Source organism: Gossypium arboreum, chromosome 6, assembly GCF_025698485.1.
Source record: "Gossypium arboreum isolate Shixiya-1 chromosome 6, ASM2569848v2, whole genome shotgun sequence".
Taxonomy (NCBI): domain Eukaryota; kingdom Viridiplantae; phylum Streptophyta; class Magnoliopsida; order Malvales; family Malvaceae; genus Gossypium; species Gossypium arboreum.
The window spans coordinates 6,188,601-6,244,177 of record NC_069075.1 but is presented as its reverse complement, the minus strand read 5'-3'; the positions used below and the strand labels follow the sequence as shown (position 1 = coordinate 6,244,177).

Genomic DNA, 55,577 nt, shown 5'->3' with positions numbered 1-55,577 from the left:
ACCGTAAGACGTTTGGGTCTAGCTATACATGCCATTATGTGATTAATTGATAGTGTGGTGATTTCTGACATTTGAATTTGTGTTTACTTATAGTAATGGATCCCGATCCCAACCGAGTGATAGCTGATGATGTGGGAGTGTGGCTTCGCTCCCAAGACAAGGGACAATGGCCATGGACTCTCAACCTATTGCTAGCAATCCCAATGATGAAGCTAGGCAAGCTTTTTATAGCGTGATGAATGATTGGTTCAACCAATACATTCGAACTAATACTACTGTTTCACAACCTCCATTCCCACTAATACAACCCCACACCTACAATACCTCCGAGAATCGACCAAATAAGGTCAAATAAGCCCCAGCTGATGAAATCCAAAAACATGGGGCTACTGAATTTAAAGCTACGGATAGCGACGATGCCGAGCAAGTGAATTTTGGTTGGGCAACACTATCCGGGTACTCGATGAGCTATCTTGTACACCGATGAATGCCTAAAGTGTACTATCTCCTTGTTACGCGATTACGCCTACTATTGGTGGAGTACTCGACTTCACAGTGCCCGAGAGCAAGTAACTTGGGAGTTTTTCCAAACCGAGTTTTGGAAAAAGTATATCGATCGAGATTTGTTGATCAAAACGGAAGGAATTTCTTGAGCTTAAGCAAGGTTTTATGTTAGTTCTCGATTACGAGCGAAAATTTGTTAGACTTAGTAGATACGCCGGAATGTGTTTCGTCCGAGGCTATCATGTAAACGCTTCGAGGATGGGCTGAATGAAGATATAAAATGTTCGTTGGCATTCTTGAAATACGAGAGTTCAGTAGTACTTGTCGAGCGAGCTTGTAAAGTCAAGAGCTTAGAAAAGAAAAATAAAAAGTTGATGTGGGAACCGGAGAGTTTCAGTAAAGATCCTCGGAAAGTCTCTTCAAGAGCATCAAGAAATTTCGAGATGATGTGGGCGGTCTAGAGGCACTTCGGCCTTTTAGACGAGATCGTGATCGACCCCACAATGGGTACACGAGGCACTTGATCGCCGGTGTTGGGAATGAACGTCGAGACGAACGAGTGTCGACATTATGGTAAATGGCATTCGGGAGTCAGAGGTTCCATGACCGCTCTCGCTATAAGTGTGGATCACCGACCACTTTATCAAGGATTGCCCGAGGTTGCTCGAACAAAATGTAAGTCGAGTGGGAAACCAGTGCTACTATCGCTCGGGGTAGACCGTCTAGAAACACGGGCAATGCTAGTGGCGGTCGGGGAGGATCTAGAGGTGCTACAACCAGATCTCGAGGCTCGTCTTTGCTAGAGCTTATGCTATACGTGCCGCGAGGATGCTTCTTTGCTGATGTTATTACTGTACTTTTACTCTCTTTGATACTAATGTAATTGCTTTGATTGACCCCTGTTCTACTCATTCTTATATATGTGAAACCTTAGCATCCAAAGAAGACTTTACCTATTGAGTCTCATCGAGTTCGTAATTCGGTGTCAAATCCCTTGGGTCGTTACGTGCTTGTCGACAAAGTGTGTAAGAAATGTCCCCTAGTAATTCGAGGTTCCTGTTTTCCGGTGGACTTGATGCTTCTGTCGTTTGATGAATTTGATATTATTCTCGGTTTGGATTGGTTGACCGTGCATGATGCGGTTGTGAATTGCAAAAGCAAGACTATTGATTTGAGGTGTGCAAATAACGAGATAATCCGAGTTGAGTCTACGGACTTGAATGGGTTGTCAGCTGTAATACCCTCAATGTTGGCTCAGAAATATGTAAGAAAGGGGTATGAAGCATACCTTGCGTATGTACTTGATGACAAGGAATTTGAAAAGAAACCCGAAACTGTGCCGGTGGTTTGTGAATACCCGGATGTTTTTCCCGAAGAATTACCGGGTTTACCACCTGTTCGGGAAGTAGAGTTTGGTATTGAACTTGTACCTGGGACTACGCCAATTTTGATAGCTCTATATCGTATGGCACCAACGGAATTAAAGGAGTTGAAAGCTCAGTTGCAAGAGTTGGTGGATAGAGGTTTTGCTCGCCCGAGTTTTTCACCTTGAGGTGCACCAGTGTTGTTTGTGAAAAAGAAGGACGGAACCATGAGGTTGTGCATCGACTATCGTCGCCTTAATAAAGTGACAATAAAGAACAAATATCCGCTATCACAGATCGATGATTTGTTCGATCAACTGAAGGGAGCCTCAGTGTTCTCAAAAATAGATTTGAGATCGGGCTATTATCAGTTGCGAATTCGAGATTCGGACATACCCAAAACTACCTTCAAAACAAGATATGGTCACTACGAGTTCTTAGTGATGCCGTTTGGGCTCACTAATGCCCCTGCGGTATTTATGGATTTGATGAATCGGATCTTCAAACCATATTTGGATCGGTTCGTAGTTGTGTCCATTGATGACATCTTGGTCTATTCAAGAGATGAGACCGAACATGCTGAGCACCTGAGATTAGTGTTACAAATTTTACGGGATAAGCAGTTATATGCCAAGTACAGTAAATGTGAGTTTTGGTTACGAAGTTAGCTTTTGGGTCATGTAGTATCTCAGATCGGGCATTCGAGTTGATCCGAGCAAAATTTCAGCCATACTTAACTGGAAGCCTCAAAGAAATATTACAAGTTCGAGCTTCTGGGGGCTCGCCGGTTATTACCGACGATTTGTAAAGGTTTCTCGATAATAACCACACCAATGACGGCTTACTTCAAAAGGATGTTAAGTTCGAATGGATGGAGAAATGTCGAAAAGTTTCGATCAACGAAAACTTATTTGATGAAGCTCCAATTTTAGTGCAACCCGAATCGTGCAAAGAGTTTGTCATTTATAGTGACGCATCCCTACTTGGGTTGGGTTGCGTATTGATGCAAGAAGGTCGAGTTGTGGCCTATGCGTCGAGACAATTGAAGCCACACGAGAGAAATTATCCGACCCATGATCTCGAACTAGCTGCCATCGTATTTGCTTTGAAAGTATAGCGACATTATTTGTTTGGTGAGAAGTGCCATGTATTTTCGGATCACAAAAGTCTCAAATATTTGATGACTCAGCGAGACTTGAATCTACGACAAAGGCGTTGGCTTGAGTTGTTGAAAGATTATGAGCTTGTCATTAATTATCACCCGGGAAAGGCTAATGTGGTTGTGGACGCCTTAAGCTGAAAATCACTGTTTGCTTTACGAGCGATGAATGTGTACTTGTCTGTTCTATCCGACAATGTGTTAGTGGCTGAATTAAAAGCCAAACCATTATTGATTCATCAAATTCGTGAAGCTCAGAAAGTCGATGATGAATTGGTTGCAAAACGGGCTGAGTGTGTTCCGAACAAGGAATCGGAGTTTCAAATTGATGATGATGATTGTTTGAGGTTCAGAAGTCATTTGTGTGTTCCAAGGAATTCGGAACTCATTTCGATGATTCTGAACGAAGCCCATTGTAGCCGAATGTCAATTCACCCGGGGAGTACGAAAATGTACAATGATCTGAGATGTCAGTTTTGGTGGCATGGTATGAAACGAGACATTTCCGATTTTGTTTCAAAGTGCTTAGTATGTCAGCAAGTGAAGGCGGAACATCAAGTGCCTACGGGTTTACTCCAACCGATCATGATACCTGAATGGAAATGGGATCGAGTAACAATGGATTTTGTATCTGGATTGCCAGTGTCGGCAAGTAAGAAAGATGCGATTTGGGTCGTTGTTGATAGATTGACTAAGTCGGCTCACTTTATCCCCGTACGCACGGATTTTTCAATGGATAAATTAGCTGAATTATATGTTTCTCAGATTGTGAGATTACACGGGGTGCCTATTTCCATCGTGTCGGATAGAGATCCGAGATTCACCTCACGATTTTGGAAGAAATTGCAAGAAGCTCTAGACACCAAGCTGCATTTTAGCACCGCTTTTCATCCACAAACCGATGGTCAATCTGAGCGGGTAATTCAGATACTTGAGGATATGTTGAGATGTTGTGTCCTTGAGTTTAATGGTTCATGGGAACGATATTTACCTTTGATTGAATTCGCTTACAACAATAGTTTTCAATCAAGTATTAAGATGGCGCCTTACGAGGCTTTGTACGGCGTAAATGCCGTACACCATTGTTTTGGACCGAGCTCGGTGAAAGCAAAATTTTGGAGTGGATTTGATTAAAGATGCTGAAGAAAGTAAAGGTAATCCGTGAAAGTCGAAGATAGCCTCCGATCGTCGAAGTCGACGCAGATCTCAAACGAAAAACATTGAGTATCAGGTGGGAGATAAAGTGTTTCTTAAAGTTTCGCCTTGGAAAAAGATACTCAGATTTGGCCGTAAGGGCAAGTTGAGCCCAAGATTTATTGGGCCATACGAAATCTCCGAACGAGTTGGTCCAGTTGCGTATAGATTGATTTTGCCCCCTGAACTCGGAAAGATTCACGACGTCTTTCATGTTTCAATGCTTCGACGTTATAGATCTGATCCATCACACGTAATTAGTCCATCAGAGGTTGAAATTCAATCTGACTTGAGTTATGAAGAAGAACCGATTCGTATCTTAGTACGTGAAGTGAAAGAGTTGCGAAACAAAAGGGTTCCGCTAGTGAAAGTGTTATGGCTCAAACACGGAATGGAAGAAGCCACTTGGGAGACCGAGAACTCTATGAAAGAACGATACCCAAACCTATTTACCGGTAAGATTTTTGGGGACGAAAATTTCTTAAGTGGGGGAGAGTTGTGACAGCCCTAAAGCGACCCTAGTCGGGAAGTGGTTTCGGGACCGCTAAACCGAGGCACCAAAATATTTGAATGTGGTAATTATTGTCTAGAATATGTAAATATAAATGTGTGAAAGTTTCAAGCTTCGATTTAGTCGATTGCATGTGAATTCAGTTAGTAGGACTTATGTGAGAAAATTTAGAAATGTGCTAGGCAAATGCAAAGTGGCCTAATAATGCATGTTGTGAAAATGAGGGATTTGCATGTCAAATTTCCCTAAATATAAGCCTAGTGGCCGGCCATGACAAGGATGATGGGCAAAGAAAACATGTCATAAACATGTTTTGTTAATGGTTGATGTTAAAATTGATAAAATATTAAGGGTTGTAGGAAGAGAAACAAAAAAAAAATGTGTGTGTGTGGTTGCCCCCCTTGCCGTGAATTGAGCAAAGAAAAAAAAGAGAGCTTCATTTCCTTTGGCTCTCTGTTAGCCGAATTGAAGAAAGAAAGGGGGAGGGGAGATTTCGGTCAACTTTAAGCGCAAAACAAGGTTAGTAATTCATGTTAGATTTTGAAATTTCAGCTTAATGTAAGTTGATTACTAAGTTCTTTAACTAGCCCATGTTAAAATTTTGGATTTGGGTGGTGCATGAAGTATTCGGCCATGGTAGATAGTGAAGGGGGTTGATTATTTTCTTTGTGTTAAATGAGTGATTGTGGATGGGTGAAGTGTGAGCTAGTTAAATATTCATATAGTTAGGTTGGATGATAGGAAGAAAAATTGGCTTGTGTATGTACACTAAGGCCGAATATGAAGTTGGAGATTTGTGGGCAATGTATGTGTCTGGAAGTGATGGAATGGAGAGGACGCTTTAATTGTGTTATGAACAATTATGTGTTAGAAATTGTGATTTTGGGATGACTAGGATTTTCGGCCATAGTGGTCATTGAGGATTAAGGTTTATGTTTCATGCTAAACATGATGAATCTTGGTGTATGGGTGTTTGAACTAAACTAATGATCAAACAGATGCATAAATACAAAGTAAGAAGAATCGGCTATTGTGTGTAATACTATTGCCGAATGTGAAAATGCTATACTTGAGTAATGAATATGGTTGGAGTTGATAATATGAAAGGAATGCTTAAATGTGTTTGTTTAAAGAAGAAATTGTTGAAGAATGTATGTGAACCTTGCAAGTGCATTCGGCTTAGTACATTATAATGTGAAAACCTTGGAATTTATTTTTGATTTTGTGTATGTATGACCAAGAACAATCGGCCACATGAGTAAAATGAGTACTTGATGCTATATTATAATTATTGAGCTTAAGTATATGGATGTAAGTGTAAAAGGCCTTATAATGGCGTTTTGGTTTAAAAGTCGATTGATAAATTATAATAAAATGAGTTGATATGAGATGCTGAATGTGATTAACAAGTAAACATTATTGGTAAAAATATTGAATACTTCTACTTGTATTCGTTAAGCTCAAGAGCAAAGGGGAGCTAAATCCGATAAAGGGAAGGAAAAAGTGATCGAATAGCCGTCGAAATCGTTCGACAACATTCGAGGTAAGTCTTCGAGTAATGACCCTACTTGAAATATATTGAAATGATTTGTCATATTATGGTGGATAGCCGAATGTACGTAGGGACTACGTTGTAAAGTCAATTGAAATCATGCTCTTTGTGTATGGCTATTGAGCCGAAATTGGAAAGGTTTGATAAATGTTTTGTGTTGAGCCTTAGTAACGAAAATGAAATATGGATGTGTCGTGATTATTGATATATGTGTGCATGAGCATTTGAATGATTCCCGGGCTAAGTCCCGAAGGCATTTATGCTAGTGATTCTATCCGGGCTAAGACCCGAAGGCATTTGTGCGAGTTGTTATATCCGGGCTAAGATCCGAAGGCATTTGTGCGAGTTGCTATACCCCGGGTTAAGACCCGAAGGCATTTGTGCGAGTTGTTATATCCGGGTTAAGACCCGAAGGCATTTGTGCGAGTTGCTATACCCGGGTTAAGACCCGAAGGCAATTGTGCTTGTGGTTATATCCGGCTAAATTCTGAAGAAACTTGGTTTGGAGGTGAGCGTTTTGTGCTGTAATAAATTCAATTAATATGCTCGAAAAACCCAAACGATAAGGTATGTTTGCATGTGCATCGGAAAAGTCGATTCGTTTGAAATAGTATTCGTTCAATCGACTAACGAACTTTCGGCTCTTAGATAGGTTGATACCTTGTGTGTGTATATGTTGATGAAGTGTGAAGTAAGTATGATTATGAGAATGTGTATTAATAAAGTGATTCATTTAGCTATGTGAACGTAATACTTTAGTCAAAGCCGATTTCATTACTTGAAACTTACTAAGCATTAAAATGCTTACCCGTTGCTTTGGCTCTTTGTTTTCTAGATTTTGTTCGTTAGCTATCGGATTCGGGATCATCAAGTCAAGTCATCCACACTATCAAAGCCCTTTGGTACTCTTTTAGTTGAACTCTGGATATGGCATGTATAGGACTACCCTTTGTTGTTTTTCAAGTACTTTTTGTGATGTATGTGTGTACAGCCATGCGAAAATGGCTCGTAGAAGTGGAGTATGGCATTAGACCATTTGTGTTTATGCATATATATATATGGTTTCATGATGTGACTATGGACTGGAATGGAAGTGTTGGGCAAATGATCAGCCATTGGAATGGCTAAATATAATCATATGTGGACCTATGTATGACAAAACTCTAGTTGGTCCATGGAAACCACGAAATAGGTAAAGTTTACCTTGAAAACAGATGCTGACAGCAGCAGTGGTGTGGATTTGAAAAATCACTAAAATTTGTAGGAATGGAATTAAATAGTGAATAAATTATGAAATCGAACCTTGATGAATCTATTTTCATATGAAAGTAACGAAACGATCATATGAACAGTATATTAAGAGATATTAAAGTTCTCGTGAAATAGGGCCAGAACGGTTTCTGGATCCCCTGTTTCGAGTTTGAAAATTTACCATAAATTATCCAGAGCAATTAGAAGTCATGCCTTATATGTATAGATTCCCCTTTGAGTCTAGTTTCATTAGAAACAAACGGCATGAGTATTGAAGCTCTGTACAGGGAGATATCCAAGTCGTAATACATGAAGGTCAGAGTAGTCGAACCCAGAATCAGGGGAGACTTTAACTAATAAACTGTACCAATTGGCCCGACCAAAAATTCTAGAAATAAATACACAGATGGATATATGAGTCTAATTTTAGGGAAAATTTACGGAATCAGTTTTTGAGTTTTGGAACTCGAGATATGATTTTTAAGGAGACAGTGACGCAGTTAGCCAGCCTGTCTGAAATTTTTTTTTTAAATGGACTGTGAAAACAAAGTAATTAAGTCAGTTAGCACCTCGCGTTCGACTCTGGCAACGGTATCGGGTACGGGGCGTTACATGCAATCAGTTGGAAAGCCACTTTGCAAACTACAGTCGCTTTGTCTACCACTGAAGTTGAGTACATGGCGATTATTGCGGCTTGTAAAGAAGCTATTTGGTTCAAGGGACTCTTTAGTGTACTCAATGAAGACCTTCAAATCAGTACAGTATTTTGTGACAGTCAGAGTGCAATCTTCCTTACAAAAGATCAAATATTTCATGAGAGAACAAAACACATTGATGTTCAGTATCATTTTATTTGTGATATTTTTGCTCGTGGTGATATTGTTGTGAGCAAAATTAGTACTCATGAAAATCCTGCAGATATGATGATTAAATCACTTCTTATAACCAAGTTTGAGCATTGCTTAGACTTGGTTGGTGTTTATTGTTAAAGTTAAACACTTAAGGGGTTTTATGGAAGAGGTGGAGAACTTGTCCGTTGAGAGTTCGCGATGAAGAACTCGTTCATTGAGAATTCGTGTCAATGTAGAGATTGTTAAAATTAAATGACCCGAATCCTTATTTAAATAAAATACAGTGGTAAAATAAAATAAAAGTAAAATCTATATAGAACTACACTTCTTTTATTTTATTTTAGAATAAGGTTTTTTAAACCTTATTAAACTCCATCTATTTTATATTGATTAGAATAAGCTGTTTCAATCTTACTAGAATATGGCTTTACAAGCCTATAAATAGACATAGTCTATTCCTCTTGTTATTATTCGAATTCGACATAGTGAATTTTCTTCTCCTCTGCCCGTGGTTTTTATTTTCTCGATATGGTTTCCAAGTAAAATCTGTGTTCTTTATTTTATTTTATTTTATTTTCACACATATTTTTTATTAAATGATAAATTTATCCCAAAACATTACAACTCTACATTGTATATAATAAAGTTTGGTATTTATATTCATTTAAATTGCCAAGTAAAACAACATTCTTCTAATCTCTTTTTATGTATATTTTTGAGCATTTTTCAGTTTAAAATTGAGAAAGAAATATCTTCTCTAATTTCAAAAAATAAATTAAACGTCTTTATTATTAATTTTTTAAAATTATGGATTATTGTGTGTGTTTAAATTATGGGTTCCACAACCTAAGCTGAAAAGTAGGAAGTCCATTCCAGAAATTGGTGGCTTCTGAAACCCATAAGTCAATACTGTTGAGAATAATTAAATTAATTAAGATAATTTAAATAATAAATAATTCAAATCTTACAAACCCAAACAAATCATAGATGAATTGTGACAGCCCTAAAGTGACCCTAGTCGGAAAGCAGTTTCGAGACCGCTAAACCGAGTCACCAAATTATTTGAATATGATAATTATTGTCTAAAATATGTGAATATGAATGTGTGAAAGTTTTAAGCTTTGATTTAGTTAATTGCATGTGAATTTAGTTAATAGGACTTATGTGTAACACTTTTGAAATGTGATAGGTTAATCTATAAGGATCTATTAGTGCATGTAATAAAAAGGGGGGACTTGCATGTCAATTTCCCCACTTAATTGGTAGTGGCCGGCCATGACAATAAGGGTGGACAAAATGTGATGGGTAAAACATGTCATAAACATGTTATGTTAGTGTTCTATGGGAGGAATGATAAAATAAGGTGCATGGTAATAAAATAATGAAAGGGAAAATGATGAAGAAAAAAAAAAGAGAAAAAGTTCTCATGTTGTTCAACTTGGCCGAATAGAAGAAAGAAAAAGAAGGGAAAGAGCTTGGAGAAAATCGGCTATGGTGGTTCACTAGACTAAGGTATGTTGATGTTGTTCCATGAGATTCATGCATATTTTTAGTTGTTAGCTTGAGTTCTACCTAGCCCATGGTTCAAATCTTTGCTATGAGATGGAGATGATATTCGGCCATGGGTGTTGTCTTCTTGGTTGGTGTTTGATGTTGTGGTGAAGAGGCATGAAGATGAGTTAAGTTTCGGCTAAGGTGGATTTCTGTTGATGTCATTTGCATGCTAAATGTGAAGCTTTGTAATGATACATGTGATGGTGGATTGATGACTCTTGGATTTTCTTTTTAGCATTTTTGAGTTAGACATTAAGTTCTTTGTTTAACCCATAACCAAAATTGAAATGGTATGGTGTCTTGATGCATTCGGTCATGGTAGGAAGTAGAAGAGAAATATGATTATTGTTCATGTTATTTGGATGAAAAATGGTAGTAAGGTGAAGTGCAAATGTTAGTATTTGATTACTAGTGTATATATGTGTATTAGCCGAGAGTTGAACTTGAAACAAAATGGTATGTAGTCAATACAAGTAACCATATTTGTAGGAAGTATCAAGCATATAATTGGCCTCAACATAGACATGCAAATTTGGCCACATGAGATAGATTGGTGTTGCATGTTTTCGGTTATAAGCGAGCATAATGATGAATCTATCTTGACTTAGATAATCGGCTCAAGGAGAATTTGTTAAAGTGCTTAGTTAATTGATATTAGGTTAATGATGTGTGTATTCGGTCATAAAGGTGCATGTACAGGCCAATTTTGGGCCAAACCCAATTACCCAAGCCCCTTAACCAATACAAAACAGCCCAATATCTAATCCAAACCCGAATGGCCCACTACAACCCATTCCAACCTAATACCCACCCTAATTTCATCAGCCCAACATCATCAAACAGCCCACCTAAACTAACCCACTGACCCTAGCCCATCTACAACCAAAACCCTAGCCCCCATGTTCGGCTTCCACTTGTTCTGACATCAGACATTAGCCCATGCCCTGGCGCCGCAGCTCCCCATGCCACCATCGCCCATGCCCTGCAAAACAACAAACAACAGCAGACAAAAAAGCAGAGAAGAATGGCAAAAATAATAACAAAGTGTAGCAAAATAGGCTATAAGAAAGCCAAATGAAACACTGTAACGGAGGGGATTTTCTTTTTACATCAATACAAGAACTAGATTTTAACACATAGACAGATTGAAATACATAGAAAAGATAGGAGAATAATACAAAACTCGGTGGCCAAAATCCCAGAATCAAAACCTTAAGGTAACCTTTTCCAGTTTTTATTTTTGGTCTTAGTCTCTAACCTATTTCTATTATATCTAAATACCTAAATAAATAAAAACTATATTTAAAGTATAAATAAACCAATAATAATAAAAAGCAAAAAAAAAATTACCTTTCCACCACTGGCATGCGTGGCATTCATTCCAACGATGGACGGTGGTCCGGTGACCATCCGACGACCGGACCCCTGGCCGGAGTCCCACCGGAGCCCTCCCTTCTCCCTCTTCTCTCTTTCCCTCTCTTCTTCTCTTCTCTTTTTTTTTCTTTCTTCCCCCACAAATGATTTTTTTCTGAATTTGGGCTTATTTATAGCCCTCCGAAACGGCGTCGTTTTGGGGGCTGCACTTAAGCCCCAAAACGGCGCCGTTTAGGCCTTAGATCGGGTCGACCCGACCCTAACCCGCCAGGATCCGCGTGTTTTTAAATGCGGAAGGGCTATTTGCGCAATCAGCCCTTCCGCTTTTTCAGATGTTTGCAATCAGATTTTTCTTGCTTTTAAGTTGGCCCCGATATTTAGCGTTCTTTGCAATCTGGTCCCCCACACTGCTGCGCATTTTGAGGAAATGGGATTATTACTGTCCTGACCCTCCACATTTTGCTCGCACGTTCAAATCGATCCATTCTTTTATTTCTTTTTTAAATTAGCCCCATAACTTTGTTTTTGATTTAATTTTAGTCCCTTTTTTGTTTTTTTTATTATTTTTAAATATCCATGTTTTTTCTTATTCTTATTATTATTATTATTATTACTATATATTAGTATACGTTTTTCTTTTAAATGTGAATGTTGTATATATTTATGTATAATATTATTTTTAATTATTGTATTTTAATATTATTATTATATTATATATACTTCTTCGTATTTTATTATTATTATTAGTATTATTATCATTATTCATATTAGCATATATATATTATTATATATATATATACACATTTCATATAGTATTATCTTTTTACTATTATATGTATTATTATCTTATTTATTTTCACTATTATTATTATTATTTTCATCATTATTACACGTATATGTATATATCTACGTAATATTATTAATAGGTGTTCCAACATTATTATTATGTATGTATATACATTCTAACACCGTGCATGTATATGATTCTATTTAATTGTTAGTCTTGTATACTAAATTCATAATATATTTCTCAAGTCATTTCATGTATCCATTATTATTATTATATATGTATATAGGTAATAATTCTTTTTTTTCAAAACTTCGTTTTAATCTTATGCATTATTTGTTTCGTTCCTTTCATAACATTGTTATATATATTGGCATATATATGTTCTTTAGATGCATGTGTTCCTCAATATTTATTTTATGTACATAAGTAAATATTATGAATATATATTTAACATTACTAGTTATATATTTTATTATCTTATACATCTTGGTAATACCACTAATATTTATATATACATATTTTACATATATACTCTTAATTATTTTCATGTGTATATTCATCGTATTCTCTTTGTGTTCTTGTATTCAATACTATATCACATTTAATCTTGCATGCATTATTAGTGTTTTCCTTCAATGTTCTTGTCATACTTGTTATTTGTTTCAAATATATTTATAGCTCTTCCATTTATTTATTCTTACTGCATATCAACCTTGTTTCACATTATTTTCAAAATCCCATTCACGTTTTGCTAATTAATTTCAATAATCAAGGCAATATGCCGATTTAACATTAAGTCATCGAGTTCATCGCTATGTTGGGTGAACGTCAATTGGCTCGTGTTAAAGCGACATACCCTTCTCAAAAACCGGAATAAACCAAAATTTCTCTTCTTTTTAATCGGATTACGATTAAATTTTACGTTAAACTCGTATTTTTGAAAACTAAGACAACACGTGTTTATGAGATACCAATTTTTGGGCGTCGCGAGGGTGCTAATACCTTCCTCGCGCGTAACCGACTCCCGAACCCTAATTTTTCTCTGATTTTTAACGTAGACCTCAACTCGGCCTTTTCCTCGTTTTTTTAAAAGAAAATCTAATAGGTGTCCGATCACACCTAGAAAAAGGATCGGTGGCGACTCCTGGTTCATTCTAAAGCCAAATTTCAACTTCCAATTTTCTAAATCGCCACAATTTAGCGACCCGAATCCAAACTAAAATTTTTACGTCGCTACATGAGATAGATTGGTGTTGCATGTATTCGGTTATAAGCGAGCATAATGATGAATCTATCTTGACTTAGATAATCCGCTCAAGGAGAATTTGTTAAAATGCTTAGTTAATTGATATTAGGTTAATGATGTGTGTATTCGGTCATAAAGGTGCACATGAGGAAATGTTAGATTAATTGTATTAAATTGCTCAATGTGATTAAAAAAATGCGTATGACCATTTTGTATTTGAGCTAAAGGTGGCCATATGACCTATCAAACTCCTTGTCACATTCGGCCATAAGCTAGCATAATGAGACTTTAATAAGTTAAATTTGTTTGAATTAGCTCAAGAGCTTAGAGGACCAAAGTTAGATAAGGGAAAGGAAAAAGTGATCGAATAGCCGCCGAAATCGCTCGACAACATCCGAGGTAAGTTTTTGAGTAATGGATCTTAGATTATGATTCGATTAGATCATGTTTTAAGTAAATCAAAATCATGCTCTTTGTATGTAATTATTGAGCTGAAAATGATAATGCTTGATAAGTGACTTGTGTTTGAATTCTAGTTATGAAAATGAAATATAGATGTGTCATGATTTATTGATATGTGCATGGATATTCGGATGATAACCGGGCTAAGTCCTGAAGGCATTTGTGCTAGTGACTAATTCCGGGCTAAGCCCAAAGGCATTTGTGCGAGTTACTATAACCGGGCTAAGTCCCGAAGGCATTTGTGCGAGTTACTATAACCGGGCTAAGTCCCGAAGGCATTTGAGCAAGTAGCTATATCCGGCTAAATTCCGAAGGTACTTGGTTTGGGAATGAGCGATCTTGCTGTAATAATTTCAATTAATACGCTCGTAAAATCCCAACGATGAGGTACGTTTCGTATATGCATTGGAGTAGTTGATTCATTTTAAATATTATTCGCACAGTCAATTAATGAGCTTCCGGCCTTTGGTTAAGTTGATCCCTTATGTGTGAATATAAGAGTTGGAAATGTGAAGTAGGACTGATTTTTGAGAATATGTGTAATATGAAATTATCCGTTTAGTTATATGAATGCTATACTTCAGTTGTGCCTAATTTCATTGCTCAAAACTTACTAAGCATTAAATGCTTACTCCGTTCTTTGAATCTCTGTTTTATAGATTTTAGTTCGTCAGCTATCGGACTCGAGATTGTCGAAGTCGAAGTCGTCGACACCATCAAAGCCCTTTTGGTACACTTTTGGTTGAACTCTGAAAATGGCATGTATAGGACTACCCTTTTTGTTGTTGGTCATGGACCCTTTGGTTTTGTATAAATTTGGATAGCCATGCGAAAATGGCTTATATATACTTTGAGCATAGCATTATAATCGTTTTGTATGTTGTTCATTGAGAGGTATGGAAATGTTTGGTAACGATTAGCCATTGGAATGGTTAATCATGATCATTTTGGTGCTTTGTATGACAAACTCTAGTTGATTCATGGAAAACCATGAAATAGGTAAAGTTTACCTTAAAAACAGATGCTGACAGCAGCAGTGGTGTGGACTTGAAAAATTACTAAAAATAGTAGGAATGAAATTAAATAGTGAATAAATTATTTAATTGAACCTTGATGAATCTATTTTCATATGAAAGTAACGAAACGATCATATGAGCCGTATTGTATGAGATGTTTAAGTTTTTGTGAAACAGGGCCAGAGCGATTTCTGGATCCCCTGTTCTGATTTTTGAAATTCACTATAAATTAACTAGAGAAAATTAGAAGTCATGCCCTATATGTACAGATTCATTTTCGAGTCTAGTTTCTTTAGAAATAAACGGCATAAGTATTGAATCCCTGTACAATGAGATATCTAAGTCGTAATGCATGAAGGTCAGAGTAGTCGAACCCTGAAACAGGGGAGACTTTAACTAATAAACTGTACTAATTGGCTTGACCAAAAATTCTAGAAAAAAATTTTTTAGATGGATATATGAGTCTAGTTTCAGGAAAAATTTACAAAACTGGTTTTCGAGTTTTGGAACTCAAGATATGATTTTTAAGGTGACAGTGACGCAGTTAGCCAGCTTGTCTGGAAATTTTTAAAATGGACTGTGAAATAAATGAATTATGTCTGTTAGCACCTCGTGTTCGACTCCGGCAACGGTCTCGGGTACGGGGTGTTACATGAATCCCAAAGTAATATTGAATCAAGTCATACAAACCCAAATCAACCATGAACAAAGTAACAGTGAAACTAAATCACACCTAGAATTTGAGCATCCTTTCATCAAATAAGTAGGAATGAAATATCAAATCCTTTGTGAACTCCTTTGATCAAATAGATCCTTTGGTGCTTTTCATTTGAACAAACCACGTCTACGACCATGAAGACAATTACAACTGATGCTAATAATGAAAACAAAATCATGAAATAATAGCAATCAATAGCATTGATGATTGAAAAATTATTTTTTACTCATTTAGAGTACTTACCACAAAGCTTTAGGCTAGTAATGCCAGCGACATTTGTAGTGGATGATATAATTGCATGCAGACTTTTCACACTTAAGAATTGTTTCTTTACAAAGCTTACCACAATAAGAGCATTCAGGGTAGCCCTTGACCTTCCTAAAAAAATTAAGAGTATAATTATCTTTGTGACAATAATAATAAGGCACTATGCTCCCATCCTTTAGAAATGGAAATTCTTCGAGAACACATTTGAGATGAGCAGAAGTATCACAGATTGAACAAGAATAATACCAAAAGCTTGGATCTCTTTCTTGTTCACAAATATCGCAATAAGATTGCTCCTTATCATCATATAAGTAAGGTTTAGCATGTGTTCATCAATTTTGTGAACAGCTAAATGTGGTACTGTTAAGCATCCAAAATCCAAAACAATTTTGCACTTCCCACATCTGAATGCACCCAATTGACACCTTTTTCCACAACCATTACAATATTTTTCGCCCTATTTGAAATCAAAAAAGAGAAAGTGTTGGTGTCCTTCACATTCAATGATATCAGAAACTTTAGCACACCGTAATCACATGCACCAACCTTTAATATCGTAGAAGAAACCACTACAATATCGACCACAAAAGCCACAATATTTGAATCTGTTGAAATTGAGGGTGGCATTGCTTTGATGAAACCAATGTTGCTTGATTCTTGGCAATTCAGCACAGGTTTTATGAAGAAAAAACGGGCATTCTGAACAATAATAGAAAATATTTGAGATAGGTAGCATGCACCCATCACATTTTCTATCAATGTCCTCCTCCATCTTGTCTGCTAACACCAAGCAATGTTAATGACTAAAATGTACAATACTTGTAGCTTCCCCAATTTCATTCACCTCAATAACACGAATGATCGGAGACTGCATAGATTTTTCATCAAGCTCCTCACATTGCTTTTCTTCCTCAATTACCTTGTACAAATCTTTATTCTCTAAGACACAATTCACATGGGCAACGTAATTGCAACCAGGCTTCCCACAAGAGTAACTCCCACGATCTAGTTTCACTTCTTTGAAACAAATCTTGCAATCTTGCTTTGTAAGCTCTTGTGTTTCAAGAAAATATTTGTGAAAAATGCAATGATCATGTCGAGAAAATTTGATAATGTGTGGGAGTGAAGTGCACTCTTTATGGATTGTGATGCAACATGTAGAACATATGTAAGAACTATAATTTCCTTCTGTGCCACATGCATCACAAATGAATGAGTCTTGTTTCCAAAATAAGGTGAACGGGTGCTGATGACGGCTTTTATCTTCAACAATGGACCTCAGCAAAGCACATTCAAGGCTGATGTTAAAATGGCAAAGAGAACAGCCATAAAAAGCTCCAAAATGTTCCTTTTGGCATAGCTTGCAAAAACGATCATCACTACGATTAAGGAACAGAGGGTGTATGTGATGGGAAGGGTGATTAATTTTAGTGGGTAACTCATCAAGGCATTTCTTGTGAATGATGAATGATGGACAATCAACACAAAAATATATAGCATCTATCAATGGTTCGTGACACCAGCAACAGTTCAATCTTTTGAGTACATCTATGGCCATAGGACTTTCTATGAAGGTCAATGGATGTGAGTGGATGCCAAGTTTGGCCTGTTGGTTAAACTTATATGAAGAAGATAATTTAGCACATTTGCTGTCAAGGGAAAAATAACATGTCTTACATTCATAAACAAACATGTTACGTTTTTCCTTGCATAATGCACAACCATATACCTTGCGATCACTAGGAAGTGGCCTTTGTCGAAGAAAAAGACGTTGGCATATGTGCTTGAGATGGAGAGGGTGATTAAAAATTTCAAGGGGTGCCTCTGCACATTGCTTGTGAAGGTGATAACTGCAATGAATACAAGTGAAGCATGGAGTTGAAAGCAGTTCCCCACATCCATCGCAGTAAGCTTTGAGACCTTCATTGCTTTGCTCTGCCACTAACACCAAGGGATGTTGTCGATGAAAAGGATGTTAAATTTGTTGCACCGACTTGTGGCAACTCCCATTCTCATTCTTCATCTCCATGGATTAGTGTGTTTGTGAGAAATGAAGAAAATAAAAGGAATGAATAAAGGAGATGAATAAAAGAAGGGATAAATTTGAAGTAGAGGAATGATGGAGAAAAATGTATTAACAATTTTAATAATTTTCTATATTTTTAAATATTTTTCCATAATCTTACGATTTTTATTTTTATAATTTATATATATTTATGTTTTTAATATTTATTTAAAAATTTAATTTTTAATAATTTTAATAATTTATTCCATTTATAATATTTTTAATTTGTAGATATTTATATGATTTTTAATATAAAATATCATATTTCATTATGTGGCACAATTACGATGTGCCACGTGATGAAAACAACCTCTAAAAATAACTATCGTTACTCTTTTAACAAGGACCATTAACTTTAACAATTAAATGGTTTAATAAATTAAAATGTTTAATAGCTCAATTGAATGCAAAAAATAAATAAAGACTTGATTATCTTTTGAAAAAATTTAGGGCTTTTAAAGACCTTTTAACCTTAGTTTTACATCATAATTAAAATTTTTAATACATCAAATGTATGATATACGCAAAGAATTTGATCCGAAAACATATCAATTCAACAAAGTAAAAAATTCTTAAAAGAAAAGATAATAAATACAAAGTAAAATTAATATGTTATAAAAAGATCCTAACAAAGTAAAGCATTTCTATAACAATAATACTTTGCTTTCTTTATTAAAGTAAAATTTGTTCTTTTCTTGCAAATTAGGCCTGGTTTTTTTTTTTATGAGTTTAAGATGATTTAATTATGCCATCAATACATGAACAACAGTCGAGAGACATAAGCAATTGTTATGGTTGTATGTTTCATTCGATATTATTGTTATTTATATATTCTTATGTATCTAATTAGCTCATCAATTGAGTTTAGTGATTACGTGATCAAAGTAAAAATAATTATGAGAAGGATTTAATTGATTTTCATATTATTCTACTAATAACACAAAAAAGCATTCCTCTCTTCCATTATTCTTCATAACTTGAATAGATTTTATGCATAATTGTAAATATATCTTAAAGAGTAAGGAGAATGGAAAATTAAGAGATATTATCATCACCATAGGATTTTTTTATTTTAATTAAGATGATTATATAATTAAAATATATTGAATAAAGATGAAAATATATCACATACATGTAATTTTTATGATAATGAAAATTTAATATCACCATTTTAATAGTGACCAGTAATTAGAATATCTAGATAATTCAAATGTTATTAGAATCTATAGTTTCCCTATGTTGTCATAGAGTCTAATCAAACTTCTTAAAATTAATATTTTTCTTAAAACAGAATTACAATTAGTAGTTTAAGTAAATCATACCAACAAGTATTAAGTGCAATGATAAGATACATTGTACTTTTAAGCAAAGAACATAAATAGAGATTTTGAAGATGACGTTATTTATAATAATAACTTAATTATTTTAAAATATTTAAATTTTGAAATAATCCTAAAATTCATTTCAAGAAAATATGTAACTACTCAAAACCATATTTATTAATCCAATATTAACCATAATTAAAATTATTATTCTATAACTCTTAAATTAATAAGAAAAGTAAAATAATGTAAGCTTTATTATTCTATAACTCTCATTTCATTTTTAAATTCCTTTCAGTGGCGTAGCCAGGGGGGCTGGCATGGGCCCGACCCCCCTAAAATGGAAAATTTTATTTTAGGCTCTTGAAATTTTTTAAAAATTTTAAATTAGTAAAGATAAAATTACACTTTGGCCCCCCCTAAAATTATAAAAATTCAATTTAATCTTTTATAAATTATAAAAATATAAACTATAAAAAATTAAAATTTCATCCGGTCCCCCTAAAAAATTTTTTTGGCTTTGTCCCTGATTCCTTTTAAGAAATTAAAGTATTTATCATCTACGGCACAATAGTGATTAATTGTGTTCTCTAAACAGATAAACGGTTGATCATGAAATATAATTTATTCCCATAAACGAGATTGAACCCTTAATCACATTAGTATTTTATTATTAAATAATAATAAAAAGAATAAAAAAATAACGAAATGAAATTTCAAAATTATATTTTAATTAGACTTCAATGCAAGATCAAATTTGCGTTGGCACAATGCTATTAAAACTAAGGTAAAAAGCCTTTATCTTTATGTAAATCTATCAAAACTTATGATAATCTATCTTTGCATGCTGGTGCTAGGGGTGTTATGAAATTAACCCATAAATGTTATGATTATATAAAGTATTTTAGGTAAGGACCATAATTGAAATATTCAATTCTTATGATTTCTATCTTTCAATTTGACACATAAATATTTTTGTTTTTTGTGAAAATAAGGTGTTAGAAAAATTAATTATGTATAATTTAGAATCATTACCTTAATATATAGCTTGTGCATATTAATCTTAATTTCTAATCAATTTATGGTCAATTAAAATTAGTTATTAAAGTATTTATACTTATTTGATTCATATTTTATCTGATGACTGAAGCACAATAAAGTTTAATTATATTAAATTACATTAATTTTTTAATAATAATTAATAACATGTTTAATTACTTTTACTATGAAAAATAACTTTTGAGTTCGACAACAACGATGCTAAATAGAGCCTTAATTCTATTTGATAATTGCTTTTGCTTCAGTTGCTAGCTAGTAATACGTTTATTAGTTTGAATAGGTGACAGACAGCGAACTCGTGGAACATTTCTCGAGTGACTCTGTTGCATATGTATCGGCCAGATAATGAGTTCTGTCAGTGGAGAGTGACACTAGTGGAAGCGTGAGGCAGCCAGCATCATTTTGTGTTCTGATTGGTTTGAAGCCTGATTATGCATACAAATTGTTTGATAAAATGTTCTTTTTTGAAATTGAATGCATATTGGTTTTGTATATTCATTGCCATCTTTGTCTCTTGATTTACTATATTCTGAATCATGTTTGAGTTATGATGGTGTCAGGTGACATGCTATCATTTTGAATGGTGTGTATGTTGTTAATTGGACCATGCATTTTACTTGTTATATACCATCATGTCATTACTGTAAACATTGAATTACCCAAGTTGCTTTTGATGTTATTTTCTTGGAGATTTATTGATTTTCATATTCAATTCAATTAACAACATTATTAATATATATAATTAGCAGAGATAATAAAATAAAATCGTATAAAATATATTAGAATGAAGCTTTGGTTGAATGATAAGATTAAAGTTTTACTTATTCAATTGATGTTCTTTCAAATCATGTGTATTTTTATATAAAAGATTAAATTACCCTTAAATAATATAACTTATTTTAATTATAGAATGACATTTTGTAATCTCAATAAAGGACTTTATAAATAACATAGATAAATATTTAATCAAGAAATTAACTCCGTCACTGTATTAACCGAGAAATGTCAGTAAAAGGCTTTATAAATAGTATAGATAAATATTTAACCAAGATATTAACTTTCTCACTAGATTAACCGAGAAATATAAAATCCCTCAAAATATTGAGTGAATAAAACCAACCCAAAATTAATATGGGGATGGGTTTATTCGTGCATATTTTGTGTTAGGTCAAATATATTGTTAGTCCTTATAAAATTTGAAATTTAATATTTATACTTAAAAGTTAAAATTTTAAGTTCTCTTACTTTTTGGTTTAAAATTTTCAATCATATCATTAACAATTGTTAGTATTTTCTGTAAAAACCTGTCAACTTGGCATGTTAATTTGCCTATCCTTATATGACATTGACAGAAAATAAAGATATTAATTTAGTTTTTTTAATTTTATAAAATTTTAAATTAATAAGGATAAAATTATACTTTAGCTCCTTAAAATTGATAAAAATTTAATTTAATCTTTTAAATATTACAAAGATATAAACTATTAAAATAGTTTAATTGTGTTTTTACTATCGTCAAAATATATAATTTAATTTCTGCTCAAAATATTTTCTAGCTTCCCCAGCTGTTTTTTTTTTCTTTTCTAATGGGTGCCATCCAAAGTTAATTTGCGAACCAATACACATTTTTTATGATATCCAAAGTTAATGTGAGGTTTATCAACCCTTTCCTATGCTTTTTCTTTTTTCATTGAACGGTCTTTATTTGTTTATCTGGCTAACTCATCTACATTTACCTTATTAGCTGTCTGATTTGTACTGTGCTGGAAGCGGAATTGTGGGGCATTTTTCATGGTCTTTCCATTGCTTGGGAGAAGGGATTCAAAAAGGTAGTGGTGGAATGTGATAGTTTCCAAGCTACCCAGCTTTTGAATGATGGCCAGGCTGCTTCTGATAACTTGGCATTGGTTAGAAATACACTAGAACTGCGCGGACGTGGTTGGGATATTTGCATTGTCCATCTCCCTCGGAGTGCGAATCAAGTGGCTGGCAAACAGGGGTTTAACATGGCAATTTTTTGTTTCCCCTCCTGCTGGTGCTTGGAATTTGCTTTGACAGGATGTTTTGTAGATCTCTCTTACTCTGTATTTCTTTATCTATCTTTGTAACATCAGGTAGACTATGCATGTAAACCTGAGGAAGTTCAGCAGCCATTCCAATCTTGTGGAACCGAGACCGAGTAACAATTTTGACAGAAGTTTGGTCAACCTAAAGGATTTGTCTATGCTGAATTTGTTGAAGTTGATGCTGTTCAGAATACTCTACTGTTAAATGAATCAAAATTGCATGGTCGTGAGTTGAAGGTTTGTAACTTGATCTACATGTGGATTATTACTTGATCGACAAATGGTTGACTCGTTTTTCCTGATTTTTCTTGTACAATTTTGGAGGTCAGGTTCCTTCACTGTTTACTTTGCATTTGTACACTTAATATTGCAACTTAGAGTGGTTTTATGGGTCAGTCTGTTTTACTCTGTTGAGTATGCATTGGACACGGGTGTCCCGCATGGTTAATAAAAAGATCTGCTGCTGCCAATAAATTGGACCAAGCTGGCTTTCAGAACATAGCATGTATAACATCAGGGCTTCAAACTGTAAAACCAGGTTAAACATCGACTGCTTTCTGCTGTAATGACCATGCTTGTGATGTATGCAAGGACCAAAGCATGAAATAGTTCTTCTTTTTGCAGGCACATTTGATTCCGTATGTACAACTAAGTTGCAAGATGCCAGCAAAGCTGGTTTGGTGACAATTCAAGGCAAGAACTCAGCCGTGCTCGGAACAGTACTCATCTGCAAGTGATTCATTAGCCATCAAAAACTTTTGTATCAGTTTCATGTCATGTTATGTTATATTCTAACTTTTTATCATGTTTTTATTTCATGTTTGTATTCAAAACTACGTATAATTATACTTGTCATATGTGTGTATGCAAAGCAAACAAAGGTAGCGGAAACGCATCGAGCATAAAGGGTAATTGGTAGCTTCCAAAACCTTCAGTATACAATGTAAATCAATAATGTTGAGAATAATAAAATTAATTAACATTGCTGAAATACTTTAAATAAGAAATAATTCAAATAACAGTTCATTTTCATAATTTCAATCCAACAAATCACAAAGTAATATTGGATTCAAATCTTACAAACTTAAACAAATTATAGATTAATCCCAAACTAATATTGGAATCAAATCATACAAGCCCAAATAAATCTTAAACAAAGTAACATTGAAACCAAATCACACTTAGAATTTGAGCGACCTTTCATCGTAGAAGTAGGAATGAAATGTCAAATCCTTTGCAAACTCCTTTGACAAGATAAATCTTTTGGTGCTTTCCATTTGAGCAAAACATATCCACAACCATGAAGACAATTAGAACTTATGTTAATAATGAAAACAAAATCATGAAGATGATTTAAAAAAAATAGCTCTTTAATCATTCAGAGTACTTAACACAAAGCTTTAGACTTCGTAATTCCGACATTTGCAATGGATAATATAGTTGCATGTAGACTCTTCACACTTGAGAATTTCTTCTTGACAAAGCTTACCACAATGAGAGCATACAGGGTAGCCCTCAGCCTTTCTAAAAAATTTAAGATGATGAGTATGTGAGTGATCAGCATAAGCCCATGTGATCCCATCATTGAGAAATGGAAATTGTCCAAGAACACATTTAGGATGAGCAGAAGTATCACAAATTGAACAAGAATAATACCAAAGGGTTGGATCTCTTTCTTGTTCACAAATATCACAATAACTTTTCTCTTTATCATCATGATATGTAAGCTTTAGCATGTGTTCATCAATTTTGTGAAGAGCTGAATGTGGTAATGCTAAGCATGCAAAATCCAAAACAAATCTGCACTGTCTACATTTGAATGCACCACGCCAACACCTGATGCCACAACCATTACAGTTCTCCTTGCATTTGAAATCAAAAAAGAGAAAGTGTTGGTGTCCTTCACATTTAATGATATCAGTAATTTTAGCACACATTAAGCACATGCGCAAATATTCTCCAATACTGTAGAAAAAACCACTACAAGGTCGACAGCAAAAGTTACATTCCAGGAAGCCTTCGAAATTGAGGATGGCACTGCTTTGACGAAACCAATGTTGCTTGATTTTTGGCAATTCGACACAAGTTTTATGAAGAAAAAATGGGCATTTTGAACAATAGTAGAAGAGATTTGAGATAGATAGCATGCACCCATCACATTTTCTATCAATTTCCTCCTTCATCTTGTCTGCTAACAGCAAGCAATGTTGATGACTGAAATGTTCAATCTTTGTAGCTTCCCTAGCTTCATTCACGTCAATAACACGAATGATGGAAGACTGCATAGATTTTTTATAAAGCTCCTCCCATTGCTTTTCTTCCTCAATTACCTTGTACAAATCATTATCCTCTAAGACACAATTGACATGGACAATGTAATTGCAACCTGGCTTCCCACAAGAGTAATTCCCACGATCTAGTTTCACTTCATTGAAACAAATCTTGCAATCTTGCCTTGTAAGATCTTCAAGAAAATATTTGTGAAAAATGCAGTGATCATGTCGAGAAAATTTGATAATACGTGGGAGTGAAGTGCATTTCTTATGGACCATGATGTTGCATGTGGAACATATATAAGAAATAGAATTTCCCTCAGTTCCACATGCATCACAAATGAATGAACCTCGTCTTCGAAATAATGTGAATGGGTGTTGATGGCGACTTTTACCTTCAACAATGGACATTGGAAGAGCACATCCAATATTGATGTTAAAATGGCAAAGAGGACAACCATAAAAAGGTCCAGAATGTTGCTTTTGGCATAGGTTGCAAAAACAACCCCTATCACTACGGTTAAGAAAAATAGGGTGCACGTGATAGGAAGGGTGATTAATTTTTATAGGTAACTCATCAAGACATTTCTTATGAAGGATAAAAAATGGGCACTCAGAACAAAAAGATATAGCATTTGTTAAAGGTTCATGACACCAGGAGCAGCTGAATCTTTTGAGTACATCTATGGCAATGGGACTTTTTATGAAGGTTAATGCATGATTGTGGATGTAATGTGGGAACAGTTCGCTAAACTGATATGAAGAAGATAATTCAGCACATTTGATGTCAAGGTAAAAACAACATGTCTTACATTCATAAACAAATATGTTGCGTTTTTCCTTGCATAATGCACAACCATATGCCATCTCATGTGGCCTTTGTCTAAGAAAAAGCCTAAAAATTTTAATAGAAAAAAAGAAAACTCGAGCTTGGGTGCTTGGGTGCTTGGGATGGAGAGGGTGATCACGAAGTGAAGGGGGTACCTCTGCACATCGCTTGTGAAGGTGATAATTGCAATGAATACAAGTGAAGCATGGAGTTGAAAGCAATTCCCCACATCCATCGCAGTAAGCTTTGAGACCTTCATTGCTTTGCTCTGCCACTAACACCAAGGGATGTTGCAGATGAAAAGGATGATGAATTTGTTGCACAGACTTGTCGTGTCTCTCATTCTCATTCTCACTCACACTCTCATTCTTATTTTTGCTCACACTCTCCTCGTTCTCAATCTCTTTCTCATTCTTATTCTTATTCTCACTCACACTCTCACTCTCACTCTCACTCTCACTCTCACTCTCATTCTCATTCTCACTCTCATTCTCATTCTCGCTCACACTCTCACTCTCACTCTCATTCTCATTCTGATTCTCGCTCACGCTCTCACTCTCACTCTCACTCTCATTCTCATTTTGATTCTCGCTCACGCTCTCATTCTCACTCTCACTCTCACTCACACTCTTATTCTCAATCTCATTTTCACTCTCATTCTTATTCTTGCTCACACTTTCACTCTCATTGTGATTCTTGCTCACACTTTCCTCGTTCTTCATCTCCATTAATTTGTGTGTTTGTGAGAAATGAAAAATATGAAGGAGATGATAGAAATGAATGAAAAGTAGAAGATGAATAAAACAAAGAATAATTTTTAATTTGAGGAAGGATTGAAAAATAGTTCACCCAACATAAATTGTGTACAAACTCCTTGCAAGTAATCAAAGAAAACAATGGTATTTATTTCCATTGGAACACCCAAGCAATTGAATTTCACATTTTTAATACAAAAAGTATTAAAAATTAAAGTATTGTGCTTTGTTTAATTGTAAGCACAAAGAATCTTACTTTTGGTAATTAAAAGTCCTTATTCTTCAAAACTTAAAATAGTTATGAGTGATGATTTCTTTTTTATTGTAATAAAGTCGATTATATAATTTAAATATATTGGATAAAGATGACAATATATCATATATATATATATATATATATATATATATATATATGCCATTTTGTAATAAAATTCTAATATGAGTGCTTCAAATTTCAATTTTATTTATTAATGAATTAAATCTAAATATTTCTATTTAAATCCAAAATAAATAATTATCTATTGGTTATCCAAATATATTAATATATGAATATAGTAAGTTAAAAAATTTTAAATGTAAATCAAATCATCCAAATCCAAATATGTTTCCTAAACTAAATAATTTTTAGTATAGATTTACAATTAGTAGTCTAAGTATATTATACAAACAAGTGTTGGGTGCAATGATAAGATACATTGCACTCTTAAGCGAAGAATGTAGGTTTGAACCTTGAAGACGACATTATTAATAGAGACTGTCATAAACCCGAACAACATGAACGATAAAACGAACTAGAAAAATAATATAAAAATATGTCATTATTCATAATAATAACTTAATTATTTTAAATATTTTATTAACAATTTTATGCTTTTATAATATTTTTGTAAATTTTATTAACAATTTTAATAATTTTCTATATTTTTAAATATTTTTCCATAATTTTAAAATTTTTATTTTTGTAATTTATATATATTGTTATTCTAATACTTATTAATGTTTTCTTTTCAATTTTAATAATTTATATATTTTATTTCATTTATATTTTTTTATAATTTTTTCACTTTTATATATTTATATAAATATTTTTAATTTTTATATATTTGTATTATTTGTATTATTTTTATTATAAAATATCATATTTTGTTGCATGGCACAATTTTGGTGGGCCATATGGCTAAAACAACCCTAAAAATAGTTATCTTTACTCTTAAACAGTTGATGATTAACTTGAACTGTTAAATGGTTTAATAAATTGAAATTTTAACGCTCAATAGCTCGATTGAATGCCAAAAAAAGTATAAAGACTTAATTGATATTTTTTTAAATTCAGGGACTTTAAAGACCCTTTGTCCTTAATTTTACATCATAATTAAAATATTTCAATGCATTAAACATATGATATACTCAAAGAATTTGATCTGAAAACATAAATTTTCTTAAAAGAAAAGACAATTAAATTAAAAGTAAAGTTTATATGCTATAAAATATTCCTAACAAAGTAAAGCATTTCTACAATAATAATACTTTGCTTTCTTTATTAAAGTAAATTTTGTTCTTTTCTTGCAAATTAGACAATTAATTTGGTTTTTTTTTATGGGTCTAATATTACTTAATCATGCCATGAGTACATGGATAACAGTCCACAATCATACGGAATTGTTATCTATATATTATTATATATCTAATTGGCCCATCAATTGAGTTTAACGATTAATATGATTAAAGAAGAAAATAATTAATGAAAAGATTTATTTGATTTTTTTATTAACGGCAAGAATTTAATTGGAAACCAATTAAATCGATAAGCCTAAATCAATTGCACATTGCACCGATAATACACATTGTACTCTTAAGAGAAGAACGTAGGTTTGAACTTTGAAGACGACATTATTCAGAGAGACAGTCATGAACCTAGAACATGAACAATAAAACAGACTTGAAAATTAGTAAAAAAAAAGTGTCATTATTTATGATATTAACTTAATTATTTTAAATATTTTATTATCAATTTTTTCTTTTTATAATATTTTGTAAATTTTATTAATAATTTTAATATTTTTCTAAATTTTAAATATTTTTCATAATTTTACAATTTTTATTTTTGTAATTTACATATACTTTTTGTTATTTTAATAATTATTAATGCTTTTTTGGCAATTTTAATAATTTTATATTTTATTTCATTTATAATATGTTCTTTTTTTGTACTTTTATATATTTTTATAAATTTATAATATTTTTAATTTGTATATATTTTTATTATTTTATATTTTTATATTATTTTAATATAAAATATCTTATTTCATTGCATGTAGGGGCGAAGTCAGAACAAATTTTTAGGGGGGCGGGATAAAATTTTAATTTTTTATAGTTTATATCTTTATAATTTGTAAATGGTTAAATCAAATTTTTATAATTTTAGGGGGCCAAAGTGTAATTTTATCTTTACTCTAATTTAAAATTTTCAAAAACTTTTAAGGAGCAAAGAAGAAAATTTACATTTTAGGGGTGCTGGGGCCCATGCCAGCCCCCCTGGCTGTATGGCACAATCCTCGTGTGCCACATGGCGAAAAGAACCCTTAAAAATAGCTATCGTTACTCTTTAACGATTGACCATTAACTTTAACGGTTAAATAGTTTAATAAATTGAAATTTTGACGTTCAATAGCTCAATTGAATTCAAAAAAGTATAAGGGCTTAATTGATCATTTTGGAAAAATTCAGGGGCTTTAAAGACCCTTTAGCCTTATTTTTTACATCATAGTTAACAAATTTTAATGCATCAAATCTACAATATATACTCAAAAAATTTGATCCGAAAAACTTACCAATTCAAAAGAGTAAAGAATTTCTTAGAAAAAATAGACAATTAAATAGAAAGTAAAGTTTATATGTTATAAAAAATCCAAACCAAGTAAAGCATTTCTACAAGAATAATACTTTGCTTTCTTTATTAAAGTAAAAGTTGTACTTTTTTTTTGCAAATTTGGCAACTACTTTAGTTTTTATGGGTTTAAACTTATTTAATTATGCCATAAATACATGAATAACAGTAGAAAATCATAAGAATTTGTTATTTATATATTCTTATATATCTAGTTGACCATTAATTGAGTCTAACGATTAATGTAATCAAAGTAGAAAGTAATTAATGAAAATATTTAATTAATTTTTTATTAACAACAAAAATTTAATTGGAAACTGGTAAGCCAAAACACTAAATAAAGTTCTACTAATAACAGAAAAAGCATGCCTCTCTTCCATTATTCTTCAAAACTTAAATAGATTTATGGATATGAGTGATAATTATAAATATTTTAAAGAGTAAGAAATGAAAAATTAAGAGATATTATCACCAACATAGAATTTTTTTATTTTAATAAAGACGTTAAATATATTGAATAAAGATGATAATATATCACATACATATAATTTTGTAATATTCAAATATGAAGTTGCATAACTGCTCTAAAATTCAAATTTGTTTATTAATGAATTAAATCTATTTGAACCCAAAATAAATAACTATTCATTGGTTATTCAAATATGATTAATATATGAATTTAGTAAGTTAAAAAATAAAAATATTTAAATGTAAATAGAATAATTTAAATCCAAATATGTTATATGCATAAGTATAGTAAATTCATATAATGAATATTTGAAGACTAAGATTTGTGTCTGCTCCAGGACAAAGGAAAAAAATAACTTAAGAGGGGGTTGAAATCAAATTGTAATTTTATGATAATAAAAATATAATTTTACTATTTTAATAATCTATATCTTTATAATTTATAGAAGATAAAAATAAATTTTTATTATTTTTAAGAAGACCAAAGTATAATTTAATCTTTACTAAATAAAATTTTAAAAATTTTAAAAGGGCTAAATAAAAAAAAATTGTTTTAGGGGCAAGCCCCTACCAACTCCTAGATATGCCGCTGGCCTGCTCTAAATTTGCAATGAATAGTAATTAGAATATCTAGTTTCGGATGTTATTGGAATCTATAGTTTCCCTATGTTGCCATAGAGTCTAATCAAGCTTCTTAAAATAAAATAAAAAATTAGTATAAAATTAGAATTAGTAGTTTAAGTATATCATACTAATAAATGTTGAGTGCAATGATAAGATAGATTGCACTCTTAAATAAAGAAAACATTGAAGACGACATTCTTGAGAAAAATAGTCATGAACTTAGAAAATAAATAATAAAACAAACTTGAAAACAAGTAAAAAAAATGTCATTGTTTATAATTAGAGGTGCTCATGGGCCAGGTTCGGGTCGGGCTTAACTAAAAATTCAGGTCCATTTACTAGGCTTGGGCCCGGCCCGGCCCGAAAAATGGACCTAAAATTTTATCCAAGCTCAACCCGAATAAAAATGCTAAAGCTCGGGCCCGACCCAACTCGCCCATATTAATTTTTATATTATTTTTATATAATTTTTAAATATATATAATACATCAAAATACTAAAATATCAAAATAAATATTTCCCAACAAATTGAAAATAAATTTTAAAAATATGTAAACTTAAATAACACTAAGATAAATACAACTTAACAAGCAAATGTCTCTAAAATAATAACAAAATTAACAAATGCCTTTAAAATAATAACAAAATTAACAATAAAATAAATTTTATACAATATCCAAACAATAACAATAAAATAGTAGCAGCATAATAGTAAAATGGTAGCAAAATAGGGAGAAAACAACAAGAAAAAAATTAAAAAAAAAGAGCAGATTTTTTTGTCTTTTAGTGAATTTAGGCCCGAGCTAAAAATACCTTACCCGAGGCCTAGCCCGTTTTTTAAACGGGCCTTATTTTTTGTCCAAACTCATTTTTCGAGCCTATATTTTTGCCCAAACCTCCCACATTTCAAGCGGGCCTTCAAGCCGAGCCGGGTGACCCGACTCATGATCAAGTCTATTTATAATAATAATAATAATAACAACTTAATTATTTTAAATTATTTAAGTTTTGAAATAATCCAAAAATTCAAGTTTTCCAAGAAAATATGTGTATGGCTAACAAGTTTTGGAAAATACTCAAAACCATATTTATTAATCCAATATTAACCATACTTAAAATTATTATTCTATAACTCTTAAATTAATAAGAAAAGTAATAGAATGTGTTATACATAAATAATCACCAACCCGAGTTCTAGATAAAATCTCGATCACCTACCCATGATCCGAATAGGTCCCACCAAACGATTGAGTACGAGGTGAACCACGAGAGGACAGCAGGGGAGTTGGCAGATCTAGCTTGCAAGGCGAGCTCACGGATCTAGCTTGCACAAACCAACTGAGGATCGCGGCCCCAGTTCGCATATACCCAAGATTCTCGCTGAAGGCCCAAGGTGTTCACAAAAGGGAGACAATGTGTTTTACAAGCGACCCAGAGTGAAACACGTGTCTAACGGGCCTAAAGCCTGCTCAGAATGTCAACCCTAAGGACAGAGAGGACCGCGTACACTACAGGCGATCCAGGGCGAAACACGTGTTCAACAGGCCTAAAGCCCGCACGGAATGTCAATCCTAGGAACGATGGAGTCAAGACAAAATAGTGGAGTCAAGTCGTGAAGCTGTGATAGTATAAATACCCAAATGCTCCTATTGATGAGATACGAAAAAAGAGTTACTCAACATAATGTAAGATTTATGTTTTGAAGCCTAATTATTTCAAAATTTGTTAAAAAAATCCCATTGTTTGGTCTTTACTCATTTGAAATTTTCTTTTTAATTTTTTTTTAAGAAATTAGGGTATCCACCACTAACGGCATAACAGTGATTACTTCTCTTGTTGCAAATGTTTTTCAAATAGGTAAATGGTTAGCCATAAAATATACCCTATTCCCATAAATAAGAATTAAACCCTTGACCAAATTCATATTTTTTTTAATTATAAAATCAAATCGTAATAACTATTTATGTGTGACGATAAAAAGTGGTATGAAAAACCGAAAACAAATCAAAATCAGCCTATGCTTGAGACCTTCATCTTAGCACAATGCTTTTAAACTAAGCTAAAAAGCCTTAATCTTTATCATATAAACCTTTCAAAACTTACGACAACTTAATTTACTCATTTCTCTAATCTATTTCATGTTTCTTCTTTGCATGCTGGTGTGAGAGGTGTTAAGTTGATAAATTTTGACGAAATTTACCGACTAATATTGAATTAGAAATTTTAAATTAAAAATAAAAAAATTAAATTTTTAATTTTAAAATATAGAGATCAAATCTCAAATTCTAAAAATTATAATCACTAATAGCATATTTTAACTTCTATATTAACGATGTGTAACATTTTCCATAAAAAATATGTATTTTTCAATTTTATTAAAGTATGTATGTTTGACGCGTATTCAGACATGAACACACATGGATATGATTCTCTAATGACCATTCAAATACGTGTAAAAATTTGGAAAATTCTCAACATACTCATGTTAATCCTAGACCCCCATCCAACACTCAAACTTGAGTTTTAGAAACTTAGCACTTTTTTATAACTCTAAAATATGTCTAACAAATTTCTTTTTTGTACTTTTTGACATCACAAACGTTATTATTAAAACTAAAGGTGTTTATGGGTCGAAGCGGATCGAATTTGGGTTAAGCCTAAATATGATATTAACATACTTTATGTTTATCTAAGCCCTGTTTGACCCAAAATTTGGGCCTAAAATTTTGCCTAAACCCGCTCATATTTGCAAAAGACTAACCCAAGCCCATTTTAAGTCTATCTATATTGTTTTTAAAATTTTAAAAAAATATATTTATATTGTTTTATTTTAATATTTAATAATTTTATACATTTTTATTTATTAAATTTTATATAATTATCTTAACATTTTTTAATATTTACATTGGATTAGTATTATATATTTAGTATACATTTATTTTTTTAAATGTGTTCTAAATTACATAATATATAAAAGTAACATAATATTAAGTATTATAAACTTAAAATGGGTCGAGTTGGACTAGGCTTGGGCCTTGAATGTTTAAGTCTAAACTTGACCCATATTTTAACGGGCCTAATTTTTTTGTCAAAGCCTATATATCGAGCTTAATATTTTTGCCCAAACCCTCCTAAATTTCAGATGAGCTTTCGGACCTAGATGGGTAACCCAACTCATGAACAGGTCTAAGTAAAACTCTACTTTTATCTTTACGCATCTGAACTGCTAGGTAAAAATATAGATGGTTTATCCAATTTTTGAGGTCAATTAAAAAATTATCTTAGGATCCAACAAAAATATGATTGGTTCCATCAATGGATTAATTTGCTTCAGTAATAAGAGATGTTCCTTCTTGAAGAATGATGGCACTTTGAGAATACATATTTGTAATCCTCTCACGGGTGAAATTATGGAGCTTCCGCATTGTTATGATGATTTTCTTGTCGGCATTGGCTTTGGGTTTTGTCATAAATTCAATGACTATGAAGTGGTAAGGGTTAGCTACAGTTCTGCTTCGCTTCATCAAAGGTTTAGGTTCAAGTTTATAGTTTAAACATGAATTTTTAGAAATCGATGAAAATGGTAAATTTAGGGTGGGATTTGCTGTCTTCATATCGAGGTGCTTTTCATTGGCAGGGACTAAATTTATGAAAATTATCCAAACCATCGTATCATTTCAATTTGATGAGGAGGTTTTTTGAGAGATTGATTTTTTGAATGATCCAGACTTTCATGATGATGTTAACTTTTTTATTACAGAATATCGGAACTTCTTCTCTTTAATGGTCAAACAACGCCGACAAAATGTGAATGTTTATAAGGTATGGGTGATGAAAGAATATGGCGTATCGGATAGGTGGATTAAACAACTCAACATTAAGTACCATCTCACAACATCTACTAATACTTACTTCACTTATCAACTTTGTTGAATATGATGAAAAATTTCTTCTCTTTCAACATAGCCATCACACATTTGTTTGATATGATACCAAAACCAAGCAAATTGAAGGGGAACTCGAGCTATTGTTACAATAGCATTTCATTCGTTGCGGGGAAAGCTTGGTTTCATTGTGTGGGGTGTTCCTCCTATTTTTCTCCCAATTAAACTCTACGATATTTTTATTGGGGGCAACAAGATTTAATTACATATGAATTTTTTTACGAGAGTTTCGTGATAATTATAGATAATATTGTATACCATTTGATAAGTGTCTTATGAGATTTAGAATTTTGTTTACCGGTTTGCTTTGTAATTTTGAACTTTTTATTCGGGGGTTTGGGTAATGTAATTTAATACATTTAAATTTATTTTCTTCATATTATATTTTCGTTTGTTTATTTAATTAGTGAAAAGCCGAAACCTCATTTACCTGTAATTTTTTCCTCTTTGAGGGTTTTACACGTAAAGTATTTGTGTTCGCCTCCTCCAAATTTACTTGTTTATTATTTATACGAGTCAGTCCCTGACACATTGTCAAGGTAATACAATTTCTTTCCAATAACAAGTTTAAATTTACCATTAGAGTTAGTGATTAGTGATTTATATTTATATATTTTATTATTTTTTATGGATTTATTAGCCAAATAGATGATGATCTCCTAGCATATTAAGCTTGACTCGCCTTGGCTCAAGAATGTGAAATGTCGAGCTTTAATATCGAACAGTGCAGAAATCGAAATCCCTAATAATGACCAATGAACATCTCTATCTTGCTTGTTTCCGTAAACAACAATTGTTAAGCAATGATCATACCAGTATCAAATCAAACCCTTGACAATGATCAATGAACTCTCACCTATTGAACCTAATCTCGGCCCTGTAAATGATGCTAAGAATTAGGGTTGTGGAAGCCCAAATTGCCCGAGCCCGTTTATAAAATTAAACTAAACCAAACTAAACAACTAACCCAACTACCCATGTAAATTAACCCTCAGCCCAACACTAATCAACCCAATACAGTTAAAACCCAATTCAGAAACCCAATACCCATAAACCCAACTAAACCTAACCCAAGCCCAAGTACCCCATTAGTCAAACTAGGGTTTCAGAAAAGCTGAAACCCTAGCCACCCTCTCCCCACTTGCCCACTTGCGCCGCAACTGCCCCACCGCCACTGCACCGCCGCCATATCGGTCACGTCCGCCACCTGCTCCATCTGCAAGACAAAGAGAACACGCAACAACAGCAAAAAGATAGGAAATAAACAAATACTTGTAAAAAGGGTTATAAAAACTAGAAAAAATCAATGTAAAAGGGGGCTGAAATTTTTTTGAATAGAGGCAATATATTTTCAAACAAAAAATAGCAACTCTAGCAATATCAGAATACGAGAATAGCACTAAAATCGGGCAACCAAAATATCGAAAAAAGTCAGAAACTCAAGGTGATTTTTTTAGTTTTTTCTAATCAGATTTATTTTCTTTTTTTTTTCCTCTCTTCGCTCTCTATTTATACATATATACATATTTTTAAAAAAAATATTAAAAAAATAAAAAAATTTACCTTTTCGCCACTGTACGGTGGTTTGCTAGCCATGACGGTCCGGCGATCGGACCGAAGCCCTCCCCCCTGGCCGGAAATGGCTCCGGCTCCCTCTCCCTCTCCCTCTCCTTTTTTTTTTCCCTCAGCTGTTACAATTTTTTTTTAAAAAAATTTTAACTTTTATAGGGGGTCAAAACGCACCGTTTTGGACCCCCAGCTTTGATGAACAAAACGATGCCGTTTTGAAGACCCGACCCGAACCCACCTAGGATCCGCGTGTTTCCAACTCAATGGGCTAATTCGCGCGCAGTCCTTCCTCTTTTTCAGGCATTTACGATCAAGTCTTTTTGCTATTTCAATTTTGGCCCAAAATTTGTTGCGTTTTGCAATTTCGTCCCCATGTACACGCTGCGTTTTGATGAGAGGGGGTATTTTCTGTTTAGGTCCTCCCACGTTGCGCGCATTTTGCAATTTCGTCCTCTTCCTTTTATTTTTATTTCAAATCGGCCCCAATAACTAGTTTTTCAATTCAATTTCGTCCTTTCTTTTCATTTTTTTCGTTATTCTTCTTTAGTTTTATTATTTTTATAATTTTATCATTATTATTATTATTATTATTATTATTATTAGTATTATTACTATTATTATTATATATTAGTATATACTCTTACTATACACGTATATATATGTTCATTTATATTTAGCATTTTTATCTACTTTGTTCTAATATTTGAGTGCCATGCTTGCTTTTACATTCTAGAATTGTTATTACCATTATTATTGTCAATATATATATGTCCTAGTATATGTATATATCTATTGTGTACGTATAGACTTATTTTCATTACTTTATTTTAATATATTTATTACATTTGTTTTTGTATTTCAACATTATTATTACATTTATTATTATTACTATTATAATAATGTATATTTCTATTTATGTGCATAGATTTATATATATAGTATTTTTGTTATGTTACATTGTTTTTTTTGTATTTTAATACCATTATTATTGTGATATAGTGCATGTTTTGTAACGCCCTAATTTTCGGGAATTCTGTGAATGTTGGCATAGGTGTAATTATGTTAGTGGGCCTCTAGAAGGCCCAAGCTTAAGATAGAACCTGGCAATTTTAGTTAATTTTTGTTCCATAAGAAAAAAAGGGGTGAAATTATGAAATAGAACCTATGTGAAAATGTTTGAAAATGCTATAGGCTAAATTGAAGTGGCCAAATAAATAGGAGTGCAAAATAGGAGGATTTGCAGGACAAACCTCCCATTTTACATGAAGTGGCCAGCCATCATGTTGTTGTAGACAATATGAGCACTTGATATCCATAATTCATGGTACAAATTGATAATGGGTTAGGTAAATATTCCATGATAATGGATTAGGTAAATGTTCCATGATAATGGGTTAGGTAAATGTTCCATGATAATGGTTTAGGTAAATGTTCCATGATGGGCATTTCATGTCTTTTGTATTAAAGAATTAAATGGATGAAATATGAAATTTTATTAAAAGAAAAAGGGGTGAAAAGAACAAAGTTTTGTCCATCTTTGTTCATCATAGCCTAAAGTTAGAGAAGAGAAAGGAGAGGAGAAAGCTCTTGAATGTTCGGTCACTTGGGGAAGAAAATTGAAGGTAAGTTCATGGTAGTTTGCTTCTATCTTGATGTTCATGAGTTCTTCTTGATTCTACCTTAACTCTTGAAGCATATTTTAGTTTTTAGTTGTGTTGTGAGCATTTAGTCATGAATTAAAATGAAGGAAATGGTTTTTGTTTCATGTTCTTTTGATGAAAAATGGAGGATAGGTGAAATTGAGCCAAACAAATGAGCATGCATGTGCCTTAGATGCTAAGGGAAAAATTGGCTAACATGTTGTGCTTTAAAATGATGAAATGAAGATTATACTTAAGTAAAATCATAGATATGTGATGATTGATTGGTGATATACAAGTTTAAATAACAAGCCTGCAAGTTAGGTGTGAAAGAGTGATTTGGTAATAAATCTGCTTGAGACAGCAGCAGTAACGTGACTTTGGAAAATCACTATAAATTGTGGGAGATGAGTTAGAAGCTGTATAAATTATGTAATTAAAGCTTAATGAGTCTAGTTTCAAATGGAATAAACGGGAACATATTCTGAATTCTGTACAATGAGAAATTTGATTCGTAATAAAGAGTGGTCAGATTAGTCAAACAGTGAAACATGGGAAACTTTAAGAAAAATCTGGTATTGATTGGCTATACTAAAAATTCTGAAAATTTTATGGATAGAAGATATATGAGTCTATTTTCAGGGAAAATTAACGGCACTTGATTTGGAGTTTCGTAGCTCCAGTTATAAATAATTTAGTGACTGTTGCTCAAGAAGACAGCTTGCAATAAAATTATGATTATGTGGTAAACATTGACAAAAATTTGTTAATGAGTTGCTTATTGTTTTCTTATAAGCTTACTATGATCTGTAGGTGTGGTTGGCCGAATATTGTAAGGGGTTAATACGTAGTTCGTATTTGAATAGTTAGATTAATGTGTTAGTAATCCAATTGTAGGCAGTTCGTGTGTGGATCTCACAAGATATCGTCGCAAAAGCAGTGTGTAACTAACACCCTCTTTCTTAGTCTGGATCGGCAAAATTGAAAAGTCGAAATGCCGAAAATCGGTATTTTGTAGATTTGCGAAAAGCGAATGCTCGTGAGGTAAATCGATTAATGTTTTTGGTAAGCTGCAAAATTTGGACTGCAAAGTGCATGATTTCTGTGCCCTCGATATTTTTGGGCTTAATGGGCCAAAATTGGAATGATGGGCCAACGAGCCCAATTCGGTAAGAACCCTCGGTACATTAGTACGTGAAAAGTAGGAATATGCATGAAAAACCCTAAAATAGATAAATTACTGAAATGCCTTTAAAAGTGGAAAATTTACAGTTTTACCCCTAGTAGATAAATTACCGAAATACCCCTAGAGTTAAATTGACCTAAATGCATGTTTGACTGTTGTTATTTACTGCATGCCATGTTGTTATTATCTGATGCATGGGATTGGGATATTGACGGAGGAAGTACTGAAAGTGGCTTGTCCACGTACTGGAGGCTTTGCTTCAATTCATCGTTAATCGAAAGCGCAAGGCCACAACCGTGGAGTGTTAATGGGTGGGTTGAGCTATTCCCACATGGAGTGTAGGGCTGGTACGGTGGAGTGTAGTGGTTGGTGGGTTGAGTAGTCTCCCAAATAGGCTTGCATATGTTATTGATGTTGCATGTATTTTGAAATGGGCCTATGGGCCATCTTGTTATCTGAATAAGGGCTAAGGCCCGCTTTATTGTAATCTGAAAAGGGCTCGTCCATTACCATCATTACTGAATGGGCTTAGGCGCAATAGGCTTGAGCTGACTTGGGCTTTGAATGGGTTTTCCTTACACACGAGTTTCCCAAACTCACCCCTTTTATTTTCATCCACGCAGAAATCCCCAACCATAGTGGGCTTGGAGCTGTGAGGGAATTCGGAGTGGCCACCCGTTCTAAAAGTTTGGTTTTCTTCTGGTGAACTAGACATCCTTTTATTTACGTTTGAAGTTTTGGGTTTTTTAAATGTAATAAGGCCGCTTAATTATTTTTGATGGTTTTAATATGTATTACTAAGATAGGTATTACTTATTTTAACTGTTGAAATTGGATAGTTTTAGGGCGCATTTTCAAAAACAACAATTGATTTCCAAATAATACGACAACAAGCAAAGCTTCCGCAATGAAAGTATTTTCCAAAATTAATCACTTTTCCTAAAAATGACTTAATCAAAATCGGTTTCCTAGAAAAATCCATGACGTTAAGGTGTGGCAATGGCGGTATGCATGTCTAGGATTGGATCCAAGGAGCTTGGTACTTAGCGATCCGATGGACTCACACCTATTTTCCGGTTTCCTACCGGTGCACACTTCCATTCACTTTAACCTATAATGAAATTATCTTTTAAAACACTAAGTAAGTTTTTCCGGATCAACAATATAAAATGTTTTGAACGCTTCGATGTGGCATGTCGGATCCGGTCATAACGTCTGGGCCAGATTTGGGGTGCTACATGTTTTGTTATATACATATATATTATGTGTATTTTATATATATTACGTATATTATTATTCTATATTATGTGTATATTAAGTCTCAGATTACCCATGTATTTTATTATATGTGTGTATATCTTTAATATATATTTACGTAAGTATATCTTTATGTAATATTAGCATTATTATTAATATATTAATGTGCTTTTAACATTGTAATTATGTATGTATATATCGTGTAAATGTTTTAATATTATATTATGTATACGCTTTTATATATATTACGAACATGTATTTTCAATATTATTAGTTAAATTTTTATATATATTACCCTATGTACATATTTTCATATTGTCCCATGTATATATACGCATATATATATGTACATTTTTTATTCCATTATATGTATATGTTTATCTTTTATCATATTGTATATATATTATTATTACATTTGTTTTATTTCTATATGTTATATATGTTTATCGTGATATGTTCATTTTAAGTATGTTATGTATATATATTTTTATGTACCCATAGTATTCCTATTTTATGTACATATTCTTAATGTCATTGTTATGTATACATTCATTTTTTCCATCTCATATTTAATTTTAGTATTACATTATATCTTTATTGTTTATAATACTATCGTCACACTTACATTTGTTTCAATACACTTCTATATTTGTCATTTATTTATCTTTATTTCACGTCAATTTGCTTCACGTTTAAACGAAAATCTTTTTCCAATTAGTTTTCAATAAGCGAGGCAACGTACCGATTTAACATTTAAGTCATCGATTTCATCGCTATGTTGGGTGAATATCAATTGACTCGTGTTAAAACGGTATATCCTTCTCAAAAATCAATAAAATTAAAAATTCTTATGTTTCAATCAGATCACGATCAAATCTTATATTAAACTTGTATTTTTGAAAATCAAGACAACACGTGTTTATAAGATACCAATTTTGGGCGTCGCGAGGGCGCTAATACCTTCCTCGAGCGTAACCGACTCCCGAACCCTACTTTTTCTCTGGACTTTAACGTAGACCCAAACTCAGCCTTCTTTTGTTTTAAAAAATAAATTTACTAGGTGTCCGATCACACCTAGGAAAAAGGATCGGTGGCGACTCCACCTTTTATAAAGCCAAGATTCCAGTTTCAAGCTTTCAATAAATCGCCACAATTAGCGACCGAATTAAATTTTTTTTACGTCGCTACAGCTGGCGACTCCACTGGGGATGCTTTTTTTTTTTAGAGTCGTGTCTGGAATTAAACTCGTGTTGTCAAAATTTTTAAAGTTCTTTGTTCAAATTAACATTTAGTCGTGATCCTCAAATTGTTGTTTTTAAAAAAAATCATGCATTTGCATCGTGTTGTATATATTCTTCTAACTTGTTTTGTCTGGTTATTTTTCAGCTTTAAATTTTTATGGTTTTAGTTTTGGTTTAGTTTTTAAATAAAACGTAAAGGTTTGTGAGTTTCTCCCCACACACCGTGCACTTGTATTTTCGTATAACATGAGCTTTCTACCCGGGCCCCGTCCGTTTAAGTGAAAGTAAACGCTACGCCTTCGTGAGTTAACTCGTCCCTCCGCACAGGCTAGTGAATACTTTCGGGTTACATATGACTTATGCTTTCGTGAGTTAACTTGTTCTTCCGCATAGGCATAAGTAAATGTAATCCCTTGAATTGAACTCGTGAGTCTGTGATGGGCTATGACCGAGGTTTCGTATTAATCTTAGCAGATGACAGTACGGACAATTTGAGTACCTATCTAGAACCAAAACCGCATATAATGAACCATACGAGCCACCTAACTAGAGCCATGCCGAACCTCCGTCTGTTGAGTAGTCACCAAAATAAGTGCACAGGGAGGAACGCCTCTTGCCTTTTGCATTTTCACTTTCTATAAAAGGGGATTGGGTCTGTTTAATAAACTAGATTTGGGTAGTTCGATTCGTTAAATTTTCCATATTTTTTCTGTCTGTATTTAATTACTAATCAAGGTTGTTTGTCTTTGCCGTATTGTTTTTCATCATGCATTATAGGCATCATATTAGAAAGGTGTTGACTAAAGATCGGTTGCAAAAAAACGGGTTTCTAATGGAAGAGTCAATTATACAAACAACCGAGAAAAATGCCGTAGTCCGAGATTGGTCTCTAAAAACTCAGAAAGAAAAAAGGGATAGTCTAGTGGAGGGATGTATTGCCAATCTGCCCGAGCACGTAACTGTGAATGTTTGCCAGAATAACCTTGAAGATTTGGTTCGGGTTTGGAATCAGTGGGACTCGGACACTAGGGGTATCTTCACTGAGAGATATGGGGACATAGCCAACCTGATTGCTGTCAACATAGACGAACGATTGATCCAAGCCATGGTCAGATTTTGGGATCCGGCTTACCAATGTTTTACTTTCAACCAGGAAGACATGACCCCGACTATAGAAGAGTACGCTGCTCGCTCAGACGATAATGTACAACCCTATAAGATATATGTGAAAAAACCTAAGCCGATGACCTTCAAGAAAAAGTTGGTGAGATTGACAGACATGACTGACGCATGGGCCGAAAAACAGATAAAGAAGAAGAATGAAACCATTTGTATTCCATGGTCTGCACTACGAGATTTGGTTCTAAACCATCCCGACATGTTGAAAAGGATAAATTTATTCACTTTGGCCATTTACGGTTTGATCATTTTCCCGAAAGTTCTCGGACATCTTAAAGTTGCAGTAGTCAATTTCTTTGAAAGGTTAAAACAAGGAATCAACCCTGTCCTGACTATCCTAGCCGAGACCTTCAGATCCCTGAACAATTGTAGGAAAATAGGGAAATGACGCTTTATCGGATGCGTGCAGTTACTAAATGTCTGGATTTTGAGTCACTTTTGAAAAGTAGAGCGTACCCCGTTCTATATGTTTTCAAAAACATTTTCCCCGTTGGAAGCTTATCTCAAGAAAGAATGGCCAAAGGAAGTCACTGAACAGCATTGGGTCTTAGTTTTTCAGAACCTTCGAGCTGAGGATAAACATGGAGAGCACCGTGGATACGCCCTTCTGTTCTGCTATACAAGGTCGGAGATCAAGATTGGGTACCACTACTCGGATTATGGGGAGGAGTCAGATATGCCCCACTATTAGTCCAAAGGCAATTTTCTTCGCGACAATTCATACCCACCATTGGAGGATTGGCACAATCCGAGTTCGCTTTCGCGGGCGAAGGATATATGAAGAAGGTCCGAGACACTGTAAAATCTTGGAAGAAAATTCATCTAATGGAATTAGCCTTATATGCTGATACCCTAACTCAAGATTACGACATATGGAGGAAGCAATGGGTAAATAGTCAGCAAATCTCGTCAACAAACTACACCGTCCAGAATCCTTTCTCAGATGAAATGTCGTCTGAGCTAGAAATAGCAAGACAGAATTTGAACGAGAAAAGGCCAAGATGTCTCGGGACTTTAGTACCTTTCAAGAAGAAAACTACCAATTGAAGATCGACATTCAGATTGAAAGATCCAGAACCGAGAAAGTGCAAAAAGAGGCTGAAGTCATAAGAAATGACTTAAGAGATCTTCACCTGGAAAATAAGAAGTTAAGAGGCACAATAAAGAACAGTGGGCTGGGCAAGTCGTCGGCAGAATGGAAAGAGGAGATAAGCAACATTAAAGGCGGGATGAAATTTTGGAAAGGAAAAGCAAAGAAAGAGGAAAAAAAGGCTGCGCGGGCTATGATAGAATTGTGGAAGAAAAACGCCGAATATGAAGTTGTGTCTGTCGAGGTGATGACTAGTCGATCTAAACGTCAAGAACTAAAAGAAAGGATACAAGAGTTAGAAGATATGCTGCAAGATCGTCAACAATAGTTAGATACTCTCTTGAAGGCTTTGGAAGAAAAAGATAGTCAGTATGATAGAGACGTTCGTGCTTACGAAGAGGGCCTCCAGGAAAAAGAAAGGTAACTTAGCTATTTGATCAATGAAGTTCGTGGGGCAGCCATACACGTGGTACAATTATCGGAAGAAGCTGAAAATCTCAGTTGCCAATTCCCACCAAGCCAACGATTGAGCATATCGGAATTCTTAGAGCGAGTAAAGAAATATGGCGATATAGCTAGAAAGTTTGTATAATAGCTGAATCAAAAATGGCAAAATGTTTTGTAATGAACTCTTTTGATGAATGAAATGCCTAAATAGGGGCTATCTTAAAATCAACACCAATTCCTTACATGTCATTCATGACTAACATTCATTTGGCATTCAAGCATTCATGCATTTATTCATTCATTCATGGCATATCCCGTACTCATTTGCTAAGGTTAAAATGTACAATTTGCAGTTGCAATACTTCAAATCTGGAACCACGCCACTCGTATAGAACGCGTCGACAAACTAGAACAATGGAGGCTGAATTTAATGAAAGGATTGAAAGCATGGAAAGAATCCAAAAGGAATTACAAGAGCAGTTGGCTAGGTCACAGCAAGAGACGAGAGACTTAATGGCAAGATCACGAGAAGAATCGCTCGAACAGAAGGATCAAATGGCCAATATAATGGAGATGATGTCAGCTTTAGTTAAAGGAAAGGGACCCATGCAGAGCCCTGACATCGAGGAACCTCGATCAAGAGTTAATCACAATCAAGACCCACTCTATCCCCCCAGATTCACTCCGCCACACGCCTGCGCAGCACAAAGAGGGTACACCCAAGGAGAACCCATAGACCTAGAGCAACGGCCGGTGCCACATACTCATTTAGGGCAAGGAATATTCATATCAAATCCTGGGGCTAATCCTGCCAATCCAATTGTTCCAGATTTGGACGATCCAGCGGAAATAGCCAGGTTGAGAACGGACGATCACGAGGCTCAAGAGAAGTATAGGAGCTTAGAGGAAAGACTCAAAGCAATAGAGGGTACTGAAGCCTTTTCTGCACTAAGTGCCAAAGATCTCAGTTTGGTGCCCGATCTAGTTCTGCCTCCAAAGTTCAAGGTGCCTGATTTTGAAAAATACGATGGCATGAGATGTCCAAAGGCGCATCTTGTCATGTTTTGCCGAAAAATGACTAGTTACGTGAATGAAGACCAGCTACTCATTAATTGTTTTCAGGATAGTCTAGTAGGATCGACTCTTCAGTGGTACAACCAGCTTAGTAGGGAAAGGATTCGATCTTAGAAGGACTTGGCATCAACATTCTGTGAGCAATACAAGCATGTATCGGATATGGTGCCAGACTGGATGACTTTGCAAATGATGGAGAAAAAGCCGTCAGAAACTTTTAGATAGTATGCGCAGAGATGGAGGGATGTCTCAGCCCAAGTGGAACCCCTACTAACAAAAATGGAGATAACCGTTCTTTTCATCAATACTTTGAAAGCACCGTTTTATGACAAACTAGTGGGAAGTGCCACGAAAGACTTTGCAGATATTGTAATATCCGGTGAGCTTATAGAGAATGTCATCAAGAGCGGTAGAATGGAAGGTCAAAAAAGTTCAAGAAGGGTAGTGCCCATAAAGAAGAAAGAACCAGAATCCCATATGGTGGGAATGGGAAGCCGTTATACCCCTAATACATATCCAAACCAACCCCGACCTCGAAATTATCCTCCTCCGAATTTTTATTATCCTCCTCAGACCCCTTACTACCAAGCACCACCTCTTTCCTACCCCGTATACGCCATGAACAACCAAAGGCCCGTCACTACATTTCCACAAAACACTCTACCCACTCAAAGCCAACTCAGAAATGAACCAAGACCAACAAGGCCCAATCTCAAGAAACAACAATTCACCCCTATTCCTGTGTCGCATGGGAAGCTGTATCTAAAACTTCTGGAGAAGCAGTTAATATCTCCCCATTACATGGCACCCCTTAAACCTCCATACCCGAAATGGTACGACCCAAATGCTAGTTGTGCATACCATGCCGGGAACCAGGGACACTCTACGGAAAACTGTCTGGCCTTCAAAAGGAGAGTTAAGGGCTCATCGATGCGGGTATTCTGCGATTTGATGGCATTGGCGGTACATCCGGGAACCCATTCCCAAACCACGCTGAAGAGAATGTGAGCGCAGTAGAAGAGGAGGACAAACGACAAAGTAGAAGATGGGTTTTTGAAATAAGAACACCTCTGCAGAAAATCTGAGAGGTACTAGCTAAAAAGGGGTTGCTCTGTCATCTTAACAGAGTATTCGAAGGAAGAAATGAAAAAGGTCAAGATTTTTGCGGTTTCCATGGAATCATAGGGCACGACATTCAGTCATGTGAGGAATTTAAAAGGCTACTTCAAAACATGATGGATAATAAAGAGATTGAGATCTTTTATAAAGGTGAAGAGGCCCATGGAGGAGAAATATGCGCTTTTGACCATCAATCGTCAGGTTTTCCATATAGCGCCGACCGACCGTTAATAATTTATTACGACGCGAAGAAGGAACCGGTGAAACCAAAATTGATAATCGAAGTACCATCTCCTTTCCCCTACAAGGATAATAAAGCAGTACCATGGAAATACGACGTCAATATCGTCACACCGAAAAATGAAAAACCTAAGGCCATGACTGGAAGTGTTGGGGAAGTAGGTCATTTCACTCGTAGTGGAAGATGTTATTCGAAAGAGGTCGAACCAGTGAAGAAGAACAGTGACTTGAAACAGAAAGGAAAAACACCAATGCATGTGACCAAAGATGAGCATGAAACTGTGCCTGAACAAGAAGCTAAATGCTTGTGGACGAGGAGGAAGCACAGGAATTTTTAAAATTTATTAAGCACAGTGAGTACAACGTGGTGGAACAGTTGAGTAAGCAGCCAGCACGAATTTCAGTATTATCTCTACTGTTGAATTCAGAACCACGCTGGAACGCTCTGCTAAAAGTGTTAAATCAAGCTTATGTGGCAAACAATATATCCGTTGAAAAACTGGATAGGTGGGTGAACAACTTGAATGCTGATAATTTCATTTCTTTTAGTGATGATGAAATACCGCCCAATGGTAGAGGCTCAGTGAAAGCATTGCATATCACAACCCGTTGTAAGGGCTATATAATACCGAACGTGCTCATCGACAATAGATCGGCACTAAATGTCATGCCTTTGGCCACACTTTCTAGTATTTCGATGGATTTGTCCTATCTAAGGCCCTGTCATTCTACAGTAAGGGCATTCGATGGAACAAGACGAGAAGTCATGGGAAAAATCGAGATCCCTCTAGAAGTGGGTCCCTATATATATGATGTTGAGTTTCAGGTCATGGACATTACACCATCATACAATTGTCTCTTGGGAAGACCTTGGATCCATACATTGAAGTGAGTAAAGATGCTTTAGAATGTTCTTTCCGATCCCTCGAATTTGTCAATGTCACATTCGTCGCTGAGGGAAACAGAATTCCCGCGCCAAAATTGTCGAGAAATACCAAGATAGGTGTCAAACTGACTGTAGGAAGGGGAGCTCGAGCGAGAAAAGGTTTAGGGAGATATTTGCAAGGAATAGTCAAGGCTCTAAAGCCAGTGCACCACAAGGTCCGATATGGTTTGGGGTTCCAGCTGGACATGCGTCAAAGAAGAAAACAGTGGAAAAAGGATCAGGAGAGAAGGATTGCGAGAACTTTGGGCCGAAAAGTAGAATGGGAGCCCATAACATACCCTCCTTTGTCAAAAACATTTACATCTGCGGGAATGATATACCCCGGACAGGATAATATACAAGGCACGCTGTTATTAATTGAAAGGGGTCTTCAGAATGTTAGTATAAATGTCATTGACAAATGAAGTGAGGCTATTAAAGATGTTTCAATGATACGCCCTTATCCTCCTGGTTTCATGTTGAACAATTGGACTACCGAGGACCTTCTTGTAGTTTATAAGTCTTCAGAGTAATGCTCGAACATTAACCCTCTATTGTGTCCTTAGATATAATAGAATTCTTTTGTAAGAGCTTGCATTCGCTCTTTATTATTTAAATGAATATCAATGAAGATGCATTTTGTCACGACCTTTTGCATTATCACTAATTTCATAATCATCTCCTCATTTCATAGCCTATCTGTACATTAGCCTCATACCATGCCATAACATTTCGTTTGTTGGTTCCAATACTTGGATGCCCCTCTATAGTTTCTTTTTCCATTCAACTTTCAGGTGCTCGGATATCAACAGCATGAACAAACCCGTTACAAGTCCAGAAATCGATTTTGAGAAGGCTGTTTGTTTAGAACCGAAGAAAATGCTGAAGACTATGTCTCGTCTCCTGACTTTCTAAGAATGGTGGAACAAGAAGATAAATAGATTTTGCCTCATCAAGAATCGGTTGAAACAATAAATCTGGGAACTGAAGAAAGGAAGCAAGAAGTGAAGATTGGGACCTCTATTCCAGGGGACACCAAGCATAATTTGATTGCTTTGCTCCGCGAGTATAAAGATGTATTCGCATGGTCATATCAGGACATGCCAGGAGTGGTCCAGAATCTCCCATTAAAGCCAGAATGCAAACCCATTCAACAAAAACTAAGACGGATAAGACCTGAGATATTGTTGAAAATAAAAGAGGAAGTCAAGAAGCAATTTGACGCTGGCTTCCTACAAGCCTCCAAATATCCAGAGTGGGTGGCTAACATAGTCCCGGTACCAAAGAAAGATGGTAAAGTACGAATGTGCGTGGATTATCGTGACCTGAATCGAGCCAGTCCTAAAGATAATTTTCCTTTACCACACATCGATACATTGGTGGATAACACAGCAAAACATTCATTGTTTTCTTTCATGGATGGATTCTCGGGTTATAATCAGATCAAGATGGCCCTTGGGGATATGGAGAAAACTACTTTCATAACAATGTGGGGAACATTCTGCTACAAGGTAATGCCGTTCGGATTGAAGAATGCTGGGGCAACGTATCAGAAGGCTATGGTAACGTTATTCCATGACATGATGCATAAGGAAATAGAGGTATACGTCGACGATATGTTTGCTAAATCCCGAGGGGAAGAAGAGCATGTAATGAACCTGAATAAGTTGTTCGACAGACGGAGAAAGTTCCAGCTGAAGCTCAATCAGGCCAAATGTACGTTTGGGGCTACCTCGGGAAAATTGCTAGGCTTCATCGTCAGTGAAAGAGGTATCGAGGTTGATCCAGATAAAATAAAAACCATTCAAGAGTTACTACCTCCGCGCACACAAAAAGAAGTCAGAGGATTCTTAGGGAGATTAAACTATATCGCCCGATTCATCGCTCAACTTACCAACCAATGCGACCCAATATTTCGGCTTCTTCGAAAACATAACCCAGGAGAATGGAATGATGAATGCCAGGTGGCCTTTGATAAGATAAAACAATATTTGTCTAGTCCTCTAGTGCTAGTACCGCCAACTCCGGGAAGACCATTGATATTGTATTTGACTGTGTTCAAAAATTCAATGGGTTGCGTACTGGGGCAACACGACGAGTCAGGAAAGAAAGAAAAGGCGATCTACTACCTCAACAAAAAGTTCACTGAATATGAGGCAAAGTATCCGTCCATCGAAAAATACTGTTGCGCTCTGGTTTGGGTAGTTTGGAGACTCAGGAAATATATGTTGTATCATACGACGTGGTTAATTTCAAAGCTGGATCCAATAAAGTACATGATGGAATCGCCTGCACTTTCAGGAAGAATGGCACGATGTCAGATCTTACTATTGGAGTACGACATCTCTATGTGAGTCAAAAGTCGATAAAAGAAAGTGCAATAGCTGATTTCTTAGCAACTCGAACGACAGAGGAATATGAGCCATTGAAGTTTGATTTTCCAGATGAAGACCTGATGTGCATTACAGAAAAAGAGTGCGAGTCATCAGAAGAGAAACCATGGAAGATGAGCTTTGATGGTGCATCAAACGCATTCGGACATGGGATTGGAGCAGTTTTAATATCACTAGAAGGAAACCATTACCCACTCACTGCTAGGCTGAACTTCTTTTGTACCAATAACATAGAGGAATACGAGGCCTATATCATGGGACTTCGTGCAGCTATTGAACGAAACATCAAAACTTTAGAGGTATACGGAGACTCAGCGTTGGTGATATACCAAATCCGTGGAGATTGGGAAGTGAGAGATTCGAAACTGGTTAAGTACAGTGATCTAGTGGTAGAGTTGATTAAAGAATTCGAAGAAATAACTTTTAATTACCTCCCACGAGAAGAAAACCAATTGGCTGATGCCTTGGCCACTTTGGCTTCAATGTTCAAAGCAAACAGAGAAATAGAAATAATGCCTCTTTAAATGAGCATATATGAAGTCCCTGCACATTGTTTCAGCATTGAAAAAGAGCCAGATGGACGGTCATGGTTCCATGATATCTTAAAATATATCAAGAATCAAAGGTATCCCGAACAAGCAAATGAGAACGACAAAAGAACAATTAGAAGAATGGCAGCAGGATTTGTTCTTGATGGGGACATCCTGTACAAAAGAGGAAAAGATCAGGTGCTCTTGAGATGTGTAGATACTGTCAAAGCCAGAAAAATACTCGAAGATGTCCATGAGGGAATCTGTGGGACACATGCCAATGGCTTCACTATGGCCAGAAAGATTATGAGACTCGGTTACTATTGGTTGACGATGGAAAGCAACTGCATTAGTTTTGCACGAAAATGCCACAAATGTCAGATTTATGATGATAAAATTCATGTAGCCCCTTCGCCCCTTCACGTCATGACTTCTCCGTGGCCTTTTTCTATGTGGGGCATGGATGTTATAGGGCCAATCTCTCCAAAAGCTTCTAATGGACACCAGTTCATTTTTGTGGTCATTGATTACTTCACAAAATGGATAGAAGCCGCTTCGTTTGCCAATGTGACAAAGACTGCAGTTTGTAGATTTTTGAAAAAGGAAATCATTTGTCGATATGGTTTGCCTGAAAGAATCATTTCAGATAACGCCATGAATCTGAACAACAAGATGATGAAGGAGGTGTGTGAACAATTCCAAATAAAACATCATAACTCATCGCCCTATCGCCCAAAGATGAACAAAGCTGTTGAAGCAGCAAACAAAAATATTAAGAAGATCATTGGGAAAATGACCGAGACATACAAAGACTGGCATGATAAGCTACCATTTGCTTTGTATGCATATCGCACATCTGTGCGGACGTCTACGGGAGCAACTCCTTTCTCTCTGGTCTATGGAATGGAAGCTGTGCTACCTATCGAAGTTGAGATCCCTTCTCTACGAGTCTTAATAGAGTCTAAATTAGAGGAAGCAGAGTGGGTTCAGGCTCGATATGACCAGTTAAACCTCATCGAAGAAAAGCGTCTGAAAGCAATTTGTCATGGACAGATGTACCAGAAGAGAATGATCACGGCCCATGATAAGAAAGTACAGCCAAGAGAATTCGATGAAGGAGAACTCGTGCTGAGAAAGATTCTCTCAATACAAAAAGACCCGCAAGGAAAATGGGCACCAAATTGGGAAGGACCATACGTCGTAAAAAAGGCATTCTCGGGTGGAGCTTTAATTCTCACTGAGATGGATGGGAAAGAGTTACCGAATCCTGTAAATTCAGATGCTGTGAAGAAATATTATGCCTGAAAAAAAAAGGGGATCAAGGTGAAAACCCGAAAGGGCGTCTTGATTAACACAAAAGATTAGGATGAAAACCCGAAAGGGCATTCTAATGAAGCAAGCACTGGCTTAAAAAGCAAGGCATTTTGAACGGTGGGTCAAACAGAGAGACTACAGTATTTGAAGCATTTCTGAAAGCTAGAAATCTTCTACGCAAGGAGCCATACTCGAAAAGATTCTTGATTGAGGAACGTGGAAGAGTTCATGCATTGAATATCTAGAGCATTTGTATTTGTTGAAATTCGACCCCTTTTCTCTTTATGACATTTTTACTATCATTGGTTAACTTTCTTTGTTTGCTACATTTGAAATGAATAAATGCGAGGCATCCTTTTGTCCCTACCTGACCATTTTCATGCATCTCATTATGTGGTTCATTTACATGATGAATAGTGAAATGACATACTCTGAACAAAAGAAATGTTGAGTATTACCCGGATAAGAATTTGATAAGTACAAGAGCCTCAAAGCAAGGACAAAGTTTCAACCTGGAGTAAAAGAGTGATATCTAAGAAACGTAGATTATTCGTGAAGCTTGAGGATGGGTACAGGGCTTGAAGAGAAAGTCAAGAGTCAAAGCAATGAACACAGATCATCAAAAATCATGACGGAAAAGGACATATGACAAACAAGCCCAAGGCGCATAGCATAATCATGTAGGCATAAAGGCATTTAAGACCAACATGTGCATATCATGATAACATCATGCATGACATATATAGGTACTCCAATAGAGCAAGAGGATGCGGTGATAGCTGTACTGAATCAAAGGAAAAGACACATGAGTTCCACCAGATGACATCTTTTGGTATTTTGATGTTTTTATTTCTGTTTTCAAAAATCAACTCATATTGCGAGAGGTGAGTTGAGCCTCAGGACACGCTGAGGTATTTTCAATTTCCGTTCTTCAATTTATGTTTCAAAAAAATCAACTCATATTGCGAGAGGTGAGTTGAGCCTCGGGGCACGCTGAGGTACTTTTAATTTCTGTTTTTCAATTTATGCTTTTCAAAAAGTCAACTCATATTGCGAGAGGTGAGTTGAGCCTCGGGGCACGCTGAGGTATTTTCAATTTTTGTTTCTGGTTTTCAACTTATATTTTTCAAAAAAATCAACTCATATTGCGAGAGGTGAGTTGAGCCTCGGGGCACGCTGAGGTATTTTCAATTTCTGCTTTTCAATTTCTGTTTCTCAATTTCTGTTTTTCAAAAATCAACTCATATTGCGAGAGGTGAGTTGAGCCTCGGCTCACATGCTGAGGTATTTTCAATTAATGTTTTTTCAATTTATGCTTTTCAAAAATCAACTCATATTGTGAGAGGTGAGTTGAGCCTCAGGGCACGCTGAGATATTTTCAATTTTTGCTTTACAAATTTTGCTTTTCAAAACAACTCATATTGCGAGAGGTGAGTTGAGCCTTTTAATTTCTGTTTTTCAAAAATCAACTCATATTGCGAGAAATGAGTTGAGCCTCAGGTTACATGTCGAGGTATTTTCAAAATTTGTTTTTCAAGTTCTGTTTTCAAAAATCAACTCGTATTGCGAGAAGTGAGTTGAGCCTTGGCTCACGTGCTGAGCTATTTTCAATTTCTGTTTCTAAATGTCTGTTTTTAAAGAGTCAATTCATATTGCGAGAAATGAGTTGAACTCAGGATCACATGTCAAGTAAAGAATAAAGATTGGAGCTGATTGAAGACACCAGATCTTTTCTCCCTGAAGTTTCAGTGAAGCTGATCGAGGATATCAAATCTTACCTTTCTGAAGTCGCAGAAGAAATGACCACAAACCCTATCTCACTGAAGCGATAGAAGAGCAGATTGAAGATGTATATCTTATCTTTCTAAAGCTACAAGCGAAGCAGATTGAAGCTGCAAATCTCATATCCTTGAAGTTACATTGGTGTAGATTGAAGCTACAAGGCATATGTCAGAAGATGTAGCGGATTGAACCAAAGCTACAAGATGCGGTGGACTGGAAAGAGACTACCTGAACAAAAAGAGTTCCAAAGCAAGTTAAGACCCAGCAAGACCGGGTAGATTTGGTCTTCCTTGAGAGTCTTTGCTCTATTCCCGTTGCACGACAATGAGCAAAGAAGGGCAGCTGTAGAAGCCCAACTTGCCCGAGCCCGTTTACAAAATTAAACTAAACCAAACTAAACAACTAACCCAACTACCCATGTAAATTAACCCTCAGTCCAACACTAATCAACCCAATACAGTCAAAACCCAATTCAGAAACCCAATACCCATAAACCCAACTAAACCTAGCCCAAGCCCATGTACCCCATTAGTCAAACTAGGGTTTCAGAAAAGCTGAAACCCTAGCCACCCTCTCCCCACTTGCCCACTTGCACCGCAACTGCCCCACCGACACTGCACCACCGCCATACCGGTCACGTTCGCCACCTCCTCCATCTGCAAGACAAAGAGAACACGCAACAACAACAAAAAGATAGGAAATAAACAAATACTTGTAAAAAGGGTTATAAAAACTCGAAAAAATCAGTGTAAAAGGGGGCTGAAATTTTTTTGAATAGAGGCAATATATTTTGAAACAAAAAATAGCAACTCTAGCAATATCAGAATACGAGAATAGCACTAAAATCGGGCAACCAAAATATTGAAAAAAGTCAGAAACTCAAGGTGATTTTTTTAGTTTTTTCTAATCGGATTTATTTTCTTTTTTTTCCTCTCTTCGCTCTCTATTTATAAATATATACATATTTTTAAAAAAAAATATTAAAAAAAATAAAAAAAATAAAAAATTTTACCTTTTCGGCCACCGTTTACGGTGGTAGGCGCCGGCGATCGGACCGGAGCCCTCCCCCCTGGCCGGAAATGGCTCCGGGCTCCCCTCTCCCCTCTCCCCTCTCCCTTTTCTTTTTTGTCCCTCAGCTGTTACAATTTTTTTTTTAAATTTTAACTTTTATAGGGGGTCAAAACGCACCGTTTTGGACCCCCAGCTTTGATGAACAAAACGACGCCGTTTTGAAGACCCGACCCGAACCCACCTAGGATTCGCGTGTTTCCAACTCAATGGGCTAATTCGCGCACAGTCCTTCCGCTTTTTCAGGCATTTACGATCAAGTCTTTTTGCTATTTCAATTTTGGCCCAAAATTTGTTGCGTTTTGCAATTTCGTCCCCATGTACACGCTACGTTTTGATGAGAGGGGGTATTTTCTGTTTAGGTCCTCCCACGTTGTGCGTATTTTGCAATTTCGTCCTCTTCCTTTTATTTTTATTTCAAATCGGCCCCAATAACTAGTTTTTCAATTCAATTTCATCCTTTCTTTTTATTTTTTCGTTATTCTTCTTTAGTTTTATTATTTTTATAATTTTATCATTATTATTATTATTATTATTAGTATTATTACTATTATTATTATATATTAGTATATACTCTTACTATACGTGTATATATATGTTCATTTATATTTAGCATTTTATCTACTTTGTTCTAATATTTGAGTGCCATGCTTGCTTTTACATTCTAGTATTGTTATTACCATTATTATTGTCAATATATATATGTCCTAGTATATGTATATATCTATTTTGTACGTATAGACTTATTTTCATTACTTTATTTTAATATATTTATTACATTTGTTTTTGTATTTCAACATTATTATTACATTTATTATTATTACTATTATAATAGTGTATATTTCTATTTATGTGCATAGATTTATATATATAGTATTTTTGTTATGTTACATTGTTTTTTTGTATTTTAATACCATTATTATTGTGATATAGTGCATGTTTTGTTATATACATATATATTATGTGTATTTTATATATATTACGTATATTATTATTCTATATTACGTGTATATTAAGTCTCATATTACCCATGTATTTTATTATATGTGTGTATATCTTTAATATATATTTACATAAGTATATCATTATGTAATATTAGCATTATTATTAATATATTAATGTGCTTTTAACATTGTAATTATGTATGTATATATCGTGTAAATGTATTAATATTATATTATGTATACTTTTTATATATATTACGAACATGTATTTTAATATTATTAGTTAAATTTTTATATATATTACCCTATGTACATATTTTCATATTGTCCCATGTATATATACATATATATATGTACATTTTTTTATTCCATTATATGTATATGTTTATCTTTTATCATATTGTATATATATTATTATTACATTTGTTTTATTTCTACTACATTTATCATTAATATTTGCACATATATTTCATT

General features: G+C 34.6%; 2 protein-coding genes and 1 long non-coding RNA gene across 3 annotated transcripts; 1 reads left to right on the top strand and 2 right to left on the bottom strand.

The window, feature by feature from the left end:
* Nucleotides 1-15,988: 15,988 nt before the first annotated feature.
* LOC128293753 (uncharacterized) lies at nt 15,989-17,739 on the bottom strand. Its single transcript, XM_053029257.1, has 4 exons — nt 17,543-17,739; nt 16,628-17,462; nt 16,360-16,512; nt 15,989-16,270 (listed from the first exon to the last, which is right to left on the bottom strand). Exons 1-4 carry the CDS (start codon nt 17,737-17,739, stop codon nt 15,989-15,991), a joined length of 1,467 nt encoding a protein of 488 aa, XP_052885217.1.
* A 4,887-nt stretch (nt 17,740-22,626) lies between these two features.
* On the top strand, nt 22,627-23,231 carry LOC128294138 (uncharacterized). Its single transcript, XR_008284402.1, has 2 exons — nt 22,627-22,863; nt 22,950-23,231. It is a non-coding gene; the product is annotated as an uncharacterized LOC128294138 (long non-coding RNA).
* A 446-nt stretch (nt 23,232-23,677) lies between these two features.
* Nucleotides 23,678-26,347, bottom strand: LOC108485082 (uncharacterized). The gene has a single exon (XM_017788940.2). The coding sequence runs from the start codon at nt 26,153-26,155 to the stop codon at nt 23,726-23,728; it is 2,430 nt and encodes an 809-aa protein (XP_017644429.1). The 5' UTR covers nt 26,156-26,347; the 3' UTR covers nt 23,678-23,725.
* Nucleotides 26,348-55,577: the final 29,230 nt, after the last annotated feature.

Bases quoted from the DNA above. Each gene is read 5' to 3' on its own strand.
- LOC128293753 (XM_053029257.1), bottom strand. From the start codon at position 17,739: ATGAAGGTCTCAAAGCTTACTGCGATGGATGTGGGGAACTGCTTTCAA. The intron at 17,463-17,542 runs GTATATGGTTGT...TTCCCTTGACAG, and splicing joins CACTTCCTAGTGATCGCAAG to CAAATGTGCTAAATTATCTT. The intron at 16,271-16,359 runs GTTGGTGCATGT...GATTTCAAATAG, and splicing joins TTTCTTCTACGATATTAAAG to GGCGAAAAATATTGTAATGG.
- LOC108485082 (XM_017788940.2), bottom strand. From the start codon at position 26,155: ATGGAGATGAAGAACGAGGAAAGTGTGAGCAAGAATCACAATGAGAGT.